At 35.5% G+C, this 72,089-nt stretch overlaps 3 protein-coding genes, 2 long non-coding RNA genes and 2 other non-coding genes across 11 annotated transcripts; 2 read left to right on the top strand and 5 right to left on the bottom strand.

Moving 5' to 3' along the window:
- Positions 1–5,891: 5,891 nt before the first annotated feature.
- Positions 5,892–25,381, bottom strand: LOC116176978. 5 transcript variants are annotated; one of them, XR_004146570.1, is made up of 8 exons: positions 25,244–25,381; positions 25,052–25,079; positions 16,102–16,129; positions 8,062–8,155; positions 7,310–7,925; positions 7,070–7,150; positions 6,291–6,933; positions 5,892–6,027 (listed from the first exon to the last, which is right to left on the bottom strand). It is a non-coding gene; the product is annotated as an uncharacterized LOC116176978 (long non-coding RNA). The 5 variants fall into 5 exon arrangements; XR_004146572.1 differs by lacking the exon at positions 16,102–16,129; XR_004146571.1 differs by lacking the exons at positions 25,052–25,079; positions 25,244–25,381 and adding an exon at positions 16,293–16,377.
- A 1,532-nt stretch (positions 25,382–26,913) lies between these two features.
- LOC116177144 (carboxypeptidase N subunit 2-like) lies at positions 26,914–28,200 on the bottom strand. The gene has a single exon (XM_031496024.1). The coding sequence runs from the start codon at positions 28,177–28,179 to the stop codon at positions 27,127–27,129; it is 1,053 nt and encodes a 350-aa protein (XP_031351884.1). The 5' UTR covers positions 28,180–28,200; the 3' UTR covers positions 26,914–27,126.
- A 419-nt stretch (positions 28,201–28,619) lies between these two features.
- On the top strand, positions 28,620–31,160 carry LOC116177469. Its single transcript, XM_031496454.1, has 6 exons — positions 28,620–28,704; positions 29,512–29,943; positions 29,996–30,195; positions 30,495–30,630; positions 30,708–30,810; positions 31,112–31,160. The coding sequence occupies exons 3-6, from the start codon at positions 30,037–30,039 to the stop codon at positions 31,158–31,160; spliced, it is 447 nt and encodes a 148-aa protein (XP_031352314.1). The 5' UTR covers positions 28,620–28,704; positions 29,512–29,943; positions 29,996–30,036.
- A 2,499-nt stretch (positions 31,161–33,659) lies between these two features.
- Positions 33,660–34,777, top strand: LOC116175318. Its single transcript, XR_004146278.1, has 2 exons — positions 33,660–34,354; positions 34,403–34,777. It is a non-coding gene; the product is annotated as an uncharacterized LOC116175318 (long non-coding RNA).
- A 5,405-nt stretch (positions 34,778–40,182) lies between these two features.
- LOC116176242 (aminoacylase-1-like) lies at positions 40,183–44,574 on the bottom strand. The gene is made up of 6 exons (XM_031494725.1): positions 44,481–44,574; positions 44,268–44,437; positions 44,053–44,224; positions 43,859–44,005; positions 43,631–43,812; positions 40,183–40,262 (listed from the first exon to the last, which is right to left on the bottom strand). Exons 1-6 carry the CDS (start codon positions 44,572–44,574, stop codon positions 40,194–40,196), a joined length of 834 nt encoding a protein of 277 aa, XP_031350585.1. The 3' UTR covers positions 40,183–40,193.
- Trnaa-ugc lies at positions 40,959–41,030 on the bottom strand. Its single transcript has one exon. It is a non-coding gene; the product is annotated as a tRNA-Ala (tRNA).
- On the bottom strand, positions 41,598–41,669 carry Trnaa-ugc. The gene has a single exon. It is a non-coding gene; the product is annotated as a tRNA-Ala (tRNA).
- Positions 44,575–72,089: the final 27,515 nt, after the last annotated feature.

Here is a 72,089-nt window from a genome sequence, read left to right on the forward strand (position 1 = left end):
TCTCGCTTTTATTCACGTGAAATTGTCGAATTTAATCGTAAGGTAGCGATAGTTTCACGTATAAAATCAGAAGCGAAATAAAAAGCTCAGTGAACCGCAAGGAAATTGAGATGTAAAGTTTTTTCGTTGGGAGAATCTTTCCCTGGATGGAAACCTGTCGAGTTATCAGATGCGACACGCAACGGCATAAAGCTTGATTACGTGTAATTAACTCGGCCATAAAATTGAGATTTCCATACATACCTGAGCACGCGGCGCTAAAAACGAAACAGAACTGCAGGATCCTTGTCGCCATGTCGCTGAAAAGTTTAAAACTCTGAGGCGCATCACATCTTTCCAAAACGTTTTCGCCAATAACTCACTTTCGTTAAGCTACGAAGTTCTGAACTAAGTTACAAACAACATTTTTTTTAAATGAAACTCGAATTTTTCTCAGTCCCCGCTAGTTTGAAAACTTTAGTATAACGCGCAAAGAGAGCCCCGCGTCATTTTCCGCAGCAACGAAAAAAGTTCGAAACTGAAAGAAAAGTTAGTCCTTAATGATTGTGCGCAAAAGTTAATTTCACGTTAAAACTTTAAAATTGTATCCAACATGCGTCGGTAGTGGCACTATGCTAAATCTGACGTTAACCCTCGTACTGACTGAAACGCCACCCTGAAAATTGTGGAGACCCGGTAAAATAATGTAGCGAGTGCGCATTCTACGAAATCTATACTTGCTCATCGGTGACCACGTTAATATATTTTAAAATAAGAAGTTACACATCTTCCAAAAATCAAGCTCATCCATCTTCGTCCTGGACCCAGCAACAAATGGCCGACTAATAACTAGCATCGTCCTAGATCACACTCAATGTTTCAAAAGGACGAGTTTAAAAACTTCTGAATAATTTACAAACTACAAACATTCAAGGCGCTGCGCTCTAATTTTTCTTCTATTCAAGTTTTGTGGTTTGATAGTTTCGATTCGGCTACCACTTTCAAAAAATAGGTGGAGTACGTGCTTTAAGCACGAGCGATTAATTAAATCACAACGCAAATCGGTTATAACGTTCAGTCACGGAAACAACGTCGGGTTTAAAAATGAAAACGATAATTATTCGTTTACGTTGTAAATGGAGTACGTTTAAGTTCAATATCAATTAAAAATGTTTTGTTTGTCATACACAAACTCGAAATTTTGACCTACGGAAAACATGTCATAAAGAAATATATGTTTGACAGGATAATCCATTCATTATTTAGGCAGAACATGACATTCTAATGACACTCCAATAGCAGGATATTATCTGGAAAACCCTATAACTGAAGCTGTGGCCGTTACAAAAAGTAAAGCAGAAATACCAATGAACCCCTAATTTTCGCTGATGATGATAGTTTTGCTGTTGAAACGTGTACGTTTGAAAATATAGTGGTGTTATTAAAGGAAGAAGGAAGGAACAAAGCCGGCAAGAAGAAATCATAAAGTATAAACTGAAGTGAGATGCATTAAGGAGGAAGACGTGTTAAAGCAAGGTGTGCAGGCAGGTGGCCCAAAAAGGTCGTGTAGGAGAGTTGAGGTTTTTTTACGCAGAAAGGGAGGAGAAAGAATTAAAAAAAAATTGAGGCGTAAACAGTGGGAAAAAAGGGAAGATTTTGTGACGAAATCATGAGGGCGGAAAAGTGTAACACCCAAGATAGAAGCATCAAGAAGGTGCAAAGTGTAACGGGCGTTAATTATTTTTTACTCTTTACATTGCAAATTTGTACATTATAAAATTTCACATTGTATCTTTAACTTACAAAGATTCCTGTTTAGAAATATAATTTTCCCAAAATCATCATAATTTCAGGAAACGTTCGTTTCCATGACAGTAGCAGTAACACTTTACCTGCTTACTTTTCCTGCATCGTGTCACTTTACCAGACTCCTGTCAAAACTCACACATTAATAAAGTTTTATATTATTACACATGTTATATAAATAGGAGATTTTGAGAAAAATGTAACATAAGACTCGTAAAATGACACTACCGCACCCGGACTTTTATGTAAATATGTGTATAGCTAATTTCATGCTTAAGGGGCGAATTTAACCCTAAAACTAAATTAAAGTTTTAATGAAAGACAAAACTTAATCCGCAATATACTTAGATACTTAGAATTGAAAGGAAAGTAGAAATGGAATGAAACCTTAGCCCATTTTCCATGCATTGATCAATACTTGCCAAAACGCCATAGGTATATGCGCTATGTTTTTGTTTACTAGCAGCATTTAAGGTTAAATTTGCAAAGAAATATCTCCATAAATGTGCAATGGTAAAATTTAAAAATATATCTATCAATAGGAAAGTTGGAATTACACGTCTGCGTATGCGCTTCACTCACATTTGATGTTTATAATATGCGATATGTTCGCCTTCTTTAGTTAAAATGTCAGAGAATATTTGCATAAATAATAAAGTTAGCAGTGCACAGTCTAAAAAGTGCATATTTACCTCCCATACGCAAGGGGCAAATTTTTTATCAACAAAAATTAAGAAGGGAGCCCCCTTTGAGCAACTCCCGGTGTATAATTAAAATATATTAGTACCTACTGTATATGCGATATATTTTCCTTTACCGGAAGCATCTGTGGTTAAAATTTCAACAAAATATCTCAATAAATAGGAAAGTTTATATTGCACCCATTAATCGTCAGGTATCAAAGCTATTACCGAATTCAAAATAAATGAATTAAATGGAAACTGTAAAGCCCGGGCTAACGGACGGGCAGACGGACGAACGGACAGAGCAAGTGACTGCACTTGCAAAATGCGCTAAAAACTGTGCTTAAGGGAAGGTAAAACGCAATTTAATTTTGAGTAAAATTAGAGAAAATTTAAAAAAACTTTAATCACATTTTGTTGCACCTTCACTTAAGGAAATGGAATCTGCTCCGAAAACTAAAATGAAACGTTTTTAAGACAATCAGAATTAAAATCTGGAATTTAACTTTAACTTTTAGATTAAAATAGGAGTACAAAGAAGGAGCGAAAAAGAAATTTCTCCTTAAGGCGAAAAACTTTAGCTCGTTTTCCGTTAATTGATCAGTACCTCCCAAAAGGACATGTACATAAGAAACAGCACTTCGAAGTCTGCGCATCTTAGGTATAAATTTCAAAAAAATATATATTTTTGCAATATGCGATATGATTATCTTTACTAGAAGCGTCTGTGCTTAAAATTTCAAAAAGATGTTTCTATAAATAAGAAAGATGACACTACGCTGTTTGCGCATGCGCATACGTTATTTGTACAATAAGTGATATGCTTGTCTTCACTAGAAGAATCTTTAGTTACAATTTCAAAAATATCTATATAAATAAGGAAGTTGATGTTGCGCATTCCGATGCTAGAGCTCTAAGCTACCGAATGCATAAAGAAAGAACTAAATATCTTGAAAACTGTAGGAGTAGTTACGGACGGATGGATGGACAGACAGACAAACGGAGAAAGTAGAGTAAGTGGTTTCAATTAACTGGCTTAGAAAATTATTTATGTTTAATATTAGTCCGTAAAGTTAAGACATAAAAAAATGTATTTATTTGTGAACTGCTCCACAATAATTGGATGTCTGTTATCTTTTGTGGAGCATGAAAATCAATAAATAAATAAAATAAATAAATAATAGCGCCTTCCAAAATGAGTTGGGAAATGCGCTAAAAGCCATGTGTGAGGGAAGATAAAACTGAATCCGCAATTTAAAATTTACCACAATAACCTCGAAACGCAAAAACGCTCACTTAACGGAAGGGATGAAATCTGCTCGGAAAACTTAAAAATCTGTGTTTACAAAGATAAAACGCAATTCACAATTTAATCTTCTTACTAAAATTAGAGGGAAAGTACAATGACAGATTTAATATCAACATTTTGCTGCACTTTTACTGAAGGGGGTGAAAATCTGCTCCGAAAACTAAAACGTTTTTAAGGGAAAGCCTTTCCTGAGTGAAATCAGTTATAAATTTACATAATTACTACTGTTTTAAGGGTCCACCTTGCTCCTGTAAATTTTTATTTGGGCTTTGCACATGAAAACGATTTGATAATTGCCAATTAGGTAATGCACAAAATTTAAATGTAATCTGTGAGGGCTTCTCGAAACCACCCCCTCTTATAAGAATTAAAAACAAAGTATAAATATACGCATTTAGTAGTAACATTGCACTTTCACTTAAGGGGATGAAATCTTCTCTAAATGCTACAAAACCGTGTTGAAGGGAGGAAAAATTCAAACCATGATTTGACTATTCATTACGCAATTTATGATATGGAAGATATTACAATCGGTTATTTACTTTCTCTTAAGGGGAGGAAATCTGCCTCGGAAACTGTCTTTAAAGAGATTTAGCTATGATATTCTCTTACTCCCGCACTTAAAAGTACTTATAAATTTTTAGCAAGCGTAAGAGCTCTTTAGTTTAGAAAGAGTCTCTAAAGATTGTTCTCTTTCTGTCTCTCTGGAAGATTCTCCCCAGAAATCATACGAATTTCTAAACTTTAAAAATGTTCTGAACAAACTTTAGTAACGCTTGAAACAATTTATCTCTAAAAAAGACTTCAATTTTTCAAGATCCTCTCAAAAATGACCGAAAAAAGTCTTTCAAAGTGTTCCCAGATTTCACGAAAAGCGTATCACGCCATTAGAGAAATCTATGGGAAGCCTTAGCCCTTCATACAATTTCTGGTATAACTTTTAAAAATCTTTGTGGAATTCTTCCCAGGTTATCCCATTGAATTCCCAATAGAATTTTAACACTCAAGGATGTCCTAAACGAAAAAATATGCAAAAGATTTCCTGAGAAACCGTTGACAAGGTCTTTAGAAAGTTTCTGAAAAATTGTTGACTCTGAACAACCTCGGAAGATTTTCCCCTAGAATTTCTGATTCATTCTCAGGCTATTGCAATGGCAGAATTGTAGCAAAAATATGAGAAAATTGCCGCAATTTTTCGAAAATTCTCTGGGAGTATTGATTCTATGGGTGCTTTCGTCAGCAAATTCTATTTCCGCCACGGAGAGGGGGAGGGTTAGATATATTCATTAACAGAATTTTCAAAAATTGGTCCTTGTTTGAATGACGTTGCAATGGAAATGTCAATAGGGTGCCCGCACTGTTAAATAGGGGCGCAAGAAGATTAACCGTAAAATCCTCAAAGTGTGTGAGAAATAATCGAAACGTAACTAATGATACGTGCTACCGGAGTTTATTAACAAGGTCCTTTACAAATGATTTGTCAACATTTTTATCGGATTTAACCTTCTCGTATATGTGACAACGCTCACCGGTTTAATGGGATACCAAAAACATTAACAGAAACAACGACCATTAAAATTACAATATATTGATGAGAAAGTCCCGAATTACGTGCCGTCTTTCTTTTTCTAAACCGAATTTATACCGCCTGCGTTTCAGTGGCTTACTTTTTATTATGAAATATTTTGTCATCAATTTATTTTATAATGCGCCTGTTTTATGTATTTTATGTTAATTAACAAGTTTTGGTAACAAAATTCTGAGAATCCGTACCTGAGGTTGTTACCTCGGGTTACGTTCGAGTTTTAAAACAACTGTCAATTTGGAGAGTCAAAAATTTGAACATCTTAAAAGTTTATTTATCGCACGTGCATTTTTAAATTGTGACGTTTTGGTCGCGGAAACAATATAAACGAATTCTTGACGGGGTTTTCGTAATACGAGATGGGGTCACAAAAACGAGGCAGGGATCAAAATATAGCTACTAATAATAATAATAATTCAATTCTTTAACAGACAATGAGGTTCGTGTTTTAAACAAAACAGCTGCAATACCCTCAGTTTGTTTGATCTGGTAACGTAATTGGTTTAGCTAAGACTTTTAAATTAGGTACCTTTATTGGCGTGAAGATGACATCGTTCTTAATCGTCATGGATGGGGAGAGTTGGCGCCTGGCGGTAGAGGATCTCCAACTGCACTCGCACAGCACTTCTTGGACCACTGGCAAGCGGGTTAAGATATTCCAAACACTGAAAAGTGAAATATTATAAATCTAAAAGGCTGCAGTAAAAAGTAGTAAAAGAATGTGCAGAATTAAAATATATTGGACAATCCTTACGGTATTTAGTAAAAGGCTTAAATAAAAAATTGAAAAATCAAATAGGCCCTTACTAACAAATAAGCTATCGGTCGTTTTATAGATAGGAAGCACTTTTTTTATGAATCAGTGTATCTAATCAAAACAACAAGCAATGCCCTATTCTGAAAGACTCAAAAACCATGGCGTACTCACCTAGTTCGATTGAAACTTGAGATTCTTCACCAGGATCGAGGGTAGACTTGAATCTGGTCATCTGTGAACAAACCGTGAGATAAGTACACCCGCCAAAGTTTACTCATCAAGTGTGTTTGTTCAATAATTAATTAGCTTATCAGAAATGACTCAGGAACAATCATCTAAGAGTAACTAATTATTACATAAACCTACACGTTGTAACGATTACTCACCACCCTTTGAAAACCAAAAACCTGATCTCCACGCAATACTAAATGGGGTATGATCAACCTCCAAGACATTGTTCCTTGGAAACATAATGACTGGCTGCAATACTTCTTCGCGGAGAAAAACCGTTCACTTCACTAAATTGGTATGGCTATAAATTCATGGCCATATCAATTCATATGGAGCGAACTGCTGATGACCATTCCAAGAATTACTGCTGCCAGTTTATTACGCCACCAAGATTAACGCTGAGAGAGTTAACCACAACTCAATTAGAACTACAAAACGAAGATCGGCTAAAATTATTCGTTGATTCTTATTTTAGTCACTGCACTATTCACTTTTCCCCCACTGCTAAATACACAAAAAAAATGCAACAAGTCATGCTTAGAACAGGAAAAATCCTACCTTTATAAGGCTGCCCTTCTGGAATCTGAAACAAAAGAAAATACGTTAAAATAATGAAGACAATTTTTCGAAATAATTAAGTCTGAGTCTGTTTTCTTTTTGGAATACATTACGTTATGAATAGTGACTACGTATGCTCAAATTAAATATTATAAACGTACCCTTTAGCCTTATTCATTCCGTTTTGGATCGCAGGACACTGCTACCCGCACTCGGCGTTCAGGCATGGTGAGTTGGGATAACTGAAAAGTGAGAAATATATATTACAAAAGAGCTCTCGTGGTTTTTGTGTAAAACTATAGTTACTGGACATTTGGTTTACATAAACTATGAGAAATTAACATGGTAGTAAGTTCGGGGCGAACCAAATCGGGTTATACTAAAACCAATTGTGTACTTACCTCATTGGCCCGAATCGTGGTCAACAGAATCGAGATCAGAAGTGGATTCCTCACAAGCAGATGAAGGACGAGGGCAGCGGAATCATCGGCACTGTGAACAATCGAAAAATTGTGTAAGTAATCATGTTATTACAACCAATTAGTCGTTAGACTCTGTTCGTTTATTAATCAGTCTTTCATCTCTCTCGGTTTTACAATGTTGAGCTCATCTTATACATTAATAAGCGAACATGAGCCTGTGGTGAATTAATCACTTACCTTCCCTTAAAAAAACATTCAAAGTGATCTTCGTACGACAATCCTTGGTAATGAAAAACTTGACTGGAATACTTCCTCATAACCTGATTTACAACAAAGCACCCAATACGGCTATGAAACATAGTCATACCGGAGAATTTAGAGTAAACTGTATCATGCCACGAGAAAATCATTGCAGTCAGTCTCACATCGCCAAGATGACTATACGAAGGTCGGTTAAAATAATTACCTGGTTGATTTTCTTTGTAGTCACAGTATTCACTATTCACTCCCCCCTCTTCTAAATACATAAAAAAATATCACAACCCATGCACAGAAAAAGAAAAATCCTACCTTTATAAGGCTGCCCTTCTGGAATCTGAAACAAAAGAAAATTCGTTAAAAAGATGAAAACATTTTTTCAAAGTAGTTAATAGTGAATCTCTACGTTACTTTTGTTCTGTTTTTGGAATACGTTACATTGTGAATGCTCAAATTAAATATAAGATACGTACCCTATAGCCTTATTTCTTCGGGCTCGGACCGCTGGACGCAGCTGCCCGCACTCTGTCCACCCTCCTATCGAATCCAAGGCTGCCCTTCCCGAATCTGAAACAAAGAACAGAAATCTACATTAAAACTATGCAAAAATACTACAAATTTCAAAATGCACTTCAAAGAAGCATGGGTAATTGTAACTACTCGCAAAACAAATTTCCCCTAGTACCAATTGCTGGCATTCAGACTTAACAGAGTTGCCACTTGCCAGGAAAATACTCATAATCGACGGAGGAAAAGGAAAAGCTACTTTCTTATTAAAAAAAAACTTTTTTAAGAAAATTACAAAATTCGAAATTTCACATTCTAATGCATATGAGATGGAGAGACGGACGAATGTATAATTTTCGTTGTGCTTTACCACAAATATCAAGTTACTATTTTTCATCCGGGAAATAGAGACTGAAAATGGACATGCAAAACGAGAAATAGTTCCAATGTTTTGCATGAGGAAAGAGGAAGAATCACCATTGTAACCTGGAACATTCAAGGATGGAGAAGTAATGATAAAGAGGTAACTAAAGGAGCTAAAGAAAACGAACGTGGACATATTAATAATCAGTGAGACAAAAAAAGGAAATGTAACGGAAAATTTAGAAGGTATACTACATTGTTGGAGCGCAGTTAACCAAGAGCAAAGGGCGAAAGCGGAAATAGGAACCCTCATTAAAAGCAAATACCAGAACATGGTAAAAACGTTGCAACCAATTAATAAAGGAATAATGAAACTCAGTTTTGAGTATACGTAGAAGAGACACCATGATACTAGGGGTATAAGGACCCAAAGAGGATAGCCCAGATGCAGAAAAAAAAGTGAATTTATGGACCCTCTAACGGAAAAATAGAAAGAATTAAGACAACAGAACAAATAATCATTGCCGGCGATCTAAATGAAAGAACAGTAAGAAAAATTAAGAATGAAATAGTAGCGCAATTTTGGGAACATTGACAACGGAGAACGAATAATAGATTTGTGTGAATTATACGGGGTGTCAATTTTAAAACTTGCAGTCGGCCATATTTTCCAAACTAAAGATGATATTGGAAATCGCGAAAACCGATTCAGGGGTATCGAGGGGGAACCAGAGTGACAACCCCCATCCCCCTTAACCTCCCCAGTCCCCTCTCTTCAAAAATCCTAAATGGCAACCCCATACTTGTGACACATTGTTGGAAAGCTACTGAAAAATGCTCTCCAGTGGTACCAATAAAGTCAATATTGATTAAAGAAAATTTAAGAAAAATTTAATAATTAACAAATAAACTAAATGTTGACATTAAGGGATTTATGGCAAATTGGCCAAGAATTTCAACCTGAGCTGCTTCATTAAGGAATCTTGGTTGCTTTTTTTTTATTGATAAATAACAGATCCAGTTTCTTCGAATTTAGCGACCAAACCTTAAACATAGGCATGGCTTAATTTTTATTTTTTTTTGTTAATTATTAAATTTTTATTAAATTGTCCTAATGAACATTGGCTTTATTGCTACCACTAGAAAGCATTTTTCAGTAGCTTTCCAACGATGTGTCACAAGTATGGGGTTGCCATATAGGATTTTTGAAGAGGGGGAGCTTGGGGATTAAAGGGGGTGGGGGGTTGTCACTCATATCGTCATTCTGGTTAGCCCTCGATACCCCCGAAACGGTTTTCGCGATTTTCAATATCATCTTTAGTTTGGAAAATATGGCAGACTGCAAGTTTTAAAATTGACACCCTGTATAACCTCAAAATAACAAACGGAGAACACTACAATAATAATCAAAGATGTAAGAGTGAAAAGAGGGGCCGAATGCGGTAACGACCACAAATTGCTAGTATCAAATATGGAATTCAGGTGGATGGGCAAGAAAACGATAAAAGGCACGATACGGCGACAAAGGGAGGAAAAGTTCATAAGGAATCAAAGCTAAAACTTTATCTGCTGGAAGATGAAACAGTATGGGAATTATATCAAAGAAGGTGAAAATAAATGCACGAATACTATTAGGAGAAATAGAAGAAACAACGAAATAATATAAATGTGCATGTAGCGAAACAATCAAGTTACGGCAAAAAATAATTAATTCATCGAGGGGGGGAGAGAGGAGCCTGAAGACGGCGAAATTTGATGGGTGTCCGGTACACCTTCAGAGTATTGCAAAAAATTCAAGGATTCTAGAATAACTCCCCTAAAAGTGGGTCCGAACGGAAGGAGGGTCGGGCGGACGGACAAAAAGTAAACAATAGCACGAAGATACCTTTGTGTATGTTATTGCTTTTGAAAAAGAATTTATTTACAAAATTGTTTCCCTACGTTACTCATTGCAATTGAAAATATCATATTAATAACACTTTCCGATTTACGCACAGAAGTACGGACGGACGGGTGCGAAGGATGGGTCGTCTTCCCAAGGATTTTACCTAATACGATTAGTCATAGTGGCTATACATACAGGGTGGTGCACGGTAAGTAGAAACATAGGGATTTAACATGGGAAATTAGTTTTATGCAAAATCCTGCCCTCCTGTACATTTTACAGAAAAAACTGTAGAGTTTAAAGTTGTTCAGAATTAAAAATGGATACAAAACTGTTTATACAAGTTTTTTTAAGCTTTTCTGATACCCGCAAATTTAAAAATAAATTTCAACATTTCTGTTATTAATGGCAATTCATAAAACAACAAAAGTCATGGCTATTGCTACTAATAACAGAAATGTTGAAACTTATTTTTAAATTTGCGGGTATACCAAAAGCTTAATAAAACTTGTATAAACAGTTTTGTATGCATCTTTTAATTCTGCACAACTTTACACTCTACAGTTTTTACTGTAAAATGTGCAGGAGGGCAGGATTTTGCATAAAACTAATTTCCCATGTTAAATCCCTATGTTCCTACTTACCGTGCACCACCCTGTATAGACGTTTAGTTGGCCCACTACATCTGGTGTGTGCATCTAGTTATTTACTACAGTATGAACTGCGATGAAAGATGAGTATTAGAAGAAAGACAGGTGTCTTTAATTTATAAATTCGCATTTACTATGGGTCAGAAAAACTGAGCACTTGTAAATAAATACCACGAAATTAGATCTATTTTGCGATCAATTGGTGAGAAAAATCTTCTCGTGTACGGAAATTGTTTGAACCTTTACCCACGTAGCCCATTATCTATAAAACGTACCTAATTCAAAAATTTAAAATATTTGCTAATTGATTCAACGTAATTTTAGTTGATTAGTATAAATACGAGATTATTTTGAAATATTATCTTTTGATTTCACCTAAACGGTCGCATCTGGTGATGACGTGGCGCGTTATCTCTGCACATGTGGCAGGTAACGCTACATTTTCCAATTCTAATTTAACATTCAGATAGTTTTAGAATGAAAATATTTACACTACGATTTATTTAATTTGTTCATATGAGAGTTAATAACCTGTTTTTCGATTTCCAAGTGATCCCATGTGACGAAAACCCACTTTGGAACATCTTAACCATAAGCAACTAGTTATCTTTTGACTATTAACGAACCTAAACCACCGAAAAAAAAACCAAAACCTTTGCAAACAAATTTCTAAATTTTTGCGTCATGGTGGTGATTCCTAATAGGTACAAGAGGGTATGGTTTTTTATGATGGGTACATTTAGTTACGTATCCTTTTATCGCCCGAATTAAATAATGTAAAAACTCACCCTTTAAACAATATTAATTCAGTCTCTCCAAGGGAAAAATCACTACGAAACACCATTGGAAAAACACGAACCACAACCGTCGACGTTTCTCGCGTTACTACAATCGGGATCGTGACGTAGACGGATAGGTAGGTAACAAGTGAGACAGAAAACAAATGCCTTATCGGAATACTTGGCTAAGAGGTTATTTTTGCGCATTTCCAATCGTCAAAGGTAGAATTTATTCACAAATTTAGAAAATCTCAGAGTTTTGGGTGCAGTTTAATCAAAATATGCAACGCTATCCAAATTTTGATTTGTTGGAAAATTGAATTTGAAGGCAATTATTTCAATTAAGTTAACGGATGGCACAAGTTTGTTGTTTGAAATTCTTATAGAGCACATTTGGTGCATTGGCATTCTTTTCATCTTTTAACTTTAGTGAAAACCAAAAATTTTTTCCGTTGGGGCATGACGGAATTGCTATTTTGTCACAAAGACTATTTTATACACAGTTAGCCTAATTTTTCTATACTTATACAAATGGTTCCATACCAAAAAACTTAGTTTTCACGATTTTTAATGTGAGTTTTTAAACCCCCTGCATTGATTTTCAACACAGTTTACTAAAGCGGGACTTCTTCGAATAGAAAACCAGTTAAATAATACTAGGTCACATTTATGGAAAAAAAAAATGGCTATTAAATTTGGGCTGCAAACGTTTTTAACATAAAAGTTAAAAGTGTCAAAAAGGGTAAATTTACCTATAAGACATGACACATCAAATGTGTGAACGTCAGAAAAACTGAGCATCTGCAAACAAATACCGACAAATTAGATCAATTTTGCGATCAATTGGTGAGAAATATCTTCTCTTGTATACGGAAATCGTTTTAACCTTTAACCACGTAGAGCGCATTATGTATAAAAGTGAGAACGTAATTCAAAAATTTGAAATTTCTCCAAAGCAATTAACGTAATCTAAGTTGATTAATATAAACACGCGATTATTTTGAAATCGTTTCTTTTCCTTACACATCAACGGCCGCATCTGGTGATGACGTGGCGCGTTATCTCTGCACATGTGGCAGGTAACGCTACAATTTCGAATTCTAACCAATATTGGGATAGTTTTAGAATGGAAATTTTTACACTTACGATTTATTTAGATTGTTCATATGAGAAATAATTACCTTTTTTGGATTTCTACGTTAACCCATGTCACGAAAACTCATCTTAACCATGAGTTACTAGTTACCTTTTCACAATTATGAACCTAAACCACCAACTATAAAGAAACCAAACCTTTTGCAAACAAATTTTTGCTTCATGGTAGTGATTGTGCTATTAGCTACAAGAGGGTATGGTTTTTTATGGTGGGTACATTTAGTTACGTATCCTTTTACCGCCCGAATTAAATAATGTAAAAACTCACCCTTTAAACAGTATTAATGCAATCTCTCCAAGGGAAGAATCACTACGAAACACCATTGGAAAAACACGAACCACAACCGTCAATGTTTCTCGCGTAACTACAATCGAGATTCGGGATCGTGACGTAGACGGATAGGTAGGTAACAAGTGAGACAGAAAACAAGTGCCTTATCGGAATACTTTGCTAAGAGGTTATTTTTGCGCATTTCCAATCGTCAAATGTGGAATTTATTCACAAATTTAGAGAACACTCAGCGTTTTGGGTACAGTTTAATCAAAATATGCAACGCTATCCAATTTATATTTGTTTGAAAATTGAATTTGAAGGAAATTACATCAATTAAGTTAACTGATGGCCCAAGTTTGCTGTTTTAAATTCTTATAAAGCATATTTGGGGCATTGGCATTCTTTTCGTCTTTTAACTTTAGTGAAAATCAGCCATTTTTTCCGTTGGGGCATGACGGAATTGATATTTTTGATGTAGGTTGCTTGAAATGGGACTGTTTGGCGCGCTTCTAGTTTTTTTTAATGGTTCCCAGAATAGTTTCGGGTTTTAGATTGAAGTTGCTGGTCTACTTTTCGGAAACCTCGGTCATAGACATGATCAACTGTTTTAAAATTCGAATTCTCCCCCTCCCTTAAAATCTTTTAGCGGCTACTGTAAAATTCGAAACTATGTACCTAATGCATTTTGATTTTTTTTCTGTAACCTATGCTATCGATTTGTTCTAAAGTACACATTAATTTGATTAGGCTCTTGAGCCATTTCAAAAAAAAATGTTTCGCCATTATTAGAACCCGAGGGTAGTATTATTTAATCTTGCTATTTGAACTGGTTTAATCGATGCAACGAATTCCGTAAAATTGAGAAATTGGAAAACTCCTGTTCTCCCTCCCCCACATTCATACTCTTCTAGTTATGTATTTATTTTACAAAAAAAGGCCAGCAAGTGTTAATTATTGGAAAACGTGATTGCTCTTGCCAGACTTGGAATGTAACTACCAAGCTACTCTTCCTCGGAATACCTTCGTTAGATCCCCGATTGTACAAAAGGAAAAAATGGCAACAATTACAAAAGTGTGATTCGGAATACGTTAAAAGTTTTCCCTAGTAAGACACTGAAATTGGAATACCCTATACATTTTGCTTCTGCGAGCATCTTTTTTTGTACGTACATTTTCTTTAGAAAAATGGTCCGCAATTTAAAACTTACCACAATACAATAGAAAGGAAAGTACAAAAACACCCACTTAGCGGTAAGGGATGAAATGTGCTCGCAAAACGAGATCTGTGTTTAGAATGATTAAACGCAATTCACAATTTAATCCTAGGAACAATGACAGATTTAATATCAAAATTTTGTTGCACTTTCACTGAAGGAGGTGAAATCTGCTCCAAAAACATAAAGCCTTTTTAGGGAAAACCTTTCCTTAGTGAAGTCAGTTATAAATTTACATAATTACCCTGCCCCCAAAAATTTTGATTTGGGCTTCGCACATGAAAACGATTTTATTTGTTACTCAGTTGTAAACGTTGATTAACAAGACAAAACGCAAACGGGTAAACGTCATGTTTAAACGCTATTGACTTGTAAAACTGACAGCAGACTTGTAAAACTGACAGCAGACCTGTAAAAATTTTACAAGTTAGTAATCTAGTAATTTCATTGGCCAGAATTAATGCGAAGTCTCTGTTACATGGATCACATGATATTTTAGACATTTCTTCAAGATCAATTTAAGAACTAATTATTTACGTTTACAAATGAGTAACAAATAAAATATTGTACATTATACGCCAGGTAATAGTTTTTACTGGCTCTAGGAGATGACAGGCTCGCCTAACGGCTCGCCAGTCAACTTCTCCTATCGCCAGTAAAAACTCACTTACCTGGCTAATAATGTAAAATACTATAATAGTTGCCCATTAGGTAATGCACAAAATTAAAATGTACCTAATCTATGAGGGCTTCTCGAAACCACCCCCTCTTATAAAAATTAAAAGAAAGTATAAAGATACGCATTTAGTTAAAACATTGCACTTTCACTTAACGCGATGGAGTTTGCACCACAAGTTGAAAAACTTAAAAAGTCATTGTGCAAACATAAATGACGGGAGCGGCTTTTCCTCCTAATAATTTTAATGCTAGGGCCAGGAAAAAGTACCGGTAGGCACGAGATCCTTGTCCTATTCTCTATCAAATGCATCGCCTATCGTCGAACACAATTTGTACCATATCTGTCACGAGAGCTAAAAAAACGTTTTTAAGGGATATTTTGTAATGACGTTTTGTTGCAATATCACTTAAGGGGATGAAATCTTCTCTAAATGCTACAAAACCGTGGAAACATTCAAACCACGATTCGACTATTCATTACGCAATTTATGATATGGAAGCTATTACAGTCGGTCAATTTAAAACTTGTTCATGATGCGGGTGAAAACTGCTGCCCCATGATCACACACGAGAAGTTACCATTTACCATATTTTCGGGGTGATGCATGATGCGCACGGGGGGAAAGTGTCGAGGTTTGTAGATATGCTATTTTTCATCCCCCGATTACCTCTAGAAGTTGTGGTTCTGGGTGTCGCTTAAAAATTTTCGTATTGTGCCATTTTAAATTGACTCAAGGTATCAATTGCGCTACCCTGAATCAGAGACATAAAACGCACACGGAAGCTATACATGATAACCAATACCCATTTTAGAGTAAAATCAATTTCTTAAGGTCGAGCAAGCACCTAATTTTGGAAAATTTTTATATACAACTATTGGGATTACTCATCCTTTACGATTATTATGATTAATAACGTTCCAAACATATGGTCAACATTGTATTTAAACGTAGAAATAAAGTACCCGATAATATTCAATGAAAACGGCATAAAAAGGTCAAGCCTTACCTTTAAAACAGCTACGTAGTTGCCACTTCTGGAACAAAAAGCGAATTAGCAAAAAAGTATGGAAATATGCCTTTCAAACTCGTAATATGAGTAATATAAGAAGATGCTAACGCGTATTTTTAAAACGAGTCGAGGGTATCACTTCAGATTTCAAAAACCACCCATTTTGGAACCAGATTTGAAAAACTTACCCATTTTCGAGGGCTTGGAGAAGAAAAACCAAGGATTGTTTATGCACTACACCAACACAAACGCACCGAGATCACGCGTCACAATACAACTAATTAAGGCGCACCTGGCATTGTCCGACAAGATAACGAAACAGGTGGCGATAAGGAAAGCGTCTTGTTTATTACAAATAGAAGAACGACGTCGTTTATTCGAGTTAAACAAGGAAAGATGAATTATGTTCCCCTACCTCGGTTGTTTATTCAATTTTGCAACTTTTACCATTTCTCTAGCGTTTCGTAATCTTTGCGATATACTTATACACGAAAGGGAAAAATATAAAGTGCAAAAAATCAAATTAGATCTTAAATTTGGGCAAAGAAAGCCTTTCCTGAATTAATTAATTACAAAATGTACACAATTTACTGCTGTTTTTATAAGGGCGACACCTACCCCTACCTTACAAATTGTCATTTGGGATTCGCACAAGAAAACAATTCGATAGCTGCCAACAACCAAAAGGTATCAAGCACTAAGGCACAAAATTTAAATGAAATCTGTGAACGCTTTGCTAGGGGAAAGAAAAAAAATGATGTGATGGTTTTCTCCGTCCGGCCGTCTGTTAGCCGGATTAAAGTTCGTGTTTCCGAGTGTAAAAGAATTCCCCTGCTGAAAATCGGATGCGATTCTTCGTATCTTGTTGCTCTTTGCTCATGCAACCGGACAGGCGAACGCATTCTTCACAATCCCATCTTGAGATGAAACCCTGAAAGGGAGGTACAAGTTATTGTACTTCTCTTAAGGGGATGAATTCTGCCTCGGAAAGTGTCTTTAAAGAGAGTACAATGATTCAGATTTAGCTACTCCCGCTTAAGATGATAAAATCTGCCCTGATTGCTATGGAAACGTAAAACAAAACCTACGATTTACGTTTTACTAAAATGTTGTGTTGCACAAATTGGATGAATCTCCCAAAGAAAACAAAACGAGTTTAAATAAAGAAAAATTAGATTTACATTAAATAGAGAATTCAAATATTCGCATGTAGAAAAAATATTCCCTTGTACTTTCGTTTAAACATTACTGCCCCAAGCGCCTAAAAGCCATTTTGAAGGGATGATAAAATAAAATCCGCGATCTAAATACAACGTAAAACCGTACTTTTCAGTACGAACATAGTCAGCATACGCTTGCATAAGAAATTAAGAAAGAGAACCACGTTCTCGATTTCAGCCAGCTGACCAACGATCGACACGGAAGCCGTTTTCAAGATACCGAATGGTTTCCAGGATCCCTCCAACAAGCACCTAGACCAATAAACATTTGTTACCATTATAGACTCTCTCCCGACCGAAAACAAGTATACCTACTCAGAACTGAAAAAGGGGTTGACGCCCTGTTCCACGAACAGCGAAGAGCGACGATTGCAAAAACTGCTGATGGAAGTGGAACTGAGCAACCTCAAACCGTCCCAATTACTTTTACACTCACATTCCCGATCTTCTAGAAGAAACTTCGGGGGGCTGGGAGTATGAATACCCCCAGTATATACTTCATATTATGATGGAAATTAATCTTCCCTTGCTGGGAGGTTTGTGGTTTTTCGGAAACGGTCACTGAATCTTCCTTTGCGGGAGAGTATCCTATACCCCCCAGACTTTCCGGTGCTACGCTCGCCCCCACAAAATGTTTACCTATCTAGTATCTCCTAACACTTTTTGGGAAGATTATCAGATCCTTTTGTAAGAAAAATTGCAGGTAACGTAGCACTGGTGCGTCTGAGGAGTATGGAATACCCCCCTGCCCCCAACTATTATGATGGAAATTATCAAGTCCTCCTGTGCTGGGAGGCTGTGGGTTTTTGTAATTGAAACTTCCTTTGTTGTGGAGGGAGGGGGGAAGCGCAGAACTCTTAGGGCATTTTTGAGTTAAACTTGCGTGTTCTAAAATGATTGATGGTGAATTTGTCAAGGGATGCGACGGAGTAAAGAAAACGGCGCATCACAGATAAATAAATTAATCAGTGTGCATCACTACTGAATTTCAGCATAAATTAGAAAATTTAGATTTATTAATAATGACCCAAAAGAAGCAGCCTATCTTTTTCAAAATGCAGCGCATTGTTTTCTTGTTGCTTGCGAATTGCCGAAATTACTTGTAACATTATTTGTTGGGTAAATTTCATATCTGGCAAGTAGGGATATCTATTTTTGAGTTTAGTTAGGGTTTTTGTGCTTTTAAAGTGATTGTATTAATTTTTTTCGTTGGATTATTGTTATCATAACAAATTTGAAATAATTTCCTAGAATTTTTTATCACAATTATAACTCTTCTCCAATTAGTAAAAAAAGTTTATTTCAGAAGCACGATAATATTGAAGTTGAGTAATCTCTCCAGCAATACTTGATTATTATAATTTTTAAATATTTCACAGCAAAACACGAAAGTTAAAAGTTTTTTTAATTATTGGTTATGAATTTTTAATAGTGATGTGGATTGTAAAATAACGATTTGTAAGTTAGGTACATAAAAAACGGTTATATTACGCGTAACTTACAAGAGGTCGGTTTTTTTAAGTAATTTATGTCTTTTATGAAATTTACGTAACTTACGTTTTTTATTTAAAAAACCGTAATTTTTGTATGTTACATAAATTATACACTGCCTTTTTTTCCCCGAAAAAAAAATTGTATGAGATCGACCGGAAAAAAATGTTTTCTTATAGAATGTGGCCTGTAGAATCCATAATTTCAAACAGTTCCTAGATTGGGCTACTAGATCAAAAATTACAGCATTTTGAATTTTTTGTCGAAATTGGTTTTTTGCCCATAACTTTTGATTGAGACGTCTAATCGAAAAAGTACGAATCGTAAAAAACATAAATGACAGGTAATTTTACAAAAATATTTGTAAATTACTGGTAATTTTACTGTAAAATTACGGTTTTTTTTTAATAAATGGTAAGTTACATAAATTACATAAAAAACATAAACAATTGGTAATTTTACACGTAATATTACGCACTTAAAAAAAACGTGTAATTTAACATCACTAATTTTTAATAATCAATATACTTTCAGTGAAGGACAAATTAATGGAATTTATTCTTAACCCTTTTTACGTCAACTAGTTTAGGAAGTAGGTCCAAACGTACTAACAAAGAAGAAGACGGGAGCAGAGAAGGGAAGATACATTTTTTATTAATTAAATTTGAAAAGGAACTTTGCATTTTCACTTAAAGAGATGAAATCTTCTCAGAGAGTTAAAACCGTGTTTTAGGGATGAAAAATTAAAATCAGTGATTCGGCATCGCTCTTTAAATTAAAAGGAGAGTACAATAGTTCATATTTACAAATAATGTCCCGTTATATCCCCGCACACAGTTACATTTTGTAACACTTTCACTTAAGAGGTTGAGAATTGCTGGAAACAATTAAAAAACTGTGTTGAAATCCTTGAAAATCAAATTCGTGATTTGGGATTATTGATAGTAACACTTTACCTACCTACGTTTCCTGCCTCGTGTATATTGGTATAGCCGATTTTGAGAAAAATATAATACAACAAATTCGTCGTGACTTGGACTTTTATGTAAATACAGGGTGGCCATTTGAAAACGAAGCAGAGCCTATTTTGGGAACCTCAAAACATCTACGAAAAAATACTCGGACCAATCAATTTTTTATTCAAGGGGGAACCATTTTTTCGCTAGTTTGCCCCCCGGAGGGCAAAGCCCTAGCGGGGGTGACAAGCGCCCCCAAAATTTTAAATCGAATGGGTGGTCGAGTGATACCTGATTTTGAAGGTATTTCTATGTGGATAATAACCCTTAAGTTTTAAATCGCTACTAATTTGCCTAGTCGATACAGGGGCTAATAAAAGTTATAAAAATATTTCAACATAATAGTGACAAATAGCGCTTTAAAGATATTTAGTTGCAATAAATCGGTACATTGAACAGTGATAATGGTTTATTCACTGAAATAATTTCTCTTTTCTTGCAAACAATGAATATGCTAATAGAGCTGCCCAGCTCTTTAACCGACAACACCAGAATCGACAGGTCCATCGTATGTTTGGGCTGCCATTTTTGGTGACCATATCGTAGGCCCCTTCTTTTTACCTGGAATTTTAACAGGAGAGACGTACCTGGAGTTATTACAAAAGACGATTCATCCAGAATTAGTGGAGATACTAGAAAATAACAACGAGTACTTGAAAATAGTCTAGTGTTTCAGCAAGATGGTGCGCCACCCCACTATGCTGCAAGGGTTCGTCAATATTTGGACCAAACATTTCCAGGACAATGGATTGGAAGAAAAGGTGCTATTTTGAATGGCCTTCTCGTTCCCCAGATTTAAGTGCGTTAGATTTTTCTTGTGTGGCCATTTAAAAACTAAAATTTATGCTAGTGAGCCAACATCGTATCGTTAGACAACTTGCGACAAAAAATAATTTACGAATGTCGCCAAATCACCCCAGAAGTTTTTCAAAATGTACGGGAACTATTTGAACAAAACCTGTATTATTCTATGGAAGTCGAAGGCCAACATTTTCAACATTTACTTGATTTAAAACTTAAGGGTTATAATCCACATAAAAATACCTTCCAAATAAGGTATCACTCGACCCCCCATTCGATTTAAAATTTTGAGGGCGCTTGCCACCCCCGCTATAGCTTTGCCATCAGGGGGGCGAATCTAGCAAAAAAATGGTTCCCCCTTGAATCAAAAATTGACGGGTCCGAGGATTTTTTCGTAAATGTTTTGAGGTCCCCAAAATAGACTCTGTTTCGTTTTCAAATGGCCACCCTGTATAATGGTATATCTAGATAACTATTTGATGCTTAACAGACAAATTTTTTCCTAATTTAAGGAAAGTTAAAACTGAATTCGCAATTTAAAATTACTAAAACTTAATGGTAGAGGATGAAATATTCCCGAAGTAAAAATGTTTTCATCCTAAAGAGAGTAATCTTAGTGCATTTTCCATGCATTGATCAGTACTTCCCAAAAGGCCACAGGTATGTCTTTAGTTTAATTTCAAAAAAATGTCTCCGTCAATAAGAATGTTGGCATTACGCAGTTTCCCTTTACTAGAAGAATCTTTGGTTAAAATTGCAAAGAAATATCGCAAAAAATAAGAAAGTGGCCGTTGCGTACCTAGTCCGCGCAGGCGCGCATATCTGATTTTTACAATATGCGATATGTTTGCCTTTACTAGAAGCTTCTTTAGTTGAAATTTCAGAAAATAATTCCATAAAAAGTAAGTTGGCATGTTCAGTCTGCGCATGCGCGCGACTGTTTTTCACTATATGTAAATTATATCCCGGTGTCGCATGTTAAAATTTTAACAACAAATACATATTTACCTCCCATACGCAAGTAGCGAATTTTTTATCTACAAAAATTAAGAAGGGAACCAGCTTTGAGCAACACTCGGTGTATAATTAAAGATATACTGATACCTACTATACTATATTTTCAATGTTTGCCTTTACTAGAGACATCTGTGGCTAAAATTTCAACAAAATATATTAATAAATAATCAAGTTGACATTGCGCAGCTTCCGCATACACACATTAATAGCTCAGGTGCCAGAGCTATAGGCTACCGAATTCAAGACATTAAGCTAAGGCCTCGGACTGATGGACAGACGCACGGACGGGCAAAGAAAGTGGCTGAAATAGTGCATCCAACTTCGTTGGAAAATGCCCTAAAAACTGTGCTTAAGGGAAGATAAAATGCAATCCGCAATTTAATTTCTACTAAAATTAGAGACAAGGTACAAAAACTATGATTTAATTTCAACATGTTTTTGCACTTTCGCTTAAGAGTCTTCTGTACCCACTGCACCCAATGTAAATTTCCATAAGAGCGCCCGCCATAAAAACTCTATTTGTTTTTCCAAAAACAATTTTTTTTAAGAACTATTTTATAAATTTAGACCTTTATCTACAAAATGTTCGGACTATTTTTTTTTTAAAGTTTATAGCAACTGAATACAGATTGTTTAAAAATTAGATGTTTCGCACCGATTATTGCGCTAATCTGTTTTATTTTTTTACTCTCGATCAAGACGATTTATGGAAAAAGTAAACCGACAGTTTTTTAGATAAGTTACTTCTAAATGTGACCCCAAAAAATGAAATCATAATTTTTGTAAATAAAGTCTGTATCTTGGCGGGCGTTAAATCAACAATTTGAGCGTAACAAGTGGCGCCGCTGCACAGTCCCGGTGGGAACTAACTAAGGACCAAGACAGGAGTTGACAAAGCAAGAATATAATCTTATTTCTTGCAGCTATAATCATCTATACACTATAATGTAAAAAAGTTGCGCTTAGGTAAAGAAGACTCTTAAGGAGATGGAATCTACTCAAATAACTAAAAAATACCGGTTTTAAGACAATAAAAATTAAAATCCAGGATTTGACTGTAACTCTTAGATTAAAAGGAGAATACAAGGATTCGTTTTAGAAATAATATGTTGATGTACTCCCGCTTAAAGAGCAAAATCTCCTCAGAGTAAGATTCCATTAACTGATCAGTATTTTCCGAAAGGTCCTGTAAAGTAAGAAGTTGACATTGCGCACGTCTGATTTTTGACAATATACGATATGCTTATCTTTACTAGAAGTAGCTTTGGTTAAAATTTCAAAAAACTATCTATAAACATGCGTAATTTGCGCGCAATAATCGTCAAGATATCTCCTTGGTTGCGGTGCCCCAGCTATAAGCTACCGAATACAAAAAGAACGAACTAAAAATCTTGAAAATTGTAGGAGTAGATAAGTGCTCGGACAGATGGACGGAGAAAATGCCACCTTCCAAAATGAGTTGGAAAATACCCTAAAAGCCATGTTTAAAGGAACCTAAAACTGAATCCGCAGTATAAAATTTACCACAATAAAATCGAAAGGAAAGTACAAAAACACCCACTTAACGGTAAGGGGTGAAATCTTCTCGGAAAACCTAAAGACCTGTTTTTAGAAAGGTAAAGTGCAAATCACAATTTAATCGGGTCCGTTAACTTGGCCCCCCCCCCCACTGAGAGATTTCATAGTACTATTATTTTGAAATGAATGCGCTCGTTATGCGCTCCTATGCGCCACCGATAATAAACCTTGCGCCATTATCGTTTTTTAGAAATCCGAAAAAACATTTGGGGGGGGGGGGCCAAGTGGAACGTAGCCCCCCCAGTACGTATTTTGTCCCTTGTAACTAGGTCACCTGATACATTTGGTTATGCGCTCAATTGCGCCACTTGAATTAAAGCTAGCGCCATTACGGTTAAGCCATAAAAAAATTTTAAAAAGTGGAGGGTCTAACTTAGCGTTTTCAAAAGTTATTTCCGGAAGTGCGTCCATTTTGAAAATATTTTACATCGATTCGGCCTTCGCGCATGATGAAAGATACGATGTAGTAGAAAAAAACATGTTAAAAAACGTAACTTTTAAAAACGTTAAGTTGGCCCCCCCACTTTTTGAAAATTTGTCACGGCTTAACCGTAATGGCGCTAGCTTTAATTCAAGTGGCGCAATTGAGCGCATAACCAAATGTATCAGGTGACCTAGTTACAAGGGACAAAATACGTACTGGGGTGGGGGCTACGTTCACTTGGCCCCCCCAAATGTTTTTTTCGGATTTCTAAAAAACGATAATGGCGCAAGAGTTATTATCGGTGGCGCATAGGAGCGCATAACGAGCGCATTCATTTCAAAATAATACGACTATGAAATCTCTCAGTGGGGGGGCCAAGTTAACGGACCCAATTTAATCATTACTCAAATGAGAGGGAAGTTACAATAACTCAACATTTTGTTGCACTTTCACTGAAGGGGGTGAAATCTCTCCCGAAAACTAAAGCGTGCTTAAAGCAAAGCGTTATAAATATACATAATTACTGCTGTTTTAAGGGTCCACACCTGCCCCTATAAATTTTGATTTGGGCTTCTATTCGCACATGAAAATGATTTAATAGTTGCCAACTAATGCACAACATTTAAATGTAATCTGTGAACACTTCTCGAAACATTTGTTACTCGTGCAACCAGATAAGCGAAGCACTATTCGCCCCCCTGCCCCTCTTATAAGAATTAAAAGGAAAGTAAGTGTAAGATACGCATTTACTATAACATTGCACTTTCACATAAGGGGATGGAACCGCAAGTTAAAACAAGTTTAAAAGTCCTTGTGCAATCACTATCACTTAAGGGGATGAAATCTGCTCTAAATGCTACAAAACCGTTTTGAAGGGAGAAAAAATGCAAACCATGATTTAACTATTCACTACGCATTTTACGATACCTATGGAAGATATTACAGGTAGTCAATTTAAAACTATTCCCCATGATCGCACACGAGACGTTACCATTTACAATATTTTAGGGGTGACGTACGATGCGCGCACGGGGGTTATTTTTCGTCTCCCGATTACCTCAGGGTGTACCTTGAAAATGTTACATTTTCCTACTGCCCCATTTTAAATTGACACACGGTATCAATTGCGCTACCCTGCCGAGAAATGAAACCCACCCTCATTTTAGAGTAAAACCAGTTTCTATTTTTAGAAATGGTCTTTCGTTAGATCCAATGCCGAGCGAGTACCTAATTTTGGAAAATTTTCGTTTACATCCATTAGGATTACTCATTCTTTTTCTTTAAGATTATTATGATTAATAACTTTCCAAACATATGGTCAAGACTGTATTTAAACGTAGAAATAAAAGTACATACGTGATGAAGTTCAGTTAAAACGATATAAAAGGGTAAAGCCTTACCTTTAAACCCGCTACGTAGTTGCAACTTCTGGAACAAAAAGCGAATTAGCAAAAAAGTATGGAAATATGCCTTTCAAACTCGTAATATGAGTAATATAAGAAGATGCTAACGCGTATTTTTAAAGCAAGTCGAGAGTATCACTGCAGATTTCAAAAACCCACCCATTTTGGAACCAGATTTGAAAAACTTACCCATTTTCGAGGGCCTCGAGAAGAAAAACCAAGGATTGTTTATGCACCGCACAAACACACACGCACCGAGATCACGCGTTACAATACAACTAATTAAGACGCACCTGTTACTGTCCGACAAGATAACGAAACATCTGGCGATAAGGAAAGCGTCTTGTTTATTACAAATAGAAGAACGACGTCGTTTATTCGAGTTAAACAAGGAAAGATGAATTATGTTCCCCTACCTCGATTCTTTACCTAATTTTGCAACTCTTTCCTTCCCATTTTTCTAGCGTTTCGTATTCTTTGCTACATTCCGAAAGGGAAATAGTTATTTATGTATCCAAGGGCATGCAACCCTTACAAAATTCGAAAGGAAAGTAGGTACAAGTTATCACCTTTTTCTTAAGGGGATGAAATCTATCCCGAAATTTAAAGAAAATGTCTGTAAACAGTGCAAAAAATGCACATTTAGCAATTATATTCTCTTTTACTCCCACTTAAGATCATAAATTCTACACTGTTTGCTAAAAAAACAGCTAAAGGGAAGGTAAATCCACGATTTAGGTTTTACTAAAATGGCTCCTTATTAACGAGCTCCTAGCGAGTTTATAATTTTGCGATGTCTGTCCGTCAGTCCGTCCGTTATCACGATAACTCATAAACGAATGGACCGATTACGATGAAATTTTTCAGGTGGATTCTTTATCAAATTTGTAGAGCGGAGTTCGTGAATTGGTAATGTAGCCCAAAAAATAAGGAAAGCCCTTTTGACATCTCCGTGAGTTATGATCCGAATTGCATCAAATTCGATATGCGTATAGCTTTAGCCATATAAAACGCAATTGCAAAAATTGGACCCAATCAATCAACATTCACAGTGCCCTTCGCATCACGATCATTTACAAACCGGATAGCAAACTTTCTTATTTATGAAGGTATTTAAATAAAATTCGATACATAGCCACTTGGAATAAAACCAAATTTAACGCCAGTTTCCAAATTTCGTTTTGCGCATGCGCAGTGCCAACTTTCTTATTTATGCAAGCAATTAAATGAAATTTCATGCATATCCACTTTAAATAAAAGCAAAACTAACATCAGGTTTAAAATTTGGTTTTGCACATGCTATAGCCATACCCAGGAGCTCGTTTTCTATATTTGTTTAGTTTATTAACTAATCTCATTGTGTTGCACTAGCACCTAAGAGAATAAAATCTCCGACACCAAACACAAGTTTAAATGAAGACAAAATAGAATCGGTGCTTTAATTTTACATTAAAAAGAGGCCTTGTACTTCCGCCTAGATGGTACATTCACTTTGAGCACTAGTGTAAATCGTATTCTTAAACCGTAATTAATCAATAAGAATCAATAATTCGAAGGGTTTCACACTGGCAAAAGCGAACTTTAGCTTAAAGTATGTTCTGGAGCTTTCAGTGCTTCAATCATATCTTTCAAGCTTTGAAATAGTATGTTACGTTATAAGGTTGTAAAATTACGTATTACAGGTGAGTAGAAAAATTTTAATTCTGCACATTACAACCGAAGTACCTACCATGTTTGGAAATGAAAATAGGACAAAACTCAAAATGACGTCTGTTGACAGTTTTTACATTTGTAGATGATTATCATTTCCAAACGTACATGATCGATTCCAATTTTTTTCATTACGCACGGGTGTGGGTAATGGGGACTAATATCATAGCTCTAAATTATATACGTTATTATGACCTTATCTTCAGGGGGATCGTAGGAAAAGCACTTATTGCAACGGCATTTTTCTTTTAAGCCCCACGGTTGCGTGTCATTATGCAATTGTGACGCGTTTCGTTGAATGCGACATGTTCCAACGAAAATTTTCATATTCAGCAATAAAAAACAGTATGGTAAGGATTTAATCAAAGTTTCTCCATTGAGTTACGATAAAGTGCACTTTTCCGATTTCCACGCGCACACGGAAGCCAGAAACCTTCTTCAAAATCGTCAAAATTCCGTTCTAGACACTGGAAGGAATTCTTCTTTGGAAAAACGCACACGACGCTTCCTCGTTTATGCTTCCTCAAGTGAATCTGAATATCAAACGCAATACTCCAATTCACTATTTTATCCAAGCACTCGCACTGCCAAGGATTCGCGTCCATCCCAAACACTTCCAAGTTGGGCCGCATCGTCTCCAACATCATGTCAGATATAAACGTTACATTATTATTATCAATAAAAACCTGGACTAATTTCGATGGGACGTGGAAGTTAATCTCAAAGCTTTTCATTCTGTTGCCACTCAAGTTTACCGTGTCAATATCTCTTAAACCCATAAATGCGTCTTTGTCAATGAACTCGATTTGGTTTCCTGCGACACGAAGATAGGTGATGCTTGGTAAATTGATGAATGCGCCCCTAGGAATTCTGCGTAGATAATTGTACGACAACTCCAAGACGGTAAGCGCCGGTGTTTTGTAAAACCAAGCTTGGTTAAAGTTTTCCAAGCGGTTGCCATCGAGATTGACGCGAGCCAGCAACGGAAGATTGGAAAAAGCGCCCCGCGACAGGTCGCTAATTTTATTATTCCTCAACAGCACGGAAGTTAACATCGGTAAATCTTTAAACACATTTTCAGTAAGCCAACTAATTTCGTTGTCAGCTAAGTAGACCTTGGAAAGTGTGGGAAGATTGAAAAACGCACCTTCTCTTACGATTTCGATGCTATTGTTGCTAAAGTCGATGAACGATAGGTTTAATAGGTTTTGCACTGCACCATCGTTTAAGTCTTGTATATTTTGATTTCTCGCCGATATTTTGAAAATAACATCCGTCAGCACGTCAGGTGAAATACAATCACTTATATTAAACGTACTTGCACGGTTTACTTCTAATAAGTTGCCATGGAAGGTAGGCGTAGGGCATTGAGCTGAAAATGTCAGCAGCAGTGTTGCTAAGAGTGTCTTAATCATGACGATGGGCTTCCACAGCTAACACAAATGATGGAAGTGTGTCAATGTTTAATAACCAATTCGTTTAGTGAATAGGTCAGAGGTGAGGTGAAAGGGTCTCAAATCTTGTGATAAGGAACGTATTTTTTTAGCGACTACCAAAGTATGTCGAAATATGACCTTCGGATATCTACGAAAATAATTTGGGATTTCAGAAAACCGGTATCCTTGTAATTTTAGTACCAAATTCCAAAGAATGGGTGGGTTGAGGTGAATCTTAACAGAAATACGAAAACCATTGTTTGATAGTAATTTCTTTACTTATATTTTTAGTTATTTTAAAGAAGCAAAAGAATGAGAAATTAATGATTTGTTTTTGAATTTACAGTGGTCGGTAATTAAAAAAATTATGCAGGATGATGAAGAGGAATTCGATTGCATTCCAAGCATTTGGATCATTTCGCCATCTGCAGTTTGCCAAAAATTGTACACACCCAGAAGATGACTGGTTGACTATAAAAATTACAATTGTCAAGGAACATTATGGTGAGTTCTACTAGAAAATAATGCTCATTCTATAAATAATATTCATGGATGTAGATATCTAGCTACTTTCCTTTTTATAACTGATTATGGCAGAGGTTTCGAATTTATATTTTAATTATCTTGATTTAAGTGCAATTATTTTTTACACTGATACTACTATACATCCTTAAAGTGTGTGATGTTTTTTTGTACTATGTTTAAATAATTTCATGCTCTTGCTAATTAAAGGGGTCAGTTCTGTTAGATTTTTAGCGCATTTTTGAAAAAAATACGCTATTATATTCGTTATGGCTGGCAGGCCGGCTGTCCGCGTGACATCTCAACAACTACAATAGCTAGAGAATTCAAATTTTCACTAAAAGCTTTCTGCTATAGTGTAGATGTGCAGGCACGAGTCTATTTTGAGTTAGATTACTTGTGAGTTCGATAATTGAAGAAAATAATTTCGATATGGGTTTCGGAGGTGCTATAATTTAACCGTTAGATAGCGCTACCAGTATAAAAACGCATTATTTACTTTGTGATTTATTTAATAAAGACGTATCCTCAATTGAAACTAAATCAAATTAATTATTTAACGCAGCCAAAATTACTCGTGAGATCGATAATTTTAAACTTCGCTACTAAAATACTGACCTGCATTACCAAAAATGCGCTTTAATCATGCATATGCTGATTTACAACTTGTTTTTATTATGGCCCGGCAGTTTGTCTTTGAATGAACGTGTACTAAACAATACCGAATTGATACCTTATAACCGCAAATTTATCACAAACTTTGTAAAATTAAGTTTGATTACATTTCAGCATCTTTTGAACGAGGTATGACGGACGTCATCAGATTTCAAAAAGGTGCACGATCGATCAGTGCTTCTGAAACGGAAGAAAGGGGTACTGGCCGTAGAGTTCTGCGCACGAAGAGGCGATCATCATCGTCAGCAGAGAGTGAGGGCACTGAGAGGTCAAATCCGCCCCCCACCAAAATAGCAAGAAATTCACCTAGGAAATCTCCTAGAAATCAAGGCTTTAAAAGAAACCTACTTATACAACCTACCTACCCTTCAGTGACACCTCATTCTTTGGCACCCTCCACCTCAACAGCACCCTCAACATCAATAAGGGCATTACCATCAGCACCATATAAAAGTGTGTGTGATATTTAAAAAAAATCACACTTTTGTGTATCGGATGAACCAGTGACTCTGGAAACATTGGCGCTTGGAGTTTGCCACTTATCGAGTAAGTCTTAAAAACGAATGAATACAATAAAAATTAATTTTTTTATTTTTAGAATCTGTACAACAGTTGAGTGGCAGGCTGAAAGAATTCCGTATGGAAATTGAAAGCAAAGTTTTAGAAAAGGACAAGACCCAGCAAAATTTGGAGGAAACAGAAGAGGGAGAATGTGTATTTCAATCACCACTAAAAAAGAAAGAAGATTTAAGAGTCTTTGAAGAGAAGCTCAAAGAAAAGGAATTTTTGGGAAATATTGTATGTATATATTACAATTAATGATCATTTTATTACTCCTTCAACATGTTCACTGTACAAAGTTTAGTGTTGAATATTTCTTATGTAACTTAATTGTGAACATGCTGGAACCACTAAATGTAGTTATTCGTGGAGTCTCAGAATGGATTTGCTCCACCTGAAAACTTTGATCGCCCTTCATTACAAAACTTGTGTTTGTTTTTCTTTCGCGGTTCTCAAGTTATCAGGGGATTGAATCATTATTGTGACATTTCATAAACACATTCAACAGAACTAACAACTAATGTTTTTTAAAACAGCTAAAAGTTTTGTCGCAAAACGACGTAATGGACAATTCTTTGGCGCAAAAATTTAGCTGGAAGGGTCAACAAAGAAAGGACCAAGTGGAGAGCAAAGAATGTTTTTCGAAGCTCCTCATGTGTGATCTCATATACAGTAAGTTTTTTTTTATTTTTTACAACGTACCATTGTTAAAAGTGACAATCAAGTGTTAATTGCCATTCCTTTTTCAGAGTGTGTAAAAGTTATTTGGCCAAAAGAAAACAATTTAAAGAAAAAAATAGAAGCCACGTTGTCCACCTTTCTTGCACAACAAGGATCCTTATATTTAAAAAGGTAATTATATTTAATTTAAATATTAAAATTCTTGTAGTACTTTATGTATTTTATAACTTCTTGGTTTAATGTGGTGAGAATTTCTTTTCATTCAACATACATATCAACAAAACTGTTGTACCCAAACTTTTAGAAGATTTACTTGAAAGTTTTCTCTCTTGTGTTGTAATTGTAAAAATTGGTAGATTGTAATTTTATGAGCAGTAAACCTAATCAAGATTCTTGCTAAGTGTAGAAAGTGAAACACAATAATAACCGAATATTTGATTTATAGAACTAAATAGTTTTCTCTTGTTGTTAGGTCAAGCATTACAATGGAGCCTAGCAAAGAAGACATTGAATTAGAATAAGGAGAATGCATGTATTATTTTTATTTTGTTGTTATATTTTATCAATTAGTATTAGTATTTTGTATGTATTTATTTCATATTTTTAAGCAATTAATACCTATATTTTTAATATTTTGTACATATTTTGTAAATATTTTAGATGTATTTTGTTTATATTTGATTATAAAATAATATTTACTTTTTTCTTATTTAATAAATGTTTTAAATATGTTTTGAATCTATTTAATATCTTTTTTATATGAGAAAAATATAATATTAATAGAACAAAAAGGATTACTCAGAATGTATTAAATATATACTTTATACATTTTTAACAATATATGCAATATCTATTAAATATATTATGTGTGCTACTTGGGCTACCGGCTACTCCGAATTAGGTTTTCCTGCAGTTTTCCTAATTCGTAGTAGTATAGAACCACTTAAGACCTTCTGCAGGGGCACCTCTAAAAAGCAATATGAGGGTCACTCTGTAATTGGGCGTAAGCCTGTTGAGTGCCTAGAACAAGAGCGACAATAAATACGCCACTGGCAATCCGCACTGAAAAGGCTCAACGGCTCAGATTATTCCCTTGAGTGTCATAAAACTTTATGAGACCTACCTTTGTGGCTAATTATGCCAGGTTGGAGCTAAAACGCTGAAAAAAAATCAAAAATGTATGGAAATCAGCTAGTTAGCGTTTGAATGGGCAGGCTGTTCCTACTCCTATCGGCTATGGGCCCCAGTGGTCGATCCTAAACATTCTAAATTTTTTTTCACAATCATGGAGCTTAGTAGAATCGGAAAAAAATGATCCAGTCGCGGATCGTGTCAAAAATCTCTAGTAAAATTACGTATGTATGTTAGCGGACACCCGGTATGGATGATGTCATGTTCTGCAGGACGGCCGAGTGTGGATCCTACGGGGAACGACGCACAGGCGGAGGACGGTGGCGGTAACAGCATAAGAGGCTGCGGAGGTCGGCACGGCACTGAACACAGTACACAGCACAGTGAGCAATCGAGTAACGGAGAAATGCGTTGTATTAAAGCGAATAAAAGTTGAGTCAGGAAACCTTGCGTTTTATTAAGGGTATTTCACCCCGAAACGTTAACATCAGAAGTGGGATGATCCTGTGCATCCTGTGGTTAATCAAAGTAAAAACAATATAAGACTTAGGTGAAAATGGCTGACAAAGAAAGTGATAATCGTGACGTTCCCGTAAAAGAACAGAGTAGGTTACAGGATTCGGAGAAGAAGTGTTACCGAGTCCAAAACGTGCAAGGGTGCAGTGGCAAGAGACATTAATAAATTTGTTAGCTACCCAGCAACAACAGCTTGACGAACTGACGCGAGTTCCGTCGGAATTGGTGGTGCGTTGCTTCAGAAAGAAAATGGTGGTGTTCAACCTGTGGCTTATTATAGTCGTAGAACTACTGATTACGAGTCTAGGTACCATTCCTATGACTTAGAAACATTGGCTATAGTGGAAGCAGTCGAACATTTTCGCGTGTACCTGTATACGGTGTCCATTTTACGGTGTATACAGACTGTAATTCGGTGCGAGCAACAGATTTACATCCACGCGTAGCGCGCTGGTGGATTAAGTTACAAGATTACGATTTTACGATCGAATACCTATCGACCCGGATGTAAAATGTCTCATGTGGACTATTTAAGCCGTAACCCTGTCGATAGTGAGTATAATGAGCGTGTTTTGAAAACCATAAACATCAATAAAATGTCAGACATAAAAACACTAAAGGAATTTCAAAACAATGACGCGTTTTGTCAAGAAATATTTAATAATCCGGATAGTAACCCAAACTTCAAAATAATAAACAATGTGGTTGTTACCAAAACAGCAGCTCCAAAGTGTTTTGTACCCGTAACCCGTCGCTGCTCGTTTATTGACAATGAAATTATACCACGATGAATCATCTCATATAGGGTGGGACAAATGCATCGCAAAAATGAGAGAAGATTTATTTTGGACAAAAATGGGACAATGTTTGAAAAAGTATATTAGGAATTGTAGCGCATGTGTCATGGGGAAATCACACACCGGTCGTCGCCAAGGATTATGGCAACAGGGTGAGAAGCCAGACGACATACTGGATACATGGCACATTGATCACGCAGGACCCTTAGTAAGATCTAATGGCTGCACACAGATTTTGGTGATAATTGATGGATTTTCGAAACTTTGTCAATTACAACCGATACCAAAGAAAACATCTGAGCATACAATTCGAGCATTATTACCTGTATTTGAAGAATTAGGAAGACCCAGACGGATCGTGGCCGATAGGGCAGCAGCCTTCACGTCAGTTATGTTTAAAAACTTTCTTGGCGAACAGGGTATTCAACTTCATCACATTGCAACGGGTGTGCCGCGCGGAAATGGACAAGTTGAGCGTGTCATGCGAACCGTTTTTAATTTGTTGCGGGCAACACTCACTGCGGATAAGGAAAGTACTTGGACGGTTGAGATACCTGCGATAGAGGATAATTTATAGACCCAGACAAGGCCGTCGCCGAAGCTCGAGTTCGAATGAAAAAGAGTGCATATAAGCGAGCCCAGCAATTTAACGTGACGCGCTATTGCACTAACTTATTCAATGTGGGAGACATCGTGGCCATTGAAGACTCTCAGCTGGCCGGTGGAGGAAAATTGAAGCCAAAATACAAGGGGCCGTATACCATCCGTAATGTATTGCCAAATGAGAGGTATGTGCTGCAAAAGAGAGGTCGCACCACAGTTGCTGCCCAGGAGCAGTTGAGACGTTGGCCTTCCAGGGACTAGAAAACAAAGCAAAGGTATTTGTAAAATTTCAATATGTTTTGTAAACAGTGTTGTATCTGAAAAATAGAATTTTACAAGCATTTGAATCTCGATTTGAATAGAGTATTTGGATAGCGGGAGTACCGTTATCTAAGAAGGAGAGAGTATCTCCTTGCAGCATTAAATTGTTAATACCTCCTTGCGTGTATCATGCGGGGAGAGGATACGGATAGTGGGAGTACCACTGTCTAAGAAGAAGAGAGTATCTTCTTGTAAAAGTGTATGAAAGGAGAGAGTATCTCCTTGCAAAATAAAAATGTGAAGTTGCGTGATATGAATGTGTGCATTAAACTAATGTTCAAGTGGGAGTACCACTAACACATTATTTACAAAATAATTGCGAGCTGAGCGTTTGTCGTTTGTTTAAGGTCAGCATGTCAATAAATTTAAATGTCTTTGAGACAGGTCAGTTTTAGCGATAAAAATGTTTGTATAAACGAAAAGCGACACCAGAATTTTTTCTGGCAACAAAATAACGCCGAAATGAGTTACGATCGTCCCTGTCGTCAGTTTTTGTTACAGTGCCTCGTTCGACCGAGGTCGGCCGAAATACAGGATGGCCGTGTTAGCGGACACCCGGTATGGATGATGTCATCCGGTATGGATGATGTCATGTTCTGCAGGACGGCCGAGTGTGGACCCTACGGGGAACGACGCACAGGCGGAGGACGGTGGCGGTAACAGCATAAGAGGCTGCGGAGGTCGGCACTGAACACAGTACACAGCACAGTGAGCAATCGAGTAACGGAGAAATGCGTTGTATTAAAGCGAATAAAAGTTGAGTCAGGAAACCTTGCGTTTTATTAAGGGTATTTCACCCCGGAACGTTAACATGTATACCTACAGTATAAGAAATTGTACTTGTTAAGGTTTGGAAACCTCTTCCTTCCCCTATCAATATCTATTAGGAGCCTATTCTCTATCGCATAACGATGTTGTTACATAGCGAATATCGTTCGGCAACGACTTTCTCTATTCTGTATGACATATAACATATGACAGTGATACGGCATATATCTGTCGTTCAAGATCAAATCGTTACCATTACGATATCGTTTGTTAACGACTATGTACAGAATAGACCCCTTAGTTGTGTGTGTGTGTGTTTTTTTATCCTCTGCAAAACTAAGCTCATTTCGTTTTTAGTTTGGTCTAAGGTTACGGAATCTGAATCTTCTTTGTTATGCCAAATAAAATAGTGAATCGCTGTCACATTTTATTATTACGATGTCAAAACAAGCTTTTCAAGAAAAGGTCACATTAAATGTTGGGGCATTCCCACGTATGTTAACATACAAAAGTTTTCCAGTTTATTAGCAAAATTAATCTTTGAGTGAACGTAAAATAACGACGCATCTTTGTATTTTCAGACACGCCTGAATTTTTTACGGCGAAAAGTTGCTCGTCTTACTAATTACCTACCAACATTTTTATTTGCTTTGTGAGAGTAAGTGAAAATATAAAAGTTTTCCGAATATACAGGTCACGACCTCTGTCTCAAGTGTTCACGAGCTTTAGGGAAAAGTCTAAAACTTTTCGTTTATCTACCCCTCTCAGACCTGGTAGGTAGAAACATTCGAATTACGCGGGTTTAATCCCAAGTAACAACGTATTTGAAAAGCATCGGAAACGTGTGTTACCAGCTAATATTAATACACATCACGTTGGTATCGATTAGTATGCCGGCCACGGGCGAAATTGAATCCCGAGTTTTGCGATAAATAAATAAGCACCGTGGAGCTCTTCCAAAAATTTCCTACTAATTCCTAACGTATGGCGGGTAAAAAAATATCTCGCTTTCAATTATAGATCAGCGCTGTAGTTAATTTCGATCGGATTTACACCGCGTTGCTAATGCATAATTCAAAAAGTTCGAACAAGAAGGAATATTAAATATTACCAACGAAACGGATGACGTAACCCGATATCTAATTAGGTTTTCGGTATGAACCTACACCTGGGGAAAGTTGCTTTTAACACGCAATACTCATTTTGAAATTTTAATTTTAAAACTTTGAGCGGGACTAATAAGTAAACTTTGTCGAGTTGTTTCTTCGTAATTTGTCAAAAACAATATTGTGATGACTTCTACTAATATTGATCTTTCATTGCAAATATCCGCGTTCATTATAATTTGAAAATCCAGTGGAAACTGAGCTTTCAGTTTTAAGGGATGAATTTGAGACTTCGCATTTTAATTCATCAGATGTGGATTTAGTACTTAAGGTAACCTTTCACCTTTCTTGTCTCAGTCAGATAACAGAACGAACACCACTGACGACATTCTTCCGTTGCTGACTTACTGTTTCCCCTTGCTACTCATATTGCATCTTCGCTTCCGTCTCCCTAGTTCTTACTATATGATTTATGGTGTCGGCGATGTCATACCAGCTTTGCTTCTCTTTTAGTACGAGGTTAATTATATTGTCCTTTGTAAATTCCTCTCCAATTCTGAGGTGTACCCATAATCTCTTATACCAGCTTTCACATTCCAGGACTGATTGGCCTCCCCAATCTCTCTCCCTGCACTCCTGCTTCGCTTGGTGACTATGGAGATACACGCTGTTTACCCCATTCCCGGTTAGAAACTCTACCGAATGATATATTCAATTCAGTCAACGCCCATTCTCCCTATTCTAAATTTAAACTTACAACAAATAATACGTCTACAAGCTTCAATATACATTATATACAGCTAATTACAAAATTTCATTCCTTCACGCTCAGGTCAAAAAGCATTATATGTAATTGCAAATATTTACATCCATTACAGTACCCCCTATTTGGGGGACTTTATATTAAAAAAAATAAGTATAACGTATTCCGAAAAAAGGTTTCAGCGTGAAATTTTGAATCTCCTTGAACTTTTAAGAATAAGATGTAATGATTGAAGTTAAAGCTCATAATTTCCACACAGTCCCCTATCGATCATCACTTCATCCATGGTGCTTAGTTTTCCTATGAACAACAGTTTTTAAATAAACTGATCTGATTACTAGAATTGTGTCGTTACCAAGCATGCCTTTTACACTTGGAAATGCCCCACAAGCTTCCATCAACTCATCCACGGGAGGCCTTGATTAAATTAACCTAATTTTCTTAATCAATAGACACCCCCTCCTTTGACAACATATAAACCGGGGTGTAAATCGTTTTATACAAAACATCCCCTTTTAAGTTCCGAAATTGTGTACTATTCCCATCGCCCCAAATTGCTGTTAATAAAATCAAGAAAAATGCGATATTTCTTTCGTACCCTTGCGATTTGCAATGAAAGTGAGACGTTATTGCATCAACCCTCTGTCCACACAACAAGACAAACAAGGTCAATAAATGTAGGCCGGCAACCTCAAGCGCGAGATGCGAGTGTATCAAATACGCCCTAATATACACTTACTCCGGCTTTATTGTGCGGCACATAAAGGGCGAGAACCATAAATTTGAGTTTGCCATAACAGGTGAATGACATCACGAGGAGTGTAGCACACAGTTAGTTTTACTTCCGTTTTGTATACCTTAAATTTATGAGATTCTTTTAGTGGCAGTTTTGTAAAAGGGTAACGAAATTGGTATATAAAGCCAGATTCGCAAATTTCTTTCCAAGTTCTCCCTGCAACCTTCCAAGCGGCGCATAAAGCTCGTAATTTGTCCGCGGAAGTTCCTTTAAAAGCTTGAATAAGAAATCAGTCTTCATATAAAGTATGCAACCACCGAATCCACCAAGGAGGTAAATTGATCAAACAAACACTAATAACAATGCACTTTGTTGAGGGTAAACGTGCCAGAAATTATTCTGAAAAACTTAGGTCCTGTGCATCTACCCCTAATCCGCAATCAATATCATACTCGCAGGCCCAAATAATTACGGAGATCCCCTCTATTGCGTTACCTTAAGTTGTTTAAATTTGTTTAACTTGCTTCGCGATTAAAATGTTTTCCAGGCATTATGTAGAGACTTGCGGCTTTAATAACTTCGATAAACTTATTTAATTAGCTTAATTAATATACAAAATTATATTTGCACCAGATGGTTTTCGAGCATGTATCGTAGACACAACAGTAAAAAGTCTTTTGTTGAGGATTCCACAAAAGTTTCTATTGTTTAATTATGCTTATTTCGAGATTATTAAATATATTTACTTAGTGATATTCATTAAAAGTAGACAGGGATTTGTGTGTATTGTTTTTCCGTATGTCTACTTTTAAATGACAAAAACTCTTCTGAAGGACGCCTAATTTTATGCAACTAAAATACAAACAAATGAATATCTGGCTGTCATTAATTGCTTTGGCTTCTGTATTATTATTTTCGTTCGTGTGAAATGTATTCAACTGAAGAAAAAGTTGATATAGTCAATTGGTATACCGTTTAAGGAGCGTAAGAGACGGATTTCTCTGTTGATCACTTTAAAATCGGTTTTGTTTAAATGCGAGGCACATGAGACAGTAGAGACATCGTAAAAAGCCGGTAGTTTTAACGGAAGATATAAAACTGAACATTTTAATTTTTGTGAAAGAGAATCCCATAAGAAACTTAAGGGAAATAACGACCGAATTTAATATCTCTTCATCATAACCTAAAAGCAAAATGCGTACGCATGCTATTTTAGTTAGGCGTCTTTCAGAAGCGTTTTTGCCATTTAAAAGTAGACATAGGAAATCGCTATCTCTACTTATAAAGGAATAACACTGAATATTGTTCCAGACGCGTCAACAATTGATCAACGAGTAGAAACAAGTAGTGTGCCGAAGCTTGGCATCTTTACAAATTCACTCTGTTCTTAAACCATGTGCGACATTAAAAGATGATAAGGGGCCAGATGGTGTTATTTCGATCCCTTGACACAAAGGGCGATCCCTTGCTCCTAGTTATTTGAATTCTACCAGTGGATCATGCAGTGCTGCGATTGCTGAGGTAATGGTGTAATGCGACAGCGATATTGGGAATCATTCCACGTTTTATTTTCTGATTTCACGTTTTCTGTTGATTGTTGCTTATTGTTCAAATAAATGTACCAGTTAATGAAGTGTAAGGGATCTACTGCCCTAAAAAGTTGATTTTTGTAAACATTTAAAGACCTTCAATGTATCTAAATTTTCCCGAAGCTCAATAACGCTTGTCTACCCAATGATATATTATTTACTGAACACGTGAACTTTGAAAACTCCTTAATTATACTTTAATCACTACGTTTGGCGGTTTGGGCCTAGACATTTAGAAAGTTGAAACTTTCCATAAAGTTTTAATCACCTCATAGTATTTTGTTGTTTATCGGTTGTTGCTATATGGAGCACGTAATGGAAACTTAATAAAGATATATTGTGCCGAAGTTTTTCATAAATAAGTAACTTAGCGTAGACGAACGGAAATTTTTATTTACTTGCACAGATTAGGATACTACTCTCACAATAAAAATGTGAAGATTCCAACAAGCTTGCGGAGCAGCGGTTTTCGACGACTATAACATAATCCCTTTTTATATCGCCATTACACGAATAACGCGCCTACTTTAATATCGTATGTGATGTAGGGAAATGTATAAAAATATTATACAGTGGCTTTTGTATTTTTGTATTCACTTCAAATAAAGCTTTTACCTTCCTATAAATTCCTTTTGTTATCGCATTTGACTTTTTGTGCTCGTGGATGTGTATTCCTTTCAATCTCTCTGGGAATACTAACGTATCGCATTCGTGGCTTGTTGACATATATAAAAAACTTTTCGGTCGTTAAAAGGAAAATTCCTGTTCGAGGGCTCAAAATGTAGTTTAATCGATATAGTCGCTATGGTTTAATAACATTTCAATGGATCGATGCGTTATGCGACAGTAGGCACATATGATTAAAGTTGCATTGAAAAGGGCATATCCAATTTTCCCCCCATGTGAAACACCAGCAAAAACGAAGCAAAAGGGAAATGTAGTAATAGTAAACCGAATGGGCGCCACTTAGTTTTTAATAAATTTCAAAAGAGTAGAGAGAGAATACTTACCGAAAGGGCAAACAAGGCAGACTAAGAGATCCCTGTTCTGGTCAATCGAGGGCTTAATCTGTAATATCTAAATCTGAAATGTCAACATTTAAATGTAAATCAATTGTTAGGAAAAAGGGGGATCAACTCGTAGTGAGGGTTAATATCCAAGCAGGCTTCCGCAGAAAACAATGGCGCTATAATTTTATTGTTTTATTATGTAAGCAACGTTATATCAAAGAGTCGTTGGAAAAAGTACCTTTGAACGGCCTTTTGAGCTCAGAAGGGTGCTTTTCTGCCTTATCTGTAACAGATAGAAATATGAACAAAAAACAAGAGGGATAGTGGATAGCGCGACACATAAATATTGTGATAGCGATCTCAAACGTCTGACACGGGTAAATAATTCAAATGACTACACTACGGACGACCACGGATTAACGATAATGTCATTAATTACTTACAAATAGAGCACAGCCACAGTACATCAAAAATAGAAAGAGAGCATTCCAAAGAAATATGGGGATAGCCAAAACAATAAGCTTTTATTCAGATCAAGTAAAAAGTAATGGCACGCCAGATCGTCTCTGGGCAAAAAAAATACAACTGTACGCAAGATCAAATTAAAGAAGAAGGGATAGTTAGAAGTATACCGCATGGCCCCTAGCGGCAAACTAAAGAAGTAAGGTAATAACATCTACTACAGAAATAATTTGCATCTTACCTGAAATACCTAGATAGCGTAAGAATATTGAATATATGCATAAGCAGATACAATGAATCTTCTTCTAATTCCAGAAAGAAAGTTTCAACGATTTTCGCTTAAACCTTCATTCACACTTTACAATAAATCAGGCAATAAATAAATACAGAATCAGGAGGAGGAGGAGGAGCATACGGCGGAGAAGTATATAGCAAGTTCTATTGAAAAATAAAAGAAAACTTAGTTCATTTATTTTGACGCTCACTTAGAGCAAATCGAAAAAAATATCAAAACTTGTGGAGATGCCGGGGATCGAACCCGGGGCCTTTCACATGCAAAGCGAACGCTCTACCACTGAGCTACATCCCCTGTGCCCTTAAACAAAATGGCGCCTGCTTCCATAGATCACACTATTTTGATTTTTTCATTTCTTTACCTTTCCCAGTGGGATACATGTGTAGGTTTCTAAGGAGTAGGACCTTCGAAAGCCTCCTGTTGCGCTGTTTGCAAAATTCCAAATCTGACTTGACAATGTCCATTTCCTGACAAAGATGTTTGGGTACAGTTTTGTAAAATCAAGAGAGATCCTAAAATATGTCACCTTCAAAAAGTGTTGAATTCTTTATCCTCTAGAAAATCGTTTGTAATAAATATAATGATGCATTACTTATGTAATACCGGTCGTAATTAGCATTCAAGTTGTTAACTTTCACCCATTGGCGATGTTTACGTTTCGATGAATGAAGTAGGTTACTCCAGTTTAAATAAACCACATTCCTATCACGTAACACCAATAATAATAAAATACGCGTTGACATTGATCGGACCACTATAATTGCGCACGATATCTAGAAGCAGTCTTGGGTGACATTATCTTATCTCAGGGTATTATAGTTGCCAACCTACTGAACCGACTTTAAATTAATTCAAAAAATTTGGAGATGCCGGGGATCGAACCCGGGGCCTTTCACATGCAAAGCGAACGCTCTACCACTGAGCTACATCCCCTTGCAACATCCAGTTGTGAACTATATCGACGCCAGTTATTTGATACGCTGACAGAGTTCCACCAGTTTATTAACTTCTATGTTTGCTGGTGGACAAGGCAGGTACGCGAATCCGAGCACAAGCCCCCTCTCGCTCCCATACTTTTCCACTCTCAGCACCATTACTGCCACCAGAGCAATAGAATTGCCATGGTGGTAGTAACTTAACGCTATTCCTAGCTAAGATGCGCTCATATTAGTCCCAGATCTCGTGTTAACCCTTCGTAGGTCCGAGGTTCTTTTACCAGGGCTACCTCAATCCAATGTATGCTCATGTATTAACAGAGGGTGGTAGATGCCACCCTACTGTGATGCAGATTAGTTCTGTGCTACTTTTACCATTAATAAAATAGTGCGGTGGTTGCCAAAGTTGGTTGTGGTTTTCTTAAAGGCCCCGCAACTGTTTTGTTTTGGTGGGGCCAAGTTAACGGACCCAGTTTCTGACCAATAGAATAATTTTAAAGACATCTAAGAGTTCTCCATAACTGTAACGTCCTGCTGCAGGCTCGCCAGGCTACTAAAAGGCGTCCTTGTGGAGAAAACCTCATTTGAGAGGAGTTTTTAAAACCCTTAAGCACCAATAAAGCATCAATAGTTTATGAAGATCTTCTCCATAACCCCTACAATTAACAGTCTGGGCAAAAAAGATTTTGATGTGATACTTACATTTTTAGTTTTTTTTAGTCCATAACCTTTGATTGAGGAGTCTAATCGAAAAAGTACGATTTGATTTGGATTCTACGCACCAAAATTAATAAGAAAAAGTGTTTTCCCGAGAAATTTTGGTGTAGTCGATTGTTGGTAAAAAAGGAAGGTTATTACTGCCTTTTTTTGAGGCCCCAAAGAAAAATTGTCTCAGATCGACCGGAAAAAAACATTTTCTTATAGAATATGGCCTGTAGATTCCATAATTTCAAACAGTTCCAAGATTGGGCTACTAGATCAAAAGTTACAGCCCTTTGAATTTTTTTTCGAAATTGGTTTTTAGTCCATAACTTCTGATTGCGAAGTCTAATCGAAAAAATACGAATCGTTTTGGATTCTACGCACCAAAATTAATAAGAAAAAGTGTTTTCCCGAGAAATTTTGGTAGTAGTCGATTGTTGGTAAAAAAGGAAGGTTATTACTGCCTTTTTTTGAGGCCCCAAAGAAAAATTGTCTCAGATCGACCGGAAAAAAACATTTTCTTATAGAATATGGCCTGTAGATTCTATAATTTCAAACAGTTCCAAGATTGGGCTACTAGATCAAAAGTTACAGCCTTTTGAATTTTTTTTTCGAAATTGGTTTTTAGTCCATAACTTCTGATTGCGAAGTCTAATCGAAAAAGTACGAATCGTTTTGGATTCTACGCACCAGAAATTACGAGGAAAAAACATTTTCTTATAGAATATGGCCTGTAGATTCTATAATTTCAAACAGTTCCAAGATTGGGCTACTAGATCAAAAGTTACAGCCTTTTGAATTTTTTTTTCGAAATTGGTTTTTAGTCCATAACTTCTGATTGCGAAGTCTAATCGAAAAAGTACGAATCGTTTTGGATTCTACGCACCAAAATTAATAAGAAAAAGTGTTTTCCCGAGAAATTTTGGTGTAGTCGATTGTTGGTAAAAAAGGAAGGTTATTACTGCCTTTTTTTGAGGTCCCAAAGAAAAATTTTCTCAGATCGACCGGAAAAAAAACATTTTCTTATAGAATATGGCCTGTAGATTCCATAATTTCAAACAGTTCCAAGATTGGGCTACTAAATCAAAAGTTACAGCCAGGAGTACAACTGACAAGGATGGATTCATGAAATTTTACTTGATAATCTTTGGTGGAAGCGGAGGAGTTTCTTTGAATACTAAAATGACATTGAACTTTATCCCTTTGCCCCCTCGAAAGGCCTATGAGGAGAAAGTCCAACCTCTGGGGTGAGTGTACCTCTATAATTGATAAATTAATCGATGTAATACGGTCAGTACGTTTGTCTTGAGCTTCCGTAACCTTTTGTTCGGCACGAAAATCGTAGACATTATTTAAAACAGTCCGTACTTTTTCACCGGGTGTATTTTCCAGTAAAAGAGAACCATGGCCGGACTGACCCGGGCAGTGAATGCGAAAACCTGGAAAATGAAATGCATCGTTCGCATTTACAAATGCGAAACTTACTCCATCTCTTTTTCTCCCCATAGAAAACAATTAGCGTCTTATTTTCACCACCAATAGCTTCGTCCAAAGCACAGCCGGTATTTAAATTTTTGAAGTTTTGAGTTTTGACGTACTGTTCCGCCCCGTTGACTCCACCGAGTTCCTCATCTACGGCAGATTGTGTCAGCTAGCCGTGGACAAAGAAGTGCGCCCACCTGGCATAAAGGTAACATGAACAGTCCTTCGGGGTTCAACTCCGTCCAATTTCAGTCTCCTGATCGCCTCCAAGTACTGTATCCCGGTACACTTGCAATCTTGAGCGCCTCGCGCGTAGATATTCCCTTCGCTGTCAATTTCCGCACCAAACGGCTTATGCGCCCACTGTTCCTAAATTGAAACGTTACACGTTGCGTGTCAGTCAAAATCTCACCTCAAAAACCGGCACGACGTCCATGTGACTGTTAAGTACGATCGATGGAAGATCGCTCTCCTTGCCCATCCACGTCAGGACCACCATTGGATTTTTGGGCACGTCTCGAAAGACCGACACCTTCAAACCGATCTCCTTCGCTTGCTTCTCCAAAAATGTAACGCACGGCTCTGCTCAACGGTTATCAGGGGCCAAAGCAAATCTCCAACTTACCATAGTCAATGTCGAGATGGACGGACGGTATCCGCAGGTACTCTCGAAAGTTCTCCACGGCAATGGCGTCTAATTTCTTTGAAGATGTCGTCATTTTTTTCTTCGAAGCAATGACCATTATCTGGTTTGCGTTTTTAATTTATGCGCGATGCTTGTTATCGCCTAGACAAGGTTGTAGACGTGGTCTGCGGTTAGTTGAAGTAAACCAAATGCAACTGACAAAATGATAATTTCGATAACAGCGATGGACAAATATGAGAATAGAATTTTAGCTCTACTTTGAATATCCAGCTTCTAGTAGACAGATATTGGGGGTTATATATTTGTTAGGACAAAATCTACCAGAATTCGTCTTTCTGAGATCGAGATGCAACCGATTTTGAGGGTGTATGCTGCTTATAAGGTACATATGTCTGATTTTGACAGTGTCTAAGATGAAATTGCGTAGTGAAGTTAAAAAATTTAAAATTTCTAAGAGTAGAACAATATTAGACATTGTAAATCATAGAAATTCTATAGGGCGTCTAAATTTAGAGGGCCGATTCCCCAATAAATGATTTGATTAGTAGAATGGTATTCGTAAGCCGTGGTGGAATTTATGCCCGTCTTGTCTGCGTCGTTTGATTTTTGTAGAGCATCGTTTTATTAATAATTTAAGAAATCTGGGCGACTAGACGTCGGGAAAGATCATATTCAGTCCTCTTTATTAGGGTTACAACTTCTAATTCGACAACGTGGAAACATCTAGCATATTAGAAAAAAATGGGATTTGATCAATAGAGTAATAACTCTAGCTCTTGTTTGATTCATAGGGAGTAATTAATAATTAAAGATGACCGTTGAAATTAACAATTCGCCCTTTTGATTATTTTTTTTGGATCGTCGAGTTTCAGCGTAGACACTCCTAAGTGAACTAATCGTACGCTTTTTGAAAATTCACATAGGTAAAAAAAATTATCGAAACGCTCGTAAGGAGTAGTAGGGCTAAAGGTAAAAACCGTTACCAATTTTCCAAAAGACTCAAAAGGTATGGAAATTTGTTTGAAAACTCTTAATCTTAGTCTTTAAACGCCTTCAAGGGTCCGAAGTTTTTAAGGTGATTGTTGGAAACCTTAGATACGGCTAAATGTTCTTAAATTTATGGATAAAAAAGAGCAGAAAGTTAAATTCGTACATTGGAGAAAGAAACAAATAGGTTTAAACCTTTAGGCAGTGAGAGCAGTAAGATTGAAAAACCGAATCTCTATACTATTGTGTGGGTGGATTCTTGACTTAGGAAAGGACAACAATTCGAAATTTAGGACGGGGAAATGTAAATTGTAAGATATCGAGCGAAAGAGAACAAGACAATTGAAAAATGTTAATTCATCTCAGAATTCTGTACGAAATGAGAATAAACACGAAATTAAGATGCAAATTTAAAGTCGAAGACGAATCCTGTCCTACGCGTCGAAATTTAATTTGTAGAGAATTAGAATTAAGAACGAATTAAAACGAGAAAAGCAATTTTTTTGCCGGAGATTAATAAGCCAGGGGCGCGCCCCAAATACTAATTAAATGCGAGAGGGAAGTGCGTAAGTCACGGGGCCATTCTCCTCGTTATCGGACGAAATCTACATACAATTAGGCGTAAACAAAAGGAACTTTGTGTAGCGATATGTTCCTTTCGAAATGGGTACGTGCCAACGAAAGGACCGCACGACAATATAACAAACTTCCTTAAGATATCTTTAGTTCCGGGTTTTCCGGTCCCGACGCAAATCCGTAGCGTGATAGCATCAACCGCTGCACTGAAGAGGCGTCGTTGATGTCATCACATTCTAGTTAGTCCCTGCGTTGATAGGACTAACCAAACGTCGTTAGACTTCATATCGTTTTAACCAAACGGACTCTAATGCCCTGCGCCGAACCCGATAAGGACAAATATCGATTGTTATAATACTTATCTAGCAACTAACGTCTTTCGGATATGATTAACTTTTCATTTTATCAGCCTTTGCCTCCAACAAAGTCGTTGCTTACAATTTATTTTCTTTACGTCGAAAACTTTCGCGCTAATCTTTATTTTAAGGCACGAAAGGGAGCAGGTGTTAATCTTTACTTTATAGAACTTCCATTTTATAGCGTCATTTTTACACAATTCCTCCCAGCGTATATTTTAATTTTCTCCAGTAAACGTTGTGTTTGTGAAGTTTCACGCTTTATTTATAATGTCTTGTTGGAAAATGACGAGATAAGGTAAAAATAATGTTACGAGTTTGTAGCTCTCACGTTATTCTCCAACTGCACATGGGGACGTTTTCGGAAAATTTACGTTATACCTTGTTTACACGAATCTTAAGTAAACCAAGATATTAGGAGGTATCTTACAACAATGGTATTAGCGACAAGCTAAGCTTTTCCCTTTTGTGTACCATTAAATTTACTAGTTGACTATAATCATCGCCATTTTGTCTGATTTCAAAAGGATGAGGTCCTTGGGCTTTGAATATAAAATTTAACATGTATCCTCTTATTTAGGACGTAATTTTGGGTTCGATTAATCACAAAAAGCCGTTACCAGACCAATCCTTGGCCAAAAGGCGTCGTTTACCATCCAGTTCGCTTATTTGAAACCTCTTCCCTCTCCTCAGTTCCGTTCTTCCCCTCTTAACGAAATAGTTAACGTTTTCGAATTTGGACCTGTGTTCAATACGGCGATAATACGTCCTTATCTTGAAATTTAATTAACGTGCGCAGCGATAAAAATCTTATCTGCGACCGGAGAAAAACACGAGATAAACATTTACAAATACCACGCAAATAATTTCCAGATGTTTAAATCCGGTCTTTTTAATACGTAATAAAGCTGAGCAAGCAAACAAAACAAACAAGGCAATTATTTAAACAAAATTAACGACTAATAACTCTGATACAAGACAAAATCGACTTTGAAATCAAATGGCATCGTTATTGCGTTCAATCCCTACTCATGACCACTTCTAGCGTTAATAAGAAAGTGAAATCAAACAATGGGAAAGTTACCAATTTTCAGAAAGATAGGCTTTATATGTTATGAGAATTTTTTTGGGATTTTCTCAGACTATACACAAAAAAGGAAGATGCAAATGTTGACAGAAATAACCAAGAAATTGGGATTGTTTAAATTTAAAAGAAAAACTATTTTTAAAGGGCCATAATTGAGTTGTTGCCTCATACTCATTTTGAAGGCATTTTCATTGGCGACTTATTTAGAAGTTTTTAATGTGGAATATGATGACGTATTGGTGATTTTAATTTAGAGACCTTGTGAATTTGTTGAATTTTAAGTGAACACTAAAATCAATAATTTTCACGGTTCATAGAAAGAATGGACCGCACTTTTAATTGTAATCGATACACTTTACCCCAAAAGTTTAACACTAAAATCAATAATAAACTTTTGGGGTAAAGTGTATCGATTACAATTAAAAGTGCGGTCCATTCTTTCTATGAACCGTGAAAATGTGAAACTGAATCGTGTTTATTAGAAGTTCCAACATCGACGCCGAATTGATGTAGTGATTTTGTAATCCTGTATCAAAAATCTACATGTTATACATTTCAACAAGTGAATGATAAATCATAATTATTTGATATAAATCAACTGTTATATATTCATTAGCACAACAGTAATTGAAAGCATTGGAGATAAAAATCCTACACAGAAAAATAGAAAGAAAGCAATTAAAATAGAATAAGTTAAATCAACATAAAATAAAAGGGCATAACACTCAGAGCTATATGCATTATTGAAGACCGTCACCCCTACACTAAAACAAGACAAACACCAGCGTTAACCGGAAAAATTGGAAGAGATGGATACCCGAAGCCGCCGTGAGACATGAGAGATTATAAGAACACCATGAACCAATATCTTTCGCCGAGAAAACTGTAATTCTTTCAGCGGTATTTAGTTACGTGCAATAGGATCAAGAAAAGACCACAGAGGCCCACGAACCTTATTTAGATTTTCGAAAATGCCGTAAAATTTGCATGCCTCCCCGAATTCCATTACCATCGAGCTTAAGTAGTTAATAACGTCGGTTACTGACAGAAATTTTAGCACAAAACAAGTACTCGCACTTCTGCATAATTTACGATAGTGATCGTTTGCGTAGTTACACTAAATAATTCAATTTAGGTGTTGAGCAGGCAGGATGTTTGCTTAAAAGCGTTCCCGTAAGAAATTTATATGCGAAAAAAGATAAGAGAGATGATGGGAGAGGGTTTATTAACTTTTAGATGAGTTACGAGAATGGAGACAGAATCGATATCACCGTATCGAATTACAGTTATCAGGATGTCCGACCGAATATTTTTATCGAAAAGGGCAATTGTTATAAAAGCCATCGCGAATTCGAGCCCCCCTTCCTCCCAGTTTCCTGACAATATTGTGAAAAGTAAATGCCTCCAATGCCTCTAACCTTAACCTTTATAAGTCAACATTCCAATTCAGTTATTTCATATTGCGTTGATATGAGACCATATAAAATTCAATTTCTGTATGTCAATATTTCGCGAAGTGGAGGAAGACGCTTCCTCATTCTTTGTTTTCGGGTTTCGCTGATCTTGTATTGGGACTCATCCGTCTATGTATCGGCTTATCTTCCCTGCAATATATACCTCTATAGCTATGTCGGAAATTACCTGTTATTTATTTTAAACCGGGTGATTTAGTCCTCGCCCCTTGGACGTAAAACTTGCTGGAGAACAAATTTAACTTCATCGGCTTGTCGTTTGATGTTTGTTTAAAGCAGAAAATAATTTATTCCGAGTTTTGATTAAAGTTAGATCGAAAAATATAAATACGTTGCTTCATTGAAAATCAATGCAGAGCTTTTCCCGTGATCCGATGCGACCCCCTGCAGGAGTCTGCAAAGTTTACCTTCTATTAAAGGATTAGCTTAGTTCAAGGGAGTTGCCAAGGTTTTATGAAACGTGGCCTTCCATTTAGCGTTCTGTGAATGATTTTGCACATTTCGTATCAGTAGCTATTTCCAGTAAAAAGACTGACAAAGGGACAGACTATTTTCAAGAACAATGTTTCATATCAATAGTAAGGTCTAATAGCCCCCCCCCTCCTCCCGCATTAGCCCAAAAATGAAGCAATTTTTTGTATTCACACTTTTCACAATTAAAAAAATTATCGTATGCAATAATAAAGTTTAACACACAGCAATCTAGATACGGGGATGTTTCAATTTTTTACTGTCCTCAGTAGAAAGGAAAATGACATTTTCTTCACCCTTTTTAGAGACGATAGTAGTTTCTAAAGTAGTTTCAGAAAAACAAATTTACACATTTTCTCACCGTACGTCGCGAAAAACTAACTCCCGTAATTAAGGGAACATAATATTCTTCCTCGGGATTTCCAAAAACTGCGCCAATCACAATTATACGTATAATGACGTGCTTCCAAGGAACACGTCCCCACTTACGCCGAACTAACGCGCACATCATAAAATCTGCCTCTTTTCTAACAGCAATAAGAACACGTGCGTTAATTACATTTCGTCCTATAACAAAACTTCGTATCCCAAACGACCAGATGTCCCTACATTTTAACAAGCAATTTCACGTTTTCCCTTAAATGCGCAAAGTAAACAATTTGCAAAAGTGATAAATTCTAAAAAAAGAGCAATCCGCAATTACAAACAATTCTAAAATGAAAAATAGACACTGAGACAACAAATTCAAATACAATAAACCAACTCGGTGCTTATTCGTAGAACATCCCCCACATTTACACTTAATAAATTGAAATATTCTCACATACAGGATATCCCAAATTGTTGTACTACCATTACACAAATATAAGGGGGATCTCACACAATCAGTCAAAATGATTACTATGTATACCACTAAGAACAATATTTTTCTTAAAAAAAAATAATTTCACTGTACGATCAGAAAAAATTCTACCTTACCTTATTCATTATTATAAAGCTCCATTATTTTTCCGTTGACAAACAGCCAAAGAATTATTACTTAATGGAATAAACGCTAATTTACCTCAAATTAAACTAACGCGAATAAATGGTAAGCAATTATTCCCCCTACTAAAATGATGCGATATTAATTGGTCCTGTCCATTTGCCAAATTATAATTAACACCACTTCCTTTAAAAACGTTATTTTTACATTAAACCAATTAATAATCAAATTAGGAGAAGCTTTTGAAGTTTAGCATAATTTAATATCGAATGCTTAATTAAAAACGAGTAGGTACATTAATCTAAACGTTTCGAATTATTCCCTTAAATTTCGTTCAAAAGGTTGTGTTTCCTTTGAATTTGCGAGGATAAAGTCGCTTTTGTTACGCTAATTGTGTACAGAAAAAAAGGAAAATATAGGACGAGAGCGGGAACAATTCGCCTCGTTTTACTTACAACGCAGCGGTAAGTTTATAAAGAGTCTTGTTGAATATGTTATTGTAGGCACCAGATTTTATTCAATAATAAAGGTTTGCTGGTTGCCTTGGAGATGACCTGGTGCCAGTTTTCATTAAAAAGGTGGAGATTTATTCTGTGATGTGAATGTACAGCGTTTAAATACAATACCACTTTTTTTCAAAATGTGAACAGCTTTTATATGGATACAAAACGTTTTCTTTTGGAAGATCCAATTGAATTTTTTTTTTCACAGACGGCTAAGGGTAGCTAATAAAACGTGCATTAAATGTAAACTTAACGGTCCTAATTCTGCTCCAAGTGCTCGGAACAGTTTCAAAACATAAAAATACAGTCGTCACGAACAAAGCGAAACGCATGAAATTATATCAGCAAAGTAATAAAAACTCATACGACAGTTGTATTTACTTGGAAGATAATTTAGCGTGTTACATAAATGTCTACCACAACAGTCGAAAAGACAAAAGTTTGCCGTTCCAAATTAGGTCCTATTGCTTTAACTGCCCTATACATTAATATTATGTGTTTTTTGTTCCTCATCATGTTATTTACAGCATTACAGCCGAATTTCTTGTCCAATGTATTTCTTGATAATTAGATAGACAATAGGAAATGATAAAGGGGGATGTGTCATTTTAATCATTCTCTGCAATTCATGCAGTCCAATTGATAGTTACGTCGAAAACGGTACCACAATCCCATTTTTTGTCACTTCTGGGGACACCAGTTCACAATTTTATCCAAACGGTTAGTCTGTAAGGAGCTTTCTAGTATCACAAGTGCCAAATTTGGCGGAGAAAATTCGAGTCTTATTTTCAAAAAGCAAAATTTTCTCTTCAAGAATATTTAATATGGAAATCATAGCAGTGCTTTTGAGAACGGTAGAAGAGGAGTTTTTTGAATTATTAGCATGCATCAGGTGTTGCATTTACCGTGCACGACATGCTTGTAAGTAAAAATGTGCTTTAAAATTAATCTATTCTGACATATTTGAGATTCGCTGCAACTTTTAAGCCACAAGTTTCAAAATTTGAAGAGCCCCAATTCTAAAATGAAATTAAACCCTGACAGCATTAAATTCTCGCCGCAACATGTGGTCCATTTCCCAAGTGAAGCGCCTTGTTTATTTAAAAATCGGCGGTAAAAGTTAAGGCTTTTCACTGCTAACTTTAATTGGAAAATTTTCAAATTTGTCGCTTGCAGCCTAAAGTTCGGGCTCAAACCTTGAAAGTCAAGGTATCAAAATTTGAGGTTTGGTCACATCCGTGGTTTTAAATTTCAACTTAAAAATGTAATGGTTTTAAACGTTGTACGCCAGATATGGCATACAAAAGTACTTTAGGGCTCGATTCGGAATGAATTTTCAAGCAAGGAACTCAAATTTCATAGACATAATGAAATATGAAGAGTGCACAAAATAAAATTTATCTTCCGATCCTGAAATTAAACTTCACACAGGTACACAATACACAATTTAGCCATAATATGAAAAAAACGTCACAAATTGGCACTTTTTTATTACTTTGACCCAAAAGATTTTCAGATCTTCATCTGATTTCTAAGAATATGTGTACCAAATTTGGTTTGTGATGTAACATACCTGGCAGTATTTGAATTTTATCGTTTCCGCTTTTAGGAAGCTTTTTTAAAGAAGGACAAACGCATGCTACACCACTGGAAGTATTTTACCGGAAAGTGATTAATTAAAATTGCACACGGACGACTATTCGGATGTAAAAAGAAAAGGTCCTCCCCGGTCAATCTGTGCGGTAGCTCTTTTGTACTCAATTTTTAAGATAAAGTATAGTCTTAACGTTATCTACTCTCTGAATTGATGACTCTATCTCTATTTGTGGCGAGATACATATTTTGAACTCTGCAGACCATATTACGAAGCTCTGGATAGGACACATAGGAAATTATTTTGTAAATTACAGTTGTAACTGAGATTTATACTAATTTACAGTTGTAACTGGGAATTAGTTTATAATTTACAGTTGTAATTAGGAATTACACTAATTTACTGGGAATTACACTAATTTACAGTTGTAACTGGGAATTATCCTTGACAGTTACAACTGTAAATTAGTATAATTCCCAGTTACAACTGTAAATTAGTGTAATTCCCAGTTACAACTGTAAATTATAAACTAATTCCCAGTTACAACTGTAATTTACAAAATAATTTCCTATGTGTCCTATCCAGAGCTTCGTACCATAATCTATCAGAAATCGTCTTTTTCCGGTCGTACTGCTGTTCTGTTAGTTACTTTTAGTTAGTTAGCTTAGTAGATATCGGATTTGGTAACGTTGTTACAATTTCCAGAGCAACCTCAATCTTATGTTGAATTCTTAGAGTGGTTTGAAAAGCATTTTATTCCTCGTAGGCATATGATTTGTAAAAGGTTTAAATTTAACTCTACGGTTCAAAAACCAGGATAATCAATCGAGCAAAAATTTGCATTCACTCGATGAATATTGCAATTATGATTTATGTAAATGTGATTCACGGTACTTAAGAGTTACCGACTATTATTCAAAATTCTTCGAAATCTTTAAATTAACAACAATGACTGAGTTAGTCATTATTGAAAGGTTGAAAGAATTATTTTTTCAATATGGAATCAGTGAATAATATTAGCATCTTAAAATTTATTGCAATTTAAAGATTATTTTTGGAGGGGTGCATATCTTTCGGTGCACCTAGGGGTGAAAAAATTTAAATCCACCACTGCCGATGTTTCTTCTTGCAAATGAGAATGGGAAAAATAAAAAAATACGTTTTCAATTCTGTTTATTTTGACAACAACTCAAACAAAACTTTTTCGTTTCTATAATTGTAATATAACTTGATTTTTTTAATCAAATTGCTAACATAGCCGGTCGCATTAAGCGATTCGTTTAATTATTCATCTTCCTTAAGCAATGGACATAAATTACGTACTGCCCGCTTATATAGTCCAGTTATCATCATCGGGATGAACTTCAATAACTCGTCCAATTTTCCAGTGCGCAGGAGGTGTATTATTTTCTTTAATTAACACGATAGTCCCTGGTTTGACATTATCTTGTGCTGTTTTCCATTTTGTACGAATTTGGAGATCTCCAAGGTAGTCCATTGAGCAGCGATTCCAAAATTGTTGTTGTAGCTTTGATAAATACTGCCACCTGGATAATCTATTAGTGGGAATCTCCATGAAGTCGGTATTCGGTATGGCCGTAAGTCGACGACCAATAGGGAAATGAGAAGGAGTTAGTACTTGATAGTCATTAGGGGAGAAGAAAGCGGGTAAAGAGGGCGCGAGTTAAGTAAACATTCTATTTCAACAATTACTGTTGAATACTCTTCATATGTAAGTAATGCATCGCCTAAAACCCGTTTTAGATGAAATTTAGTTGATTTTACGCCTACTTCTGCTAGGCCGTTGAAATGTGGTGATGAAGCTGGGGAAAAATGCCACTTCATCCCTTCATAAATTAAAGACTTTTTAAATTGATCTGCATTTTTGTTAAGAAATTCAAACATAGTTTTTAAGTCATTATTTGCTCCTATAAAATTATTACCATTGTCACTGAAATGTTATGTGGTTTTCCTCTTCTAGATGCAAATCTTCTAAATGCAGCTAAAAATGCGTTAGTAGAGAGATCAGACACTAATTCGAGATGACAGGCCTTAGTAGAAAAACATACAAATATACAAATATATGCTTTCGTTATTTTGCATCCTCGTTCTTGTCTATCTTTTAATTTAATTGGACCGCAATAATCAACCGCACAATTGGTAAATGGTGGTGACGGAATGACTCTAAACTTTGGCAACTGTGCCATTATAGGAGCAAAAGAATTTGCTGCGTGTCTACGACAAATCACGCAATTTTTTATTACTGTTTTTGCAGTCATACGCGCAGACAATGGCCAAAATCTTTCTCTTATAATAGCAATGAGAGAATTAGGGCCGCAATGTAAATTCTTTATGTGTTCATATTTAAACAAAAGTTTAGTAAAGTAATGTGATCGAGGGAGTACAATTGGATGTTTTTTCTCATATACAAGTAAAGCTTTACTGAGTCGACCTGTAAGCTTTATCAAGCCATCATTATCGAGAAAAGGCGTTAATGAATTTACTTTACTACGCTTAGGACATTCCTTTCCCAATAAAAAGGCTTGGTATACTCATTACGAAAACTTTCTTGTTGAATTACCTTTACGATTTTAATAAGTGCATTATTACGTTCAATTAATGAAAGATGTCCAGTATTAATTTTAGATAAATCTTAAAACCCAACACATTACTGATACTAGTTTATTAAAATTCGAAAATTTTGAAATCAAATTACTTATTTGGTTTTGAAATTGCACTCTTCTCTCCAGAAAACTAATTGAAATTTCCTATCTTTATCATCAACAAGTATCTGCCTGTACATTTGTTCTATATCTGCACTTACAACGAATAAATTTTGGCGAAAACGAATCAAAATTGAAAATAGATCTGATTGAATAGTTGGTCCAACCATTTGTAAATCATTTAGTGACTTACCAGATGCGTTAAAAACGACACGCAGTTTTGTTGTTAAACTTGATTCACGAATTATTCCATGATGTGGCAAATAATAATTTGGAGTAAAAGGTTCCGACGTAAGTAATGTCATATGACCTAATTGAATATATTCTTGCATAAATTCATTATACTTCTTTTTTAGATTAAGATTTCTATTGAACCTTCTTTCTAAACATTGAAACATTTTTAATGCATAATTTTTAGAGTTTCCTAAATGTTAATGTGTTGTACAATCCTTAAAGGGAATTCGTACAATAAATTGTCCTGAAGAATCACGTTTGTACGTAGTTTTAAAATGATCTTCGCACAATGTTTCTTCTTTTGACCATACACAAATATTAGGCACCGATTCCAACTCCCAAAATTTTGCAAGTTGTTCTTGTAATATAAAGTTATCTGAAACCTTCACTACATTACACGCAATAGTATGATCATTTTCTTTTGAATTTATTGATCCCGAAATAATCCATTCTAAAGAAGTATTCTGCAGTATAGGTTTATTAAAACCTAAAGAAATTTGACCTTCGCGCAATAAATGCCAAAAGAGAGATGCACCGATTAATAAATCTACATCTTGCGGTTCGTAATAATTTGGATCCGCTAGTTTTACATGATTAGGTATTTTTAAAGAATTGTTTATTAATCTATCAGGTAATCGTCCTGTAATCTTAGGCGTAATTAAACAAGAAATTGTTGTAATGAACGAATTAATTCGCGATTTTATTATTAGTTCGCATTTATTTTGTATATTGCTCACTGAATTATTAATTCCTATCACAGATATTTTTGTTGGAATTTTTGTTAGACATAATTTATTAAACATACTTTCAGTAATAAAGCATGATTGTGATCCTGAGTCCAACAAAGCTCTACAAGCAAAGATATTACCTTTTGCACTCATCACATGTACTACCACAGTTGAAAGTAAAATATTAGAATGATTGCAATTACTGCTAATAGTCATACGTATTTCTTCAACATCAGATACTTCATCATTTTCCTGAAATTCTGAAATTTGTTCCACATTTACTGGAGTCACTTCTTCGAAATGTAACAGTGTATGATGCCGTTTATGGCACTTTTTACAAGTATCCGATTTGCATGTTCGACTCGCATGATTAAATTGAATACAATTTGTACACAGACCTTTTTGTTTTACTAATTGGTACCTATCCTGAGGGGACAAATTTTCGAACTGCACACATGCAAATATTAAGTGATTAGCATTACCACAGATCTACACATACACAGATTGCTAACCTTATGCATTTTTTGGGAAACAAATTTAGGTATACTTAAAAGCGCCCTCTATTGCGGAGCAGTATAAACATGTATCGTTTAAAACTGTAATATGACGCTTATGGACTTATGCGTTAGATGTCGCTGAAACAAAATTAAAGCGCTAAAGTTTGCACAATTCGAATTCCTTAATATTTGTTTTATTACAGTGGTATGACATGATAGGAGGTACGTTGAGCCATAATTGTTTAATTTAACACTGGAGCTACTCATTCGTTGTAAGGGAGTTATTAAAAGCGGGTCCCTGTGGTCACAGATACACACGAACCTAGGGCAGGTTCTTAAATAATCGTGAAGGTTTTTTGAAGTTGGCGGAAACTATTTGCGGCTTTAAAGGTCTTGACAGATTGCTAACCGCAAAGGCATACTTAAAAACTATGTATATCTCTGCCATCATTAACGTTACACTCTTTACCACGCCGATAAAAGATAGGGAGGTTATTTTCGAAAAGTTGATAGTTTTCGAGTTGTAAGCACAAAACTGCTAAAAAAATATCTTTTTCAACTTTTTTGTATTTTTTTCAATGTTGCGTCATGAAATTTTGTTAGCAAACCTCAGATTCAGATTCAGCACCCCAAAAAACATATAACATCAAAGAAATCGAAACTACCCCACAACTTTTCTGGTAAAAATATAATTAAACTGGATTATATGCATACTTTACCGCTTTAAATTTTTTGCAGCGACATCTAATGCATAAATCCATAAGCGTCATATTACAGTTTTAAACGGTACATGTTTATACTGCTCCGCAATAGAGGTCGCTTTTAAGTATACCTAAATTTGTTTCCCAAAAAATGCATAAGGTTAGCAATCTGTGTATGTGTAGATCTGTGGCATTACAAATCGGACAAGATGACGTTTTTGAATGATTTGACACAACCTTATTTGATGTGACATTTAAATTCATTTTAGGTTTACTATTATCGTATGACCTTTGACATTAATTGATTTTCATACAAACGTCAGCCTTTCTTTCTAAAAATGTTAACATTACCTTTAAACTGATCCTGTTGTTGTTATTTGCTTTATATTTCTCCCATTCTTTAAAGGTACATTCGTCCAATTTTTCGGAGATAGAAATCAACAGTAAATCAGTGCTCAACCGGTACCTTTAGAAGTTGCAAACAACGAACGTTTTTATTTACAGAATCTACTAATTTTCTGATCGCTTCGGATGATTCTGTTTTGCAGTATGGTAACTTCAATAATGATTTTATGTGATTATCAATAAGTACTTCTTCTTTATTAAATCGTTTTAGGAGAAGTTCCCATGCTACAGTATAGTTATCATCGGAAAGCGTGATACTCTGAATGATTCTTAAGGCTTCATCGGATAATGTTGATTTTAAATATTGAAATTTCTGCACCTTAGAAAGATTTGAGTTACTATCTATAATTGCTGAAAAGCTGTCACGAAACTCCAACCACATATTCATGTCACCATTAAACTTTGGTAGCGTTAATTCTGGTAATTTAATATTCAGTGACATAGGCATATTTACAGAGGTGGACGGCAAGACATTTTCGATGGAAGAAATAGCTTTTGCTTTAGAAACTGATGAATAAAATAAATTTACCAACGGATAGGTATAGAAATTCAAAAAGACAACGCCGAATGTGTTTTAGGAACTTTACCTTTTTTTAGTAATTCTTTTGATGAAATTTATTATGTTTTAAAACCCCGTCCTTATATGTAATTTGTTCTTGTTCTATTACTAACTTATTATAAACTTACTGTATATTGTAAAATAAACATTTCAAACATTAAAAAAATAAAGTTTCAAATTCATTAAGCTCTTCTACATTATTTGTAGAAGTCGACCCTATTTCTTCTAGCTGAAGATGAATATGAGTAAATTCCTCAAGTATATTTTCAATTTTATTGATACGTAATTTAAGCTCAGATCTATTGAAATCGTTTTTTAAATCATTAATGTATGATGAGAAGGCATTAAGCTTGTTATAAAGAAATTCTCGTTTTACTAAAAGGGATTTTACATATGCTTTATTTTTATTTGACATTACTGGTCAAAATAAAATTCAGTGCGTTATGAATTATTTCAAAGCAAATTAGAATGATCACTCTTACCTCGCAAAAGAAATTGAGAATTTGTGGAAAGGATATTTGGTCGTTGACACTGTTAGATGATCCGCAAATGGACAGATATTGGAGTCTTGTAGCTTCCGATTGAATATTGTTGGTACGAATCGACGAATTGGCGATTCACGTTGTTTATTGCTTCGGTAGAAGTGATTCTTCGTAAAGCACGAGGTTACTTTTTGCTCGGGCGCCAAATGTTTCTTCTTGCAATTGAGAATGAGAAAAATAAAAAAATACGTTTTCAATTCTGTTTATTTTGACAACAACTCAAACAAAACTTTTTCGTTTCTATATTGAAATAGCTTGATTTTTTTAATCAAATTGCTAACATAGCGCTAACAGCCGATGATCAAACAACTGCAGGTTTTTTTTCTTGCTCAATTAAAAAACAAAGTAATGGCCTTACCGTTATATAGATACTTTTCAAATTGATGCATCTATCTCATATGGCGAGATCTGCATTTTTTGGATTCTACAGGCCAAAATAAATTACAACTCGTCTTTCTCCGGTGGAACTGCAACAGTCTTTCTTCTTGCTTATTTTTGAAGGCAAGGATAAAGGCGTTAGCTCATAACTCATCAGATTGGTGGCTCTATCTTTGTTTCTGACGTTCAGATCTTGATGGTTACAATTCTACAGCCTCCTTAAGAAACTAAAAGTCTATCAATAACGAACTTGAAAACTAAACTTTAACAGCTGTAGGTGCCTGAACTTACTGCTTTTCGGAATAGTAAATGTGTAATTTTCATGCATTGTTTAATTTTGGAAGTTATAATCACTCTATAGTCATTTATTCACTTATAATTGCACAAGAGGTTTGTATTTTACCGAGTAAATTTGGGTTGTTTAGGTAATGAAAATCTGTTGCCTAGCAATTAGACGAGAAAAACTGTCAACTAATCAAAATGCGACACCGTAGGTGGAGCATTTTTAGGTTGACAGTTTTTCGAGTTCAATTGCTAAAAGGCAACAGATTTGAATTGCAACAACACAAATTTACTCGGTTTAAATACAAACCTCGAGTGTAATTCGGCAGGACAATTTAACGAACAAGAAATTCACATAACTAATCAATTACTGACAGACGTCAAACTAGTCATATGGGAAAGGATAATGCGATAATTGGTTCGAAAATGAATAAGTGAAAAAACCACTAGTGCATTTGTCGCTGGAAAAGATGCAGGTAACTTTTGCCGCTGTCAAAGTGACAATTGCACTGCGGCTTATGCGATTTTTTATACATGAGTTGAATTGTCTCTAAAAAATCATAAAATTGCATAGGCGACTTATTCTTTTTGCATAAAATCTAATAAGAATGATAACACAACTTAGATTCTGTAATAGGAACTTTGAAGTGTAGATAATTGGCAACCTGCACACTAATTGGGAGACGGATATAACCGACACTACTTCCGGAAGTAACGCAATATCCCTTCCTTAGAATTGACGCTGTCGAGACTCTTGACGACTAATAATGAACATGACACCTGATTGACGACGTCGTTCCATACCTTATGGACCAGGCCTTACCGAGAATCTCGAGTCGATTAAGTTAATGGCGCTGCTAATATTCGTAAAGAGAAAGCACGAGTTTTGGTTATATCAACGATTAACGCATGGACGAAAGGGAAGTTTGTTGCAAAACTAAAGAGGGACGGTCGTAATATCGGGGTTAAAGGATATTAAACCGAAATATCCGCGATTTTCTAAATTCGTTTTTCGTAGACGAACCAAATTTAATTTATGTATTGGTAACGAGGACTAAAATTTATACGAAAACACTCATATGGGAAGTGGACAGTAAATTACCGCAACCATCAAAAACACGTGCGCAACCCTTTTCTACTGGAAAGGACCTCGTCCTTTTAAAAAAAGGTCTCCATAAATTAGTCATAAATAATTTCCCTCGTCCAATTCGGTTCGGAATTTTTCTTCCTACGCTAATCATAATTGTCAATTTTTTGTTTTCATAAACGTCGTCGTTTGAAAGGCGAAGCGATTGATGCTGCGAGTAGGTACGCAATTTTCTATTACCGGTAATCACAGTGGAACCTTTATCATTGGTCATGAAATATTTATCGGAATTTGCACAGCTTCTCTCCATTTGAAATTCAAAGTAAAACTCTTGGGACTTTTATTACTGTATCGACAGGAAGTGAAGTTATTTTATACCTAATTTAAATTTTCGTTTAATACGAGTAGTAGTAGCGCGTTTATTCGAATTTTATTGCAATTTGAAACTTAGTTATATTACTTACAACTTTCAGGTCCCTTTGCATAGCCCCTGATTTTTAACCTCAGGTGTTGTTCCGCATTGATCCAATGAAAGTCCGTTTAGATGGTATTTTAGATACTTAAATCGCACAAAAATAGCTTTTCTGATGTATTTTACAATAAACCAAGGGAAGGGGTTGATTTTAGTTGAAATAGACACCTCATATATTAACTGTGATGTTGTGGTTACTTTAAAGGTAATTACAAAATTAGTGGAGACCCCAAGCAAATGTCGGAAAATGGATTCTCATAAAGTTCCATACGTAAACTCCTATTCCGCTTCAAGAAAACCGCAGAATTCGCGACGGAATATTTTCCCCTGAATACGAATACTAGTACTCCCGGACCGAAAAACTGGATACACAATTTTATTTCCTCAAAAATATATAAATTGTTATTAGGTGTGTACCTATCACTATAATTTTTGTTCTAGAACCACTGTTTCAAAATTGATTCCTATTTAGTCGTGGCGAATTAGGGGGTGGACAGTCAAATATTAATAAATTGCAAATTTTTAAATTTAAGTTATTGTTTGTCGGACTCTCGAGTTGGTTTGGGATCGAGTTTCTACACTTTTTGTCTCATTTTGGAGGCTTTAAATTGGATTTATTAAATGCCACCAATTGCTAAATCATTCAATCGCTCGTTCATTTTTGTAGGAATTGTTTTATTAAATGGAAGTATATTGGAACTGCTGTTAAATGATTCAATTTGCTTATATAGTAAACGGAAAAAAATTCGCGGAACATTCTAGAAGGTGTCTCATGTTTCAAGCAAATAATCCGCATCCGCTTTTATTCCTTATCGCTGGTGACCAATCTTTTATCGACTTGATGGCGCTCCGATGTCTGGAATACTCGCTATAGTATCAATAAAGTACAAGTATGTTATATGTGGTATTTTGTGAGTTAACCTATCGGTGTGACAAGACGATAGGACCTCAAAATCCCACCACAATACAGATGGCACTCGGCATCGTGTGAAACTTCTAACCATAAAAGTAGAATAATTTTCTTGTCTCTAAATAATTGTATCGATAATGTGAAAAACATTGATTCGGAATGGGAACAAATTCAAACCGTATTTTAGACTTGCTGCACACGCAAAAGAATGCTGTCGTAGCCGAACGTAAGTCTAATCAAAAATAATCGACGTGCGCCCCAAAGGATAAACGCGAAGAAGTAACTTCTTTAATAATACGCTTAAATAAAGTATAGTGGTATTTTATTTGAATAGGGGGTAGTTTCCTTTGCCATCACAAAAGAAATTCTTTCATCTGGAGGCATTGTACCAAATCGAGTTGCTCGATTCTAGTCCTTCCTTATGACTTTGAGCGTCTCGCGAGGATACTTTACTTATCTTCTTAGCAAGACCACGGAAATTGCTTTGTTGTACTTTCACAAACAAATATAGGGCTTATTAAGTTTAAGCCGTATGTTTATTTAAAGGAATTATGAAAAGGTAAAAGGGGATGTAAAGGGATTACTATAAACAGTCGAGATTCTGTATTCATTTATCCTTTCGAATAACTTTCATTACGCTTGCTTATATTGTGAATCTTTCCGGAATGGTATGTCACTTTAGATATATTTTCTAGTCAATTTGCTTTTATAGAAAATTAGAATCGTTGAGGGGGCCGAAATCTGGGAGAGATTCCGAGCGAGGGCTTTAAAACCCCCAATGCCCGATAAAACTTCGCCCTTACGCCACCGTTTGTTTCTTAGATTTTGCTATTATCTTAAAAAATAACGAGATAACCTCTTATAATAAATTTCATCGGACACGTCGCTGCCATAATTTTCGTTCAAACGTCCTAGACGCACTGATTTTGTCGAAGCAAGAATTTTTTACGATGAGAATATTGATTGCGTTGATTCTAACGGTTTTCGTAAGTAATTTCGTACGGTAGCAGAAGGAAAACATATAACTCAATAATTTTTTTCCAATACCCCCACTTTATTCTCTCATTGAAAAGAGTAAAATGCTTGCCCTTTAATCACTATTGCTACTATTTATTTTGTGCCGTGCAGGTGCTTTTGCCATAGCAATTAGTGCTGCTCCGTGGTAAAATGTGCATGTTTACCATTATGCAGTAATAATTTAAGAGTATATTATTCATTTTCATTTGTAAAATAAACTCAGGCTACTTTAGTAAACGATCATTATGTTGCAATTGAAACTATTAAATAAATACCGTTTTCCTGCATTTGACAAACTGAAATCTAATGGAACAGTCGATAAATTAAGAGAGTATCGATATATATGACTCATCATAAGTATATCTTATAAATATTTAAACAGAAAAGTCACTATGTGTTTATATCTGTGATATGAGTAGATATTCTAAAACAGCAAATATGGCACCCCAGTGGATCTAGACAACCTTGTAAAGTGGAATATTCAACTTATAAACGTCTTTGCGCTTATAAACACTTCGCTCAACAATAAACTTAGTTACACTACTTTCCCCCGATTTCTTTTTAGATGATACGAGGTGACGTGTAGCTGAGAACCAAAAACAAAGTCATTACTGTATAGGTACTCAGGTACTCTGTACATAGTTCCAAGTTGGTACATTGTAAGTAAATTAATTTCCAACTGTAACACAAAAGTGTCCCTCATAATTACGCTGTTCGTTTAGTCTTAATTGTGTTAGAAACTGCAATTTCTCCATTGAAATAAATTCCTGTTTCGTAGTTTATCTACCCTAATCCATTTATTCTGTTGCTCACATCGGTATTGCCGTTCTGGGATAATCGCACAAATCAGTGCTGTAAATACGGAAGTTACTTTTGTTGTATTAAGCACACCTCCTGCTTAATACTAACAAATTGCCGAAGTTCATGTAGCCATGTACTCGTAATTCACCCAAGTTACTACTGCGAGTTGCACTTGAATGTAAATTGCAAGACGGGAACAAGATTGCATTATTCGCGGTATGCTTTATTAAACCACAATGCGCGTTATTGAAGGTTAACATAACATTTACAGCGGTAATTGCCATTTCTGGTTCCTTTGCGAAAGAGTTGTGTCGTATCCTTAATTATTTATATGTGGAAGAAGGTCTTACACAACAAAAACGTTTATTGTTCTGCGTCTCTATTAGTATTTTTAACTGCCACTCTACTAATTTTACATGCCTTTAAATCTAAATTATTTATTTGTGATTTTTTATCGTTTAAATCCTTTTCAATTTTATTCATGTTTTCGATTAATATTTTCTCGTTGTAATCTAAATTTCGTGTGAATTATCATTTTGTGTTGCTTTTAAACTTTCATTAAATATTCTTTTCCTACAATCTACAATTCTGTGATTTGGTTTTTTACACTAAAAACAAATGAGCTGGCTAGTGGCTTTGCATTGAAAAGGGTTTTTCACACTAACATAATTTTGAACACGCGAATCTTTAGGTTTAACACTATAGTTTTTCTAAAAACAATTTGAAGCTGAATGACCTGATTTCTTACAAATAAAACAATTTCTTTGAACTGTATGTTGATTTTAATTTAACTTGTAACCAAAATAATTTTGTGAATCGCAATTTTACAGCTGATTCTAAAGTTTTGGGGTTTTTACTTTTTACATGCATTTTCAATCCAGTAGCAAACACATTTAAGACTTGGGTTTTATTTATTGTCGTCACATCTAACAAATTGCTTAAACATTTTTCAATTTTGTTTGAATATGTATCTAAATTTTTGCCTTTTGACTGTTCACTGCCAATGCGAAATAGTTCTCTTTTCTGCAATACGTTCTTCCAAATGTGCCCTTAAAAAATTCCAATTTTGAAAATGTATGTATTTGAAAAAATTCCTAGCTTTACCTGAGATTATTGTATTAATAATTTGTAAGAGCAATAGCATATAGGAATCGACTTGCCTAACTCAGTTTAAAATAATCACCGAGGATTCTACGCACCAAAATTAATAAGAAAAAGTGTTTTCCCGAGAAATTTTGCTGCAGTACGAATTGTTTTGGATTCTACCTCGATAATCACAATTATCTATCCCTTCCGTATCACTTTCTTTGCTGTCCCCACTGAAATTTGTTAATAACTTTACTGCTGCATCTAAACTTAAAAACTATTCCCTACCGGTAGCATTTGCAGTACTTGCTTTCTTTTAAATTTAAGTTGGAAACATTATCTCTTACATTATTATCAAACATTTACCTTAGTGGTGACTGTTCTACGGAATTTGTTAAAATAAACTAATGCGTGGCAAAATACTGCTTAAATGAAATTATAAACGTTCAAACAGCGAGCCACTAATATAAGTAATAATTAAGTTACAAAATGATCGTATAAATGTCTGACACTTTTAATCTAGACCTAGAATGTTTAAAAAAATTTAGAAAGCCTTAAAGAGTTTAATGGGCGAGGTCAAAATCAAGGGAATCCAAATCTAATAATCAACTTCACTAATTGAAAACATTTTATCGGTTCGACTACTCGAAATCCACTGTCCGTATCAATTACTTGAATACACTTGTGGAAAATCTTTTCATACTACGAGGTTAAATAGATTAATTCGCCAATTGACCAAATTGCTTCCTACCCTCATAGTCACGATTCACCCTATTACGAGGGTATCAATTCGAATAATACCTATACCAAATATATAAGTTTGTCATTTTTCTGCGATAATAAGAAAGAAAAAACAGAGAGCTAGCTCAGAAGTTCGATTCTCTGTAGGAAAGCATAATATAAACATCATCCGATACTGTTATGAAATTTGTAAGTGGGTTGGAAAACCACATCAAAGTGCGTGTTTCTATAAAATTGAAAAGACTCAACAAGTATTACTACAATAAGCTCCGACCACCTTTAAAAAAAGCTCTATATTGCGCCATTCGATTCGTGCAATATACTTTTAAGGAGGGTTTTATACAGACATGGAGACGTTCAATTCCTTTTACCTTTTTAGCCACTATTGTTTTTATTCTGTTTACACGCCTTATTGCGTAGATCGCTGAATTAAACGAAATTCATGAAATCTGCTTGTGGCAAAGGAAAATTGCTCGTAGCCAGCGCCTAACTGTTCTGGTGGGCAAAATTAAAATCACACACGAGGAAAAGGACAAAATCGTATCAAAAACCATGCGAGCAAATGTGTCGATAGTCTCTAACTTCACGCATCTAAAAAAAAATTTGCAAAACAGTTATTAGGAGACAGGTATACCTACCGACCGCGAGGTTTGTTCCAATTCCTTTCATATTCCCCAGCTTGTATTTTCTTCAACGATAAAATAAAAATAAAGTCAGAGTTGATTAAATTTTATTTGTGACGTAAAACTGGAAAGTATAAGGCAATTGCAGAAGTGCATATCTTATATACGACCAAATAATAATTTGGCTTAAAAGTTTCGCGCTGGAATATGTTTCCCTCCCTATAAAGAGGTATTTTGTACGAGTAAAATAAGCGCATTAAATATTCATTCCTCCATAAAGTGAATGAGACGTCGAAAGTGACGGCGTTAACAATTTATTTTGACAATTATTGTCGATTACCTGTCTGTCAGTCTTTTTCTTTATTTTCGCGTGCCTGGCATTTTTCTCACCTTATTATTAAAAAATTATCATGCATTATGTATAAGAAATGTAATTTCTTCCATTTAAGAATGTGTATTAACTTACGGAAGGAAATAATTCAAATTCCTCGAGTACATTAGAGAATGTGGGATGCATCTTGCTGCTTTTTATTAAAATATTTGGAAGTATGTCGGGCATTTTTCTTTTTAAGGGAAGGTAGGTTGTAAACATTTCAGTTTTATTCGGTTTGAAAACGACAAAGCGGTGTTTCACTTCATTTTGTTTCGGAAACGTAGCGAGACGTATGGAAGAATATTTTATCACGGACTAAATTAGACAATTACAGCACCTTAGATATTTTAAATTGTATCTTCACCCCCTGTTTCCTATAAATACAGAAAATACAGCCCCTTTCTCATGCCAACGTTTCAGTTCTCACAAGTTAACCATTCACACACCTTATAGCTAAACAGAATTTGAATTCACGCAAATTCACGTACATGAAATATGAATTCCCAACGAATGAAAAAAAATAACCATTGTATGGATCCACTTATAATGATCAGTATATCTACAGCAACCTTTAGTGAAATTTATGTTATTGCATAATAATAGAAAAGAATAGATTCTTTTTAAGATCCTGACAAATTTACATCAGAAGATGATAATTATAGAAAGAATAATATGACACTTTTCTTCCCGTCTGTGATGCTAATAAAAGAGCAATTTGCACTAAGAGAATAAAATAAATGAGCACAAATATTACTCCTGCTTTTGAGTAATCCCGATACAACTATTTTAAAAATAGCAATTTGCACGAAGAGAGCAAAATAAATGGAAAGGATCTTCCTGTCTGTGATCCTGATGTCACTTTTTGCAAAGAAATTTGTATCAACTCTGTCTCTCTATCATCCTGATTCACCCATTTGCACCACGACAACAAAATAAGTGTCTGTGTTCCTAATACAATCATTTTTAGAAGAGTAATTTGCACCAAAAGAACAAAATAAATGAGAACAATTATTAGTATTACATTTCTCTCCATTTATACACTAGGAGTGTGTCGTTAGGGAACTGAGCCGTGTTTCTATTAATAAAGGATTTGCGACAGCCTCGTTCAAAAGTAACTTCCACAATTGTTAATCATACCCAGTCTTGGAAATGTAATATTTTCAGCGTATACGAGAAAATTTAAGCAAAAAAAAAGAATTTTGCTTAATGGCATCCTTTGAGCTCGACTTTTTGGACTGTCATATCTAATAAGTAAACTTTTTTCCGTATCCTCCAGCATACATGTGAAGTAAAAAAAATAAATTCCCGTAGGTTAAGTATGTAAAAGGCAGTAAATAATCATATAAAATAGAAATTTCAGGAACTCGAAATTGTGGTCTGAAGTTTTCCAATAACACAAGTCGAGTTATTTGTTATCCCATGCGGACAGCGAAAGCTGTATATCACCACATGGATGTAATACGAAGTTATTGTGAGATATTTATGAACACGTTACAAAATGTTTGTGCGACGATATTGTTTTATTTTTCGTATGGAAATGCAAGTGAATTTCGTTCGTTTCGGCTAATTCAATTGTTCTACAGTTGTAAGTGCCTTCCGGCGATATTCTCCACGTCGTTGTTGACGATTTCAATTTCCATTCAAACTAATGTATAACCGAAATTGTATTAAATCCCATTCTCCCCCGTATAAAGAACCGCAAATTGTTCTTGGGGAAAATATAAAAGTAGTAACTTCAAGGATAGGAATTAATTTTGGTTGGGGCGTCGCTTCTTTAAGCAATTTTCGGGATTGGTTTAAGAAATTTAATGTTCCTTTGAGAATTTGAGGCATTTCTATTAAGAAAGCACTTCCTTAGTTAAACACTTGATTTTTTAATAACTCGAATTTAATTGTTTGCCGAGCGTCGACAAGAAATTGATTTGAAGAGTAAGTACCGCTTACCGATAGTTCTCTGTTCTACGTTCTCCAAATACTTTAGGGTTACTTTATTGTATTGCGTCAAAGGTCATTGTGTTCGAATCGAGTCTAAGTTGATTGTTTTCGTGTCAGTAGCAGCTTTGACAGTGAAACAAATAGTGAAAAGGGTCTCACTTTGATTAGTTTATTATAAGCGCAATAAAACCCTGCCTAGTCTATTCCCACCTCCATTACGGAAACAAAAATCTACCTGAATAAAATGGCGTTAACTAATTTAATTATGTCAGAAGTTGGGTTTTGAGAAAAAGTTGTCGATACAATAATCAGTTTTATGACGGAGCCCGTTTAAACTGAATTTTAACTAGATGCTACTATTTAAACTTGAAACTTTGTAATTACAGCTCATCCTTTCATTTAATTTATCCAACTTTAATTAAACACATTTTCTGGAGCACATTTTTAAATATCAATTTGAGTTTAGTCTTTCAAATGCATTCTGACATTTCGTTCATTTGGTGGAGGAGTTTAAATTTTAGACGGTACTGTGTCAAGAATCAGAAGTAGCTGGGCATCTACAAGTGGAAGTGCCATTGTGACCCGTTTCAACTTTGTTGTTTTGTTACATGTGACACTTGTTCAGCTATCTCAAAACAAATCAAGCTTTACATTTGGAATTTTTCTTATACGGCATTCGCCATGAAGAAAAATCCCAATATTGACTTAAACTTCTCAATTTGATAGACTCGGTGGTCTCGATCAACTACATTCCACAAATTTTGATCAACTTTAACACCTGAAGTAAATCTTGGACACCTATTGAAAAATCTGCCATGAAAACTAATCTGGGTCGCACTTTGGATTCGATTAAACACGCAATTAATTGATTAACTTTGGTATAAATGTATAAAAGATTTCCTAACCCCCCAGACTCCCAGATAGTGTAATACTTTTCTAAAAAATTTTGAATATATGGCGGTCATGGGTCAACAAGATAACCACTTTTTATTTTTTAATTAATTATACAAGAAATTATTCCAAAAAATTAAATTCGAACAACAAACGACAACAATTTAAAGAAAGTAGACAATGAAAATTGAAGAAACCAGGGATATTTATAACAGAAAAGATAAAAATTTAGGTAATTTGATTGAAAACTTAAAGGAGAAATTGAGGAAATTGTAAGAAGAGTCAATATATTGTTTTAAAAAATTTGGAGTGGGTAGGACAGCCAACTAAAAAAAAAGTAAAGGTTCAAAGTTCGAAAAGAATTCTCTAGAGAGCACAAGGAAACTAAGAATGAAAGAAGAAGAGAGAATATGACTAATTTAAAGAAGGAACATTTTGAAGAATCAAAAGGATCACCTTCATTATCAGATATGAACGAAAAGTTACAAGAAGTAAAGATTAAAGAATATTACCTCAAGTTAACAGAAGAAAATGAGACGAACAGTCAAGAAGAAGTAGAATTAGTAGAATACTCGAAGTGTTGGGAATAGAAGAAAATTTAACCAAAGCACAGGAGACAAATTTGAATTGAAGATGAAAGAAGAGAAAATTATAGATATTCAAGAGAAGCTAGAATTAGCTGCGAAAACTTGAGATCTTCTGCAGGGGCATCTTTAAAAAGCATTATGCGGGTCACTCTATAATTGGCGAAAACCTGTTGAGGTCCCAAGTCAAGATCAAAAGATAAATGAGAAGTTAGGACTGCGAGAAAACCAATAGGAAGAATTGAAGATAATGACGAAGAAAAAAAATGTTTAAATAGAAAAAAAAGAGGAGAAAACGGAGCTTGTTAGCCTTAGGCAGCTGTCTCGCGACGGATAGAGAGCGTGTACGTTTCTGTACGCTAACTTTGTCAAGTAATTAACTTTTTGGTTATTTGAAGACGCAGTTTCGTCACAATCAGAATAGTCTGTGCAGATGCAGTCTGTTTACCTGGAAAAGCAGTTGCAGTGCGTACTGAAACCGTTTAGAACGTTATTTTATTAACCGAAGTTTAAGCGTTTCCCGCCTGAATAGCCATAAGAAAGAAATTTTATCCTTTAATGCAAGAAACCAGCTCGAGTGATGGTGGACTGCAAAGGATATTTTGAAGACCTGCCAAAAGAATTTTTTTGAAGTCTGTTTATTGGAGGAACTGTGGAAAACGTGTATAGATGTGGAAAAATAAACTTTTGTTAGCTTTTACATTCTTTTTCATTCAGAACTTCGAAGATTTCATAAAAATGTCCCCACGTTTATTCATAATTACACAAGCTATAACTGTATCGGACGTTCCTGTTACCGAATAAAAGTAATTGCAAATTTAAACTGTTTTATCTCTAAATCTCGATTCAGCAACTAATCGTTCACTTGAGTGTGTAGTTATAACACATTCTAATATCGTTACCAGATTGATATCTCTAATACTAATGATCATTTAGTGTAAAGTGGAAGCAAAATGTTAATACACCGAAGCAACTGAATGCATACTGAGTAGATCCGCTGCCAATGTTTTAAGTACACACGAACGGTCTGAAACTGGAATTATAGTTTGATATTCATTTGCATATTAATAATAATCGCAGTTAAATTCTATTCGGCGGAATATTTTCAGTAAATGTAACTTAACGAGAGCGCGTTTCCGAAGTGCATATATTAGCATTTAACTAACTTCAACATGACGTTTATTGGTGAAGATCGACATTCACGAGATTCTAATAGAAAATTTCCCAATAATTCGTTTTGGCAGCGTGAAGTGGAAGCTGCACCAGTTTTGTAACGTCTAATTTCCTTTGGGGCCCCGTGATTGCTCAACTGATAGACCTATCAAACGGATCGATATCGCGACATCTGTTAACATAGTTCCATCTGTGATATACCAACAACGTGACGTTTCCACGTTGAGCCCTCAGTAACAAATTGTATCCATTCCGAATGTAATTTAACACACCGGGCTGGCGACGTTATGACGGAAACGTGAAACTGACCACTTCATTATTATACCGGCCGCTCTTTAAAGGGATAATTAGTTCATTAGGAAAACAGCCACTCCAATCGTAATCGCAATGGCATCCAAAGTTCGCCGAGTCGATTTTCTCGTCGCTAACGACGAAACAGTAGATCGAATTTGTTTCATTATACCCTGTAGGATGTTATAGCATCGGTTTAATACTGCCGGTAATAAAAACGAATGCGATTCTTTTGGATCCCTCAACCTCACGCTTCCCTTATTTGAAATAAACTCTAGATACCTTCATATGACTTGAAATTTTTGTGAAGTTTTGTTAAATAACCGATGGCTAGCTCCTGCGATAAATTTACGTTTACGTACCTACAAGAAACGTTATGCTTTCTCTGAAAATTAGGTTCAGAAACTTCCTATAGAATAGATTGTCCTTAACAATCTTTCAAAATTACGAAAATTTGTCTTAAAGATATAAAACAGTTAATTTGGCATAAATACGTGCAGCTAATGTTGAGAATACAATTATAA

Source organism: Photinus pyralis, unplaced genomic scaffold (genome assembly GCF_008802855.1).
Source record: "Photinus pyralis isolate 1611_PpyrPB1 unplaced genomic scaffold, Ppyr1.3 Ppyr1.4_LG7, whole genome shotgun sequence".
Classification (NCBI taxonomy): Eukaryota; Metazoa; Arthropoda; class Insecta; order Coleoptera; family Lampyridae; genus Photinus; species Photinus pyralis.

Coding starts and splice junctions, on each gene's coding strand:
- LOC116177144 (XM_031496024.1), bottom strand. CDS start 28,179: ATGATTAAGACACTCTTAGCAACACTGCTGCTGACATTTTCAGCTCAA.
- LOC116177469 (XM_031496454.1), top strand. CDS start 30,037: ATGGAAATTGAAAGCAAAGTTTTAGAAAAGGACAAGACCCAGCAAAAT. Junction 30,196..30,494: donor AGGAATTTTTGGGAAATATT/GTATGTATATAT, acceptor TTTTTAAAACAG/CTAAAAGTTTTGTCGCAAAA. Junction 30,811..31,111: donor GGATCCTTATATTTAAAAAG/GTAATTATATTT, acceptor TCTTGTTGTTAG/GTCAAGCATTACAATGGAGC.
- LOC116176242 (XM_031494725.1), bottom strand. CDS start 44,574: ATGACGACATCTTCAAAGAAATTAGACGCCATTGCCGTGGAGAACTTT. Junction 44,006..44,052: donor TCATGTTACCTTTATGCCAG/GTGGGCGCACTT, acceptor AATCTGCCGTAG/ATGAGGAACTCGGTGGAGTC. Junction 43,813..43,858: donor TGGGGAGAAAAAGAGATGGA/GTAAGTTTCGCA, acceptor TTCATTTTCCAG/GTTTTCGCATTCACTGCCCG.